Below are 60,948 nucleotides of genomic sequence, written 5' to 3'. Positions count from 1 at the left end.
CTAAAGTCACCTGCAATGATTATAGGATATGGAGATTTCTTAATGACATGTACCAGTTCAACCAGGAACTTGGCTTTGCCATCTTGCTGGGCATCCCCATAGACCACTACCACGTTCCAAGTGAAATATAGACTTACTACCTAGAAGGCTAGCAGCGCCCTAACAAAATAGTCTCCATTTTGTTTACCAAGAATGTCAAAAGAGTCATTATTTATTCCAACCACTCTAGAGGATGGTGTTTTCATCCTGCCGTTGTCAGCCATATCTCAGGGACAGTACAGGTAATTTTGGGTAGCACAAATGGTACTAGTTAGTATAACTTCAAATGATCAAAATAATACTAGGCGGATTCAGCGAACTCCGTCATGTATAACACCTGCTGAACTATTTCCAAGAATTGAGTTTGCTCAAAAAAATCCAGAAATTGTACAGCATTGGGGCTGGCGGCTTCATGATTTCCAACATGGGACTGATCGGGTGCTGCCTGGCTTTTCTCATGGAGGTTCCGCATGGCAATGATCTGGATGAGTATGTATGACTAGTTACAATCGCGCTGTTGTGTACCACGATGAACTGCTCAACAACTGCTTGGGCGCGGGTAGGAAGACGATTTAGGATGCATCGATTGTGTGTACGTCAACAAATATTCCGTCACCCGCAAAAAAAAACAAATATTCCGTCATGCTCGAGCTGTTCAGGCACCCAGAAGCTCATGGTAAGCTCTGCCAAATCCTGTCTGCCATCGAGTGAGTAGATCAATTGGCTTGGTTCATAACCCTATCTGAAATTACAAGTGTCAATTACTACTGAAACTGGTCAGGTGGTGATTTCAGGGCTGAAGTATGGGACCAAGGCTTGATGTGGATACGGTAACGGAGCCAAAACTTTTTTACCCATATGGCCATATGTGCAGTGTGGCACCAGCAAGATTGTAAACAGCAACTTTGCAATTGTGACGGTCCTCCGAGACCCGCAGAACTACGTGAGCAAGGATGGGATCTATGCCACAATAACTACAAACAATATCATAGCAACTGCGGTGATGAGTGGCTCGTACTCACATCCACCTTCCGATCAATCAAAACTTTGGCAGAAGTAGCCTCATAGGGATCATATCTAAAGTTTAATCTGACATCAAATTATGCATTCTGTCAGTTAACACTAAATTATGCATTCTGTCAGTTAACACTAAGTTATGCATTCTGTCAGTTAACAGACTGTTAGACAAAATAGCCGGTGCTCAAAAGAATTAAACAACACACAAACATGTACAAAATTCTGCAATCTCCACAGTAATTGTCGATTGCAAATTTCTGATACACAAACAGAACCATTCCTAGGATGGTACAGAATCATTCACCAGACATAGCATCCAAGCAGAGAATTCAATTCACCAGATCTCTGAAATGAGGATAAAATATATCACATTCACATCCATTGCAATTTCCCAATAGGTAATCAACATCACAGGACCATATCATCGACTAGTAGAACCTAAACAACTCGACGCACAGGTGGACGAAATAAATCCCCTCAGGATCAACCAAGAAGGGACCATGGCGGCAGGAAGCATTCGGAGGCTAGGCGCGCTCCCCTCGGATCCGGCGGGCGAGCTGGATGTCCTTGGGCATGATGGTGACGCGCTTGGCGTGGATGGCGCAGAGGTTGGTGTCCTCGAAGAGCCCGACGAGGTACGCCTCGGCGGCCTCCTGCAGCGCGGACACGGCGGAGCTCTGGAAGCGCAGGTCCGTCTTGAAGTCCTGCGCGATCTCCCGCACCAGCCGCTGGAAGGGGAGCTTGCGGATGAGCAGCTCCGTGCTCTTCTGGTACTTGCGGATCTCGCGCAGCGCGACGGTTCCAGGGCGGAAACGGTGCGGCTTCTTCACGCCGCCGGTGGCCGGGGCGGACTTGCGCGCCGCCTTGGTCGCCAGCTGCTTTCGCGGCGCCTTGCCGCCGGTGGACTTGCGCGCCGTCTGCTTCGTGCGGGCCATCGGAGCTGGAGGTCGGCGGCCTGGGCGGGAGTGCGGTGGTTTCTTGGTGGGAGATTGGGACGGCGGTGTGGGTTCTGATGATCTGCGGTGCAGGTAGATGGCTAAGTAGGGATGGGAATTTGGAGGTTGGCGCGCGGGTTGAAAAATGGGAGCGAAAATTTCGGGCTTTGGACGGATAATGGCGCCATGAAGGGATCGAGGAGCGCGTCGCGGCTGAGCCGTTGGATCGGGCGTGGGGAATGGGAGACGGTGGAGATGTGTTTGTGTGGGGCTGGCCACGGATCATGATCCGTGGTAGCACTTCTCGCCTGTTGAGTGGGTCAAATTGCCGGGAGAATCTATACTCGTCTAAATTATTCATATTTTAAAAGAAATCAAAGATATGCTCATATTTCACTTATGAAGATTCATAAAAAGACTTACTATATTAAAACTCTAGCTTGAAGATAGCTTTATATAATTATTTTGAAAAATGAAATGAAATTTAATATTAACCTTACTCTTATGTTCGGTTTACAGCCAACTCTATACAACAGTGTTTCAAATTTTGTCACTATGAGAAAAAGAAAAAAATCTCGTCTTTCTCCCCTAACCACCCTAGACGGCTAAGGAAAACTCCCTGCTCCTGCTTTCACTGGCGAGCCCATTGATTCGCCTCCCCTCTGCCGGCCGCTCCGGCGGCTGGTGGCAGGGAGGGAACCCCGATGCCTCCGCACTAATTAGTAGTTTACAATAGAGTTTTTTTAGTCCTCACTGGTGCGGCGTTCAAGCGGATGGCGATGCTTTCTTCTTTGAGTTTGTCTTTCGGGCTCTAATCCTTCTCGAGTTCGTCCATCTGGTTATAGTCGACGGAGCTTCGGCGTAGATTCCTGCCACCTTCTTAGAGCGGTAAGGTTAGGCTTTCTCGTCATGTGGCAAAATTTGGCATAAGGTGCTTTAGATATGTGCAAGGGTTCAACGGTGACAATTGCGGTTCAAGGGGCATTAGTTCATAAGGGCACATGCATTAAGACTTGTCGGCTATTATTGACAAGGTCAAGCTGTCTTCGGTATAGGAGCAACGATAGCGGCGCGTCGACGACTCGTTCTAGCTGCAATAGTGATCGTCCGGTGGTCTTAAAATTTTGATGTGATTTTTATTATGTGTTTAGATGCTTTGTACTTTCGATAAACTTTATAGTAAATCCGATCCTTTCAAAAAAAAAAGCTACGCATGTATTGGCATGTTTCTCATTTTTCTTTTGAAAGGCACGTCTCTCTCATTCTTGGTCCCATATAGCTTGTGATGTTTTTCTGTTCCGTATTTCGCCTCATTCTATCTTAGTCAAGGGCGTTGGTTGTGTCGAATTTGTGTAGTTCTTAACACGGTAATTGCCATGTGAGCCTAGACTCATCCGCTCTTGAAGAACAGTAAATTCAAAAAAGATAGCAAAAAAATACAAAAAATGTGAATAAAAATTGGCATGCAAGATGCTTGGGTGCGCAAGATTCGTGCAACATTTGGTGGTGCACTTTTTCGGATTTTACAAACGACTTTTTTTTTTGCCGATAGCTCCTCGGATGTCTAGCTTGTCACTTCGTCAGATCAGCAGGACCCTGCCTGACATCGCCGACTACCCGCCGCGCGCCGCCGGCCAGCAAGCAGCGCCGCTCTGCCCGGAATACAGGAGTGGTGCGGGAGGGAGGCGCAGCTTCCCGTCCAGGGCAACCGCGCCGCAGCGTCGTGCCGCTGGGCTCCGTCGTGGGGCTCCAGGAGAGGGGTTCGCGGCAGAGGGAGAGGCCGTGGCCTCGTGGGTCGCGAGCGGCCCGCTAGGCGCGCTATCTGATCCGAGCTGCAATGGAACGAACTCCTGTTCCTGAGGTACGCAACGTCTGAGTATATTTTCGTACTAATTGCAAAAGAAGAATATTCATATTTATAATTGCAAAAAACGAGTATGTTTAATACTACTGGCAATGTTTTCAGTAAATTTTTGGTGATGAATTTAGAAACTACAGTGTTAGCCTGACACTTCTGTTCTTATATGCAGCATTGCAAGCGAATTTATAGATAAATGTACATTGCTGCAACTCCTGCCACACTATTTATATACACACACAGGGGAGCAAATTAATTTGCAAACGAGTAAATTCATTGCTTTGTACATAGTTTCATATCTACTTATATCGACTACACCGGCTTATTGTGCCCATATGTATGTTCTTAATAACAGGACAAATGTAAATTCCACTGTGGCAGGAGTTGGCATCAATCTGAATCTTTGATTCATAACTGTTACTTCTCCTTTTCCCTGAAGATTCTACGATAATGTTGTGATGAAAGCATCCACCTTGTCGTTCACCCCTCTTGACAGAAACTTCATGCAGATAGGAGGTTTCACCTTGGCAAGAGCAAGCACCGACTGAGGCAGAACCCACAATCCATCGCCGCAAATCAAGCCGGAAGCAACTGCCGGTGCAAATGTTTCCGACTTGGCTCTGTCCAGCTTTTGCCAGACAAAAAGGATCACTGTCCCGATGAACATGTCAATGGCGAAATACGATCCTATGTAGAATGGGATTGCCATCGCCATTGGGATTGGTATGAAGTTTGATACCTTCTTGGGAACAAGATCTCTTATCAAGTTGACAACGATTGCTCCAACAAAGAATATGTAGCAGAGAGTAAGGCAGTTCTTTGGTAGCGATGAGAAGCCATCGACACCTAGTATTGCCATGCTGCGGAAGATGGCAGCATTTGGTGCAGGGTACTCACTTCCACTGATCCCAATATTATCAAAGGCCTTGTAAAAAAGCCAGAAAACACAGGGAGCAATGACGCAACCCATTGCAGTGCCTATGACTTGGCTGATGAACATTGACCTTGGTGAGGCCAGTGTCAGGTATCCTGTTTTGAAGTCCTGCATCAGATCAGCAGCAGTAGAAACAATGCTCATCATCACACCACAGGCAGCCAGACCTGCAAGAACACCTCCATGTGAAGCACCTGTCCATGCACCGAAAGCGAAGATTGCGAGCTTTCCATAAGTTGTAACGAGAGACCAATCAGTGAGGCCAGTTCCATAGGCATTGCAGAAGGCAAGTATCGGTGCTACGATATAGGCTACCAATATTTGGTACCACTTCAGCTGAGGGAATATCTGTGGGACAGTGCCAATAGATACGGCGGCAACAGCAGCATAGCCTCCATATGCAATGTACCAGGGGATTTGATCCTTTAGAAAGAGTTCATTGCGTCGCTCCTCATCGTATGATATAGTTGCAGTACCATTACTTGGTTCATCATCAGAGATTGGAAGTGTACTAGCGCTACTCTTCTTGTGTTGAGATCTTAATGACCAGGCTGTGAGAATGAGCATCTTGAGAAAGTTGTAGAGGCCATCACCGAGAATCAAGGCAATGGCTATGAACACCTGTAATATCAATTGGAATTTAGTAGAAGAAAGGATAGCTCAGGCTTCAAGAAAGAGCGTTTTCTTACCCGGTAACCTTGCATTCCGTGAAGACTAGTATCAGCAAGATTGGCAGCGAACCAAATACCCCTTTTCTTGGCTATGAGAGGCCACATTATTCCCCAAGACAGGATGCCTCCAAGGAGAACAGATACGTTGACAATATGTGGGCAAATCATTCCAACTCCGACATAGGTCGGAGAGAAGTCAAAGTAAAACCTTGCAAAAAAGAAGTTCGATTAAGGAGATGTTGAAAGAGTTGTGCTCTGCAGATTTGAACGAAACTTCAAAATCAGGAATCAGAGTAAAAATATGATGTAATGACAGTTCGCCTCGCCTAATTAAGTTCTCTCCTGTGCTGGAGAAGGCTGAGGCTAAAGGACTCCAACACGTCAAATTGTCAAAACAGCGTGCACACAATTAGCTAACACGAGCCGTGATTCTATACAAATTATGTAACCTAACTGTTATTTGCAAATTAATTTGCCGTTCTAGGTCGGCAAGTCATATTACTTACCGTAGGGTGCAGGTTCGAGAAGACATAAATAATATCACCTTATGAACAATTGGCTGATTTTGTAGAAAACAATTAACCATATCGTTGCGTATACAAATAATTAATTGACCTGCTTTATAAACAAAACAGTGTTCATTCTAGTGGTCAGAGGTGTCCCTCATTTTCTGTAAGGCCCAGGTTCAGTTTCGTCTGCTTTAGGAAAAAAAAACTCCATGTAAATAATTCACCCAATATGCAAGGTACGCCGACGCTGCAGCCACGTGGACGGTTTTTTCTCTTCCGAGTCAGTTTCGGCCTTAACTGAACAAATAAACGAGCTTACTTCCTAAATCGATCACTTCCCGAGTTATTGGCTTAAGGTGTGCAACGAGTTTAAGTTAATGAGCTAATGACGCATCACTCTTTGGAGAAATTTGACTGGAGACGTCCTTTGCAAGGTCTGCAATCTTTACCTGTTCTGGAAAGCTTGCAGCCCTAATGATGGGAATTGGTTGAATCCACAAGTATCGGTGGCTGTGTAGAACCACTGAAAGAAACCCCAGAAGAATGAAGCTGACAAGGAGGAGGAAACCAATTATCCATCCAAGATGCGGATTCTTGATATTTTGAGGGTTATTTGCCTCATCTGCCTGGGAAGCGATTCTGTCACTCATGGCCAGTAGGTAGTTACCAAAGCCACCTGAAAGACGTGGGTGAGTTAATCGTGAAATAGGGAGGGATCCTCTCTTTGCTAGTTAATATCATTTATAAAAAAAATTCAGAGAAATCCATTAAAAAAAGGGTTAGTTCCAAAAGAGAAATTCGCAAATAGTTAAGGTGCCTATTGTAGAAATATCTAACAAGCTTGACATATTCATGTAGAAATAACCAACAAGCTCGACATGTATTCATGTGGAAATATCTAACATGCTTTACAATTTGCATATTATGGGTTATAGAGTCTGTAATTTGATCGGGCCTTTGGTCTTTTTGCAAGAAAAAAAAACAAGTTTGTAATCTGTCAAGTTGTTTGAAGGGTGACTTAGTATGTACTCGTAATGAACATGTGTTCAAAAAGAAAAAGTATGTATGTGCATGCCAGTATGAAAAATCGATTTTGTTGCTTGTCAGTATCAAAAATCAATGTTTGAGAATCGCGAAAGTGATGGACGTGCTGCCGAAAGAATTACCGCTGAAGGAGATGCCGTAGGCTGCGACGACGCAGGTCTGGATGACGGTGTTCTCCTGGCGCGTGAAGGGCTGGCGGAGGAGGCCGACCTTCTCCATGGCGGCCGTCCAGATGCGGACGAAGAAGAAGCTGAGGAGGCCGGCGGAGACGTTGAGGGAGGGGATGATGCCGACGGTGAGGTTGAGCTTCATGACGATGACGCTGAACATGGTGGCCAGGAAGAAGCTCGCCACGAAGGCCCGCACCGTGAGCTGCTCCCGCCACGACGGCACGCGCTGGTCCGCGAACGCGCGCTCCACGGACGGCGCCTCGTCCTCCTCCTCCGCAGCGGCGACGGCGCCCCCGTCGCCGCGCAGCCTGTTTCGCCGCCGGAGCTCGCTCGCCTCCACCATCTCCACGTCGTCAGCCGCGGCCGCGTTCGAGCCGGCGGCGTGCTGCATGGCGGTGGCCATGTGGCTGCAACCGAGCAGGAGAACGGCGCGCCACAGACGCTGCCTTTGTAGCTCGAGGTGGCCGGACGGAGGTGCACGTCGGAGGCCGGAGCCTTCGGTTGGTTTATATGCAGGGCAGCAGGGGTGCTTCCACAGCTCCACTGAGATGACGAGAACGGCCGGCCAGGCCAGGACAACGATGGCCCGCGTGACCGTAGGCTCGACGCCTTCTGGTTTTGACTTGTACTACGTGCCTCTGTTCCTAAATGTACATTTTTGAATAGAGGGCGTAGTTTGTAAGCATGTGCATCTAGTGTACAGTTTTTCCACATTTGATAATAGTGCATCTGCTATTTGTTGATGTGTCTGCTTAGGGTTATTCTTTCTGTGTAAGCAACCTTCTCGTCGATATATAGCAAGGTACATTTGGTGAATTTACCAATCTTGAAGCTCCCAGACTCGAGTCCTCGATAGGCATTGCGTAACTTATACTCTTTATCTTGAAGTGATTAACTAGTTTTATTGCTAGTGTTGAATTTATCAAAGGAAAATTTTAGATATTGTGGCCATGCCCAAACGATATTATATACTCTATCTTAAAGTAGTTAAGGGCCCAAACCATCTGCAACCGTCCGGACCATGCAGTCAGGACGTATTTTGTCATTCAACAAGGCACTGTATCGATCCATTCGGTGGTTCGGATGTCATTTTTTTCATAAACCGAAAATAAACCAGGGGGGTTGCGGCCGTCCGAACCACTACCACGCAACGCATCTGACAACCCTGGCCCACCCAAAAAAGCCCTCCCGCCTCTCATGCACTTTATATCCAATGCACGCGCTGCTTCTCGTGCCGCGTTCATGCCGGCCCAGAGCATGTAGCGGTCGACATTGAAGCTATGCAATGTGGCCGAATGGGAGGGCGGGCTGACCGACGCGACATCTCGGGCCTCGTCGCTTCCCGTGCCACATTCATCTCAACCCATAGCACGTAGCGGCTGGCATTGAAGCCGCGATGTAACCAAACTAGGGGACGGCCTCTCGGGTCTTGCCGCTTCAATGCGGAGTCGCGTAACCAAACTAGGGGGCGGCCTCTCGGGTCTCGCTGCTTCAATGCGGAGTCGCGTAACCAAACTAGGGGGCGGCCTCTTGGTTCTTGCCGCTTCAATGCGGAGTCGCGTCTCCAGAAAGTAACTTCGGCCGCTGCGCCACATTGAAGTGGATTGACCGTCCATTCACATGGCCTGGCCGCGGCTATGTATACCGTGCTCCAGCAATGCATATTAACTCCGTATATTTGAGGAGTATTAAAAATGTGGTTCCTAGCCAAACTCTTAGTTTTTACTCCCTAAAACTTGTTCACACAAATTTAAATATCGATAGTCCTATTTGATTCAAACTACATTGCATAACACAGATATAACAATGGATAGCACAAACTAGGTTCAAACTACATTGCATAACATGAATTTAAACTAGTCGATTTGAGCGAAATAATAAAAACAATCAAACTTATTCGTTTTCCTCCTCTATTTTAGCCACGATCTTCTCCCAACTTCACGCCGCCCGAGCCGAAGCCGAAGTCGGAGTCGTTACACAAAAGCTCGATCACTTTCGCTCTGCCCCTCCCCCCACTGGACGACCTGTCCTCGAGGCCCATCTTGTATAGATCGAGCCGTTGGCGCTCCTCGGCGACGAGCTCCGGATATATCCGGTGGAGCTCAGTGATGCACTCTTCATCGGCACGTGCCACCTCGGGTCGCTCGGAGTCCTCCCGGTTCTCCCGCAACTCACGGCAGGAGACCAATCGGAGGTCGATGTCGGCGGCAGCCGGGACCTCATGGCTGCCGATGGGGAAGTTAATCTTCACCCGGCTGTCGTAGACGGCCACCGCCTTCTTGTCATACACCCTAGCCGCCAGCTCCGCCGACTGAAAGGAGCCTAGCTAGTACCGGACGCCGGTGTCTGTGTACTTTATTTCAGACACCTATGTCCCCCATGGACACTACCACATGTTGTGTACTTCTTCTTCTTAGACGGCGGCAGGTCGGTGAAGGAGCGGGGTGGGGTGGGGGGCACCGCCGTGACCTTGGGTCGGCTGCGCGCCATGGCGTGGATCCACGCTTCATATCGGTGGCGGCGTCCTCCGGCGGCTAGATCCGGCCATTTTGGGGTGGCATCGACTGATTGGAAGCGTGGAGGAGGTGTGGGGTGGCTGTGGTGCGGGCAGGAGGGAGGGAGGATTTGGGCGTCGCCACGGTGCGAGTGAGCTGCGAGAGAGAGAGAGAGAGTGAGCTGCGAGAGAGAGAGAGGGGGGGGGGGGGGGGGGGGTCGGAGAAGCGGCACCACTTGTGTAAAAAAAATTCCTCCTCTAAAGCAGATAAGGGCTCGGCTAGGTCTAATTTAACCCCTCAAAACCGAATTTTACTCCTCTGATAGTTTTTAAGAGATCGGGTGGCGAAGCCCTAGTGGTAATGTTTGAGACGACATTCAAGCTGCCTACATTATGCTGCCAAAAACCCTTGTTTATTTGGGACGAGATCGCATCTCTCATCATGTAAATCGTCCTTACACCCGCAAAAAAATAATGTAAATCGTCCTTAAGATTTCAGAAAAAGGTTTGGGAAGGTAAGTTTAGGCCGTGGACTAGGTGCAAGCCTCTCAACACCTAAAAATCACTCGGGAGGTAAGTTTATATATATAAGGAGTTAAATTACGAGGAAATTGCTAGAGATGGTGTTGACGCGGCTCCAGCCGGCCGGCCGGCCGAGCCGTCCCGTTTCCGGCAACCAGCCCGCCAAATTTTATATCCGCACCTTCTGTCTGCTCCCGAGATACCGTAAGGGCTAATCCGTTAAGAGATCCCCGATCGTATTCGTATCAGACGTGGTCTAAGCCTTCTCGCCACTAGAATCAAAGGAATCTTTCAAGAGATTACGTACCAGTAGCACTAGTTAATACGCATAAGTCATCAAGCGACCACTCGCTATCAGTGAGCTGCGTAGCTTACGTGCTTTCGCACGCTGGCCGCATACACATGCGCATGCGCTAGCTCGTTGCTCCGCAGTTCACATGAAAAGAGAGCCGAAAAATACTCGAGGAGGCGAGCATTTGATCTTCCAAGTCAAGCATGGCCTGCGCATTCTGCTCCTGTTTATGCTAGCTGCTCGGACCAGCGAAACCGGCTTGAACTCGCCCATGGATTATCTGCAGTGTTGAGTATAATGTTTATTAGGAAAGATGAGATAGACTAGAATTTGTTCTGACTTGTCTTGTACTCCAAGTAGATGATTGTACTCCTATATATACTAGCAGAGTGCCCGTGCGTTGCTACGGGCTATGATATATATAAATGAATTGAACAAATGATTAGGGTCGTCTCCAAGTCCGACGCTCATTTCTCTCTTGTACGCCCGACCATGTTCGGACATGAAACGGGGGCCTAGCGGGCTTCTCAAAATTCAACCATCTGGACAGTCCATCCTACCCCAAATCCAGACCATATGTGTGAGAGGAACATGGTGGTCCACCATGTTATATTCAACACACTGGCCCAACACAAAAGAAAACCCATCCCACGATGGGCCCTTCTCTTTTTTAGTGGACCCTCCTCTTCTTGCTCGGTATTCCGCTGTAGCGGGACATTGCTCGCTAGAACCCACTCCTTTAAAACCACACGATGCCCATATCATCTTCCCCATGACACCCTATCTCCTTCACGCCATATTTCCCGATGGACCGCCAAGGAGTATCCCGCCAACCACCATGCTCTCTGCCCTGAACCCCCCTGCCCCTATTCGTGTCGATCCACCACCGCCTGTTAGGTATATATGCATATATCGGTCGTAGAAATGCATGTTAAATGCATTTTTAAATGTTATAAATAATTCCAAAAAAAATTATCGTCTACACCTCTGCAAAAATATGTGCGCGACACCAGTTTTTTTGTCTTTTTTGCACACGAAAAAAATCCTTCGAAACTTTTGGCACACACATAGAATGTGAAGCTGTACATGTGCAACAATTTTCAGTTTTTTTTAAACTTGAAAAGGTGTCTTTCGAAGTGGGTGCAGATGTACTTGGGTTCATCCATGTATTTTCCCGTCCAGAGCTAGCAGCATACAACTCATTTTGACCGTCCCATGAAAAAATAGACAAGCTACCAGCCACACAGAAAATCAGGCCACCAACGAGGCTGTAAGGACCAGGCCACCTGAAGTCTCCCACAAACTACAGTTCTTTCGCCAGGCGCAGCGGAGCTCGCCACAATGTCTAGTTATAATTAAACGTCTACAGTTGCATCTAATCAAGCTATAAAAAGGAAGACACCATCTAGCATATATCGTGAGCGCATCCATATAACACAAGTATGCATACAGTCAAGGCATCCAAGAAATGTGTTGCATTTTGAGACCAACATAATTCATCTGTGTGTACTAATCAATAGTTAAAAAATAGCTAGAAACTATTTAGTCTAGCAGATAACTGGAAGTCTAGTCTACCAGGAAGCTAATCACAAAAACATGATAAAAATCAAAACCATAGTCTTTCTATTCCTGGCAATTGATCATCCTATACAGGAAGATATAGTTCATATACCATTAGCAAATAATCTAGGCATATAGGTACAGAAGAGCCACAAGACTGATCCGAGTTTCAGCTTAACATCAACCAATTGCTTAACAGTCCAGAATAAAGTCACAAAATTGCATCAAGAACAGGATCTGACACTTGCATTGTGGTGTTTTCCCACTGTATATCTGACACACACACTACATGCACTCTGCAGATATGTATCCAACCGGCTATACTCTACGCTCTATGGAATTTGCGGACTTCTTGGCCATGTTAGGTAAAGAAGCTCCGTAAGTGTCATTTCGTAGCAAGATTGCAGCCACTCGTGCCTCCTCCTATATGTAGTACTTGAAACCTTCACATGAAGACTGTCATTAAGAAAATGGCTGTATCAAAGTGAATCTTGTGAAGAGAGTCAATTCAGCTCTACAAATAATGTATACTCTCTACACATGCAAAAAATGTATATCTAAACGGTGAACAAAAAAAGAAATATACTCTCTACAAATAAATGATCAAAGTTTACAAATGCTTGGCTTGTGAACTACTTAGTTACTCCCTGCTACTAAAAAAAGTCAAGCATACAACTAATATGCCCAAGTTTGAGAGAGACACAATCCAAATGAATTGCCAAAGAGAAGAAAGAACTGCAGAAAAACATGAAAGATCCCCCTGTACAACAGATTGCAGAAAAGACCAATGCATTCTCAAATTATTTGCTCCTTCTGAGCTAAAAAACTCCCTGCGGAGCAAATGGTCGAGCTGGCCGTAGGAAGGAACACACTAAAACATGCCAAGAAAAGTGCATTGGTAAAAACAAAACAAAAAGAAAATATAGGAACAACCAGGACGGGGTTAATGGTTTGGGAACTGAGAGAGTTGATGGGAGGGACAACCGGAGAAGCAAACCTAGCAGAAATTCGCATCTGCTTTTCCAAGATGATGTGCTGCTCGGTGGATGATCATCATCATGCATCCACTGTAAAGGTCCTCGATTCTTATATGCATTCAGTTTCTGCAAGTTCAAAAGGTAGTTCTACATAATCACTAAACAGAGGCACTAACCTGGTACTGAATTTATAGAATAAGTGCAGATCCTTTGTTGAGTCCTCTGCAATCTCAATACTCTGGATCCAACTAATGTTCTTGTCTTGCCCTGCAAATATATACATGATTCAGTCTATTTTCAGAAATTAGGATTTCTATTTTCTATGCGATCCACATAGAACATGGGGAATCACCTAAGCTTAGCTGCTGTATCAGACCCAGAACATTCACTAATGCAGTTAAATAGCTGTACAAATATAAAGAACATGAACTTACAACTTCATGGTTCAGTATATGGACAAAAAGACCCACGTCTAGAGATCTAGAGAGAGAGGAACTAAAGGCAAACCATGAACCACGTCCAGCTCCTTGCTCTTGCTACGATTCGTGTTCGACCCACTCCTTGCATGCACCAGCGACCTCATCCATGAGACAAGGGGGGAAAGAGAGGGGGAGGAAGATAGAGACAAACCTGAACCGCCTCAACCTTCTTGCTCCTGCTGCTCCGACCAGCAAGTCTCCCTCCACGGTCGACCCCGCCCACATTCGCCACTGCACCAACTCCGCTGTTTTCCCCATCAAGGCAGAGCTCCCGTGCGCGTCTTGTTCGGAGGGGCTCTCCGAGGCCTCGAGGTCCTCATCAAGATCTCATCCTCCGAGTACTTCACCCCATACTTTTCGCCTAATGTTCTGTACACCTGAATTAGCATTAAGAACACAAGCCATATTAATCAAACCACCGTATGCATACCCAATTAACAGAGGAAAGGGAGATTTTTATCAGTAATTCGTTATGCATGGAGAAACAAATCCACACAACCCAGAAATGAACAGCAGAAACAAATCTGCCCAGGTTCTCACAACCCGAATCTACGAACATACACGAACGGAACGGGCTACGGGAGCACGGATCAGGTCGATCCAAACGCCATGCATTGTCTCAGCATGTGCACCGCATAGAAAACATGCAGGCCTCCGTCAACCATGGGAACGGCCAGCAGAATCGAGCGGAACAAACAGAGGAACATGAATTGGAGCTGCGGTATATGGGGGAAGGGCGTAGGCCGACCTGGGCCATGGGCTCGGTGGGGCGAGGAGGGTGCCGGCGGCGTCGACATTAGAATGAGGACCTATTTTTTTTAAACTGAGTTTTTTAAAAGACCATGTTTCCGTAACTCACAACCAACCTTGCAGCCTCGTGTGGATGTTCATCGACAGGATAAATCGAACTACTATGGTGAGAATGCAGTCAAAAGATATGTGTACCGGTAGAGAGTATGGACCTGGGACTGCCGATCGATGGCTTGACACGCCGGAAGACCACGGGCTGACACAAAAGTCATGGATGAGCTTCTCAACCAGGCGGCTCCTCCCCTCGCCGGTGCTGCAGACCCGTCTCGAACCACAATCACAGATCAGTGGTGATGGCACGCGTCGCACCTTAGATCGATGCAGCGGTGCCAGCGCTTGGTACGTGCGGCGTCGGGGCCGGGGCAGGTAGGGTGGAGTGGGTCGTCGATGGCTGTCAATGCACGGCGAAATCTGGCGGGCGGCGTGAGGTGGAGTGAGGGGAAGGAGGTGTCGTCCTGGTGATCCGCGACGGCCGCGTTCTGGTATTCCGTGATGTATCCGAGGCGCCGGCGGCGGTGGCGTCCTGGTGATCCGCGATGGCGGCGGCGGTCGCCGGCGTCGCGGCGTTGACTCCCTGGATCAGCGTCGGCGTCTGCGGCTGCGTCTCGTCCGGAGACGTGGAGTAGCGGCTTGGGATGAGATCTACGGCAAATTGTGTTTTTTTTCAAACATTAGGTGTAGAGATAAATGCTGGCACGGATGTCCCAAATATAGAAATAAACACCGCATATTTTTCTTCTTTTCCTTCTCACCGTTCCTTTGGCTGATGCATATGGCAATGCTTGATTTCATGGACAAAAGTCAATTATCTCTTTCTTAGGAAAATCATAACTCCTGATTGCATGCGAAAATCATACCCCAAATTTTAGAAGAAACTTTCCATCCTTTTTCTCTCTGTCTGATGCATATGGAAATGATTGATTGATTTCATGTACAAAAGTCAATTATCTCTTTCTTAGGAAAATCATAACTCCTGATTGCATGCGAAAATCATACCCCAAATTTTAAAAGAAACTTTCCATCCTTTTTATCTCTGTCTGATGCATATGGAAATGATTGATTGATTTCATGGACAAAAGTCAATTATCTCTTTCTTAGGAAAATCATAACTCCTGATTGCATGCCAAAATCATACCCCAAATTTTAAAAGAAACTTTCCATCCTTTTTCTCTCTGTCTGATGCATATGGAAATGATTGATTGATTTCATGGAGTCAATTATCTCTTTCTTAGGAAAATCATAACTCCTGATTGCATGCGAAAATCATACCCCAAAATTTAAAAGAAACTTTCCATCCTTTTTCTCTCTGTCTGATGCATATGGAAATGATTGATTGATTTCCCGTATGTACGAGGGAGATAGGGCGGCCGCATCGGGTGGATCGAGAGACGTTTTTTTTTGGTTTTGCACGGTTTATTTGTTTCCTTAAAATCTATTATTTGTTTCCTAAAGAAATTTGCAATAATGGAAGGTATCGGTTGATTTGGATAAGTTAGTAAATTTAGATCCGTGATTGCGTGCACGTTTGGAAAGTGCTGATTTGCAAGGAAAGAACTGAGGGGTAAATAAACCGGTGAATAAGAAACCAGTATCGAAAAAAATCTACGACGGTTAACCTACGAAAAAAAACCGGACGAAAGTGGTGGGACGAAAAAAAACCTGGAAGCGAGACTACCAACTGCTCCATTAGGAGTAGAGATACTCATGAGGCTTAAGCAATACAATCGACAATTCCACCAAACCTCTTTATCCCTTCTAACTTGGTATATATCGCAAGTCGATTCTAAACCCTAGCCGCCGCCGCCGCCGCTTCCGCACTTGCGCGCCGTCCCCGGGGCGGTCGGCCTCCATGACCGCCGCAGGGGGCCGCACCGCCTGTACCTAGGGTTCGTCCGCCGGCCGTGTTGGCCGGCTGCCCTAAAGAGTCTTTTTCCCGAGCTCTCGCTTCGGGTTTTTCGCTCTCTCGTCGGTCATTTTGATCGTTGTTTTCTTTTTGGTTTTCCGATCTTTACTTGATCGGTTTGCGTCGCCCGCCGCTGCCATCGACACCCCACGCCTCTACTCCGACACCTGTGTGACCGGCCGGCTGCTTCACTGACCCGGCAGCCTCGCGCGACAGGCGGCCCCTCTGGCCGTCGTTCGCGCGCCGGCCGTCACCGCCCTACTCCGACCGGGACACCTGCATCGCCTACACCCAGCGGCCTCGTGCCATGCGGCGGTCAATCATAGCCGCCGCTCGCGTGTCGGCTCGCGAATCGGTCCACGCCACCCGCCTCCGGGCTTCATCTCGGACTCCGCCGCCACCCCGTCTCCACCGAGCGGCGTCCTCGACCTCGCGTGCGATCGGATTGATCACCCACCCGCTGTCGCGATTCGCCTTATCTATGCCGTGCGACCGACCTGGCCCGTCGGTTGAGCACGCCTCTGCATACCTCGTGAAGACTGTCCCGAGTTCAGCGCGCCCCTCCACCGATCGAGCAACGGGCTGCCGCTGCGTTGCCCTGTCGGGCCGCAGCGCCACCGCCCCGTGGTTCTCCTCGCGGCTACAACGACTAGCGCGTCGCCCCTACGGGCCGTAGTGCCACGATGCACGGTCTCAGCCGCCGCCCCGAGGCCGTCCCCGCGGTTGCACCGACTCACGACCCGTCGTTGCGTCGCCCTTCGGGCCGCATTGTCGCGGCCCGCGGTCCCTGTCGTCGCCCCGAGGTCTTCCCGCCGTCGCCCCGACCTGCTTGCCGCCGCTGCGTTGCCCCTTCGAGCCGTAGCGCCGCGGCGCGTGGTCCACTCCGTCGTCACCGCACATCGACCTCCCGTGGTATGCGCCACGCTGTCTCCCTTGGCGTGGGAACGCCACCGTCTGCGCCGGTTTTCGTCGTGCTGTCAGGGTTCTTCGCCTACTTCGAGCATCGTCGCCGCGCTTCTAACCTAGCCGTCGCCGCCGTCAGGCCGCCGCCGCTACCCCCGTAGCCGCCGTAGCCGTCCGTCCACCTCCTTCGTCTTCGTCCAGCACCAGCCCATCGCCAGGGTCGCCGTCATCTACCCTGACCGCTTCATCTACTCCGACAACCGCGGGCGACATTGGCCTCACTCCGATTGGCGCCATAACCGTCGTCGAGTCCTTCTCTGCTGGCCTCGCCGACTTCTCGACATGGCGTACAGCTCGTGCAGGTCCCAGTCTGCGCATGCCCGGTGCTGGCAACACCGATGCGTGCCTTCGTACACAATGTGTCCCCGGGCCTGGCAAACCTGGTGCGGCGCTTCATCAACCTCGTCTTCGTCCGTCTACGCATGCCCGGTGCTGGCAATACCGGTCCATGCCTTCGTCTACGATGTGTCCCCGGGTTTGGCAAACCTGCCGCGACGCGTCGTCAACAACATCTCCTTACTGGCGCACAACTACTTCGACACCACTGCGCCCATGCTAACTCGGCGCCCCTTGCTCCCGCGGCGACTTCCTCAACACCGGCCACCCGACTCAACATCGACCACAGCATTCTTCGCACGACTACCTCTACCATGGCTCCACCACCCACGCTCTCGGCTACATCGATAAACGGCACAAAGGGCTACCGCCTGCTTGAGCAACCTCATCGATTTTCAGTCCAGCCACGACTCCGCGATGCATCGACCGTTACGACTGTGGGGGGTGTCCGTCAGCTTGCCGTAGGATTCTTCTCCAGTCTCATCGTTTGCCTCGCTACCGTTGTGACTGCGGGGGGATGTTGAGTCTAATGTTTATTAGGAAAGATGAGATAGACTAGGATTTGTTTTGACTTGTCTTATACTCCAAGTAGATAATTGTACTCCTATATATATGCCCACGAGGCTCAAGCACAGGGCCGTGCCTATAGTTGTAAAAGGTGTGCAGCCCGCACAGGGCCCCTAATTTTTTGGGGCCCCAAAATGTGTATATAGGCCTAGTATTTAAAAGGAAACTGTCATAACAGGCCCTGGGCGGTGCTGGACGCTGCTGCTCATCTGCTCGATGAATGTTCCTTAAATAAATGCTGCTTGATGCCTCGATTGAGAAGGAAACGGGATCGTCGGTCTCAAAGAATAAAAAAGAAATCGTGGACTAGATCAATCGCAAAACCGTAATAGCAGGTGCGGCGGCGTCGTTACAGGAAACGAGATCGTCTCCTTCGCGGCTTCGCCCCTCATGCCCTCAGCCTTCATCGTATTGCCTCATGCCTTCAGCCCTCATCGTATAGATCGGCAAGCCGCAAGCAATTCATGCCTCTGCAGTTGTTGCCTTCCTCTCCTAAGTTCTAGACTCGTCGCCTCGTCGGATCAATCTCGCCTCGGCAGATCGACCGACGACCGACTCCAGGTGCTTCACACCTTCAAAACAGGTAGCCCGCCTCAAACAAGTCCTTTATAATTATTTTCGGCTCCTACTCCTAATTTCTAATTCCATAAATCCTAATTAACTTTTGACAGGGATCGTTAGAGATCGGTTCTTGCCTGCTTGGTTAAACAACACAGTGTAGTATTATGCAAACGGGAGTCAAATAGGTATGCTTTTTTACATATCTAATTATTATGTAAGACACTATATCATATACTCCCTCCGTTATAATAGCTCATTAGTTCATTTTGGTAAAACAGGGCCCCATTTTTGAGTTCGCACAGGGCCCCGGAATTTACTAGCCCGGCCCTACTCAAGCAATACAATTGACAATTCCACCAAACCTCTCTATCCCTTCTAACACTAGTAAGCATGCACGTGCAACGTACGTCTCAAACGTAAAACGGGTGAATTCACATAATATAAAAAAATAAACGTTTTTAAAAATATAAATCAAATGGATACACAATGTTTGATGTCGCTCAAATTGTATTTTCAAAAGCGAGACACAATAGTGGTTATGTTGCTGCATAGAGTAATAGCAGGAAAATATTCTCATTTAAATAAAATCAATTATTTATTAATGCGGCAATATAGGCATGTAGTATAGTCTTCTCTTCGAGTGTAGTCAGGAAAAAAAAGTATAAACTGCCTTACGATGCAATTATTTTGTTCAAGATGCTTAATTCTCGAATCTTATTTTATTGTACTAATCTGCATAGCAAAATATATATTTGTACTAATTTGGATCAAATTATATATATTTTTTGGTTGTGTGGACTGCCAAAATTATATAGCTACCTACTATGGATAATAGGAAATAGAAGATGATATGTGACTACAACGACTTCTATATGAAATAAAGATGATTTACAAGAACTAATTGAAATGTAAAAGGGTTAAAGAAATCCAATAATTATCATGATAGAAAATATTTATCCGGTTTTGTATGTGTTTATGCGTTGGCAGCCATACTAACTTACAATGATGTAAGACGCTTTGTACGTATAGAAACTGAAATGAGTTATGAATAGGAAAAGTATTCTAGAGTATTTGTCAATCTTAACCTTATCAAGCTTTCAGGTCAGCTTCTAAATTACAAAAAAAATGATGAATCCTCAAATAAGAAAGAGCCAACAATTTGGAACATGCTACAAAACTGGTGAAGATAGAAGATTTTTTTTCAAAACTATGACGTATTTTATAGCAAATTCGGAAACTATAGCAAAGAGTGGAGAAAAATCAAAAGTAGCACCCCGTCGGCCACGCGTGGGCCGAAAAGGGTGTTTTCGGCCTCCCTTTGGACGAAATGGACTTTTCGGTCTTGCCTTGGCCGAAAAGGTGCGTACCTGGGCCGAAAAGACCTTTTTGGTCAGGAGTAGGCCGAAAAGTTCTTTTTGGTGAGGAGTTGGCCGAAAAGTCCTTTTTGTCAGGAGTAGGCCGAAAAGTCCCTTGGGCCCACTTTTTCACGTTAATGGTTGACCGAAGTTGCATGGCTCCACTCTTCGGCTTACGTTAGACTGAAGTGATTTTTTTATTTTGGTATATAAATATTGTGCAACCATTGTCCATCTTAGACACTGAAATATATATTTTTGCGTAACCCTTTCCCCTCAATATTTTTCCGTCAACTCTTTTTCGCCATCCGTTTCCCGCCAACCACTTCCCGCCATATGTTCCTGCCACCCGTTTCCCGCCATATGTTTCCGCCAACCCTTTCCCGCCATACCACAGTATACCATTAAATAAATTCTTCATATTAAAAAAATGAAATAAAAGCGCAAGTGATGGAGTCAAAAACCTAACCTGACGCTGGGTATATGTGTTACTAGCCAAATAGGATAGCATCTGGCTAATGTACAACAACTGATCCCTTTCTTTATAAAAAGTCAACATTTTCAAAAAAGGTGAACAATTTTACTTTAGCAATTTAAATAATTATTTAAAATAGAAATTTCCGAAATACGAACAAACTTTTAAAACGTGAAAATTTATTGAACACATGAACAAAATTTTATTCCAAACATTTATTGATTTTTTAAGTGATGAACAATTTATAAATATACACTGAGCATTTTTGTAGTATAAGCTGAAAATTTTCCGAAGACACATTGAATTTTTTTGTGATATATGGTTAATGTTTTTCTGAATTGTGAAGACATTTAAAAAAGTGAAAAGATTTTGAGAAACATGATTTTTTTTAAATATGAAGAATTTATTTAATGGTATACTGTGGTATGGCGGGAAAGGGTTGGCGGAAGCATATGGCGAGAAAGGGTTGGCGGTAAACAGGTGGCAGGAACATATGACGGGAAGGGGTTGGCGGGAAACGGGTGGCGGAAAGAGTTGGCGGGAAAATATTGAGGGGAAAAGGTTGCGCGAAAATATATTTTTTCAATGTCTAAGATGGGCAATGGTTGCATAGTATTTATATACCCAATTTTTTTAAAAAAATCGCTTCAGCCTAACGTAAGCCGAAGAGTGGAGCCATGCTACTTCGGTCAACCATTAACGTGAAAAGGTGGGCCCAAGGAACTTTCCGCCTACTCCTGACCAAAAAGGTGTTTTCGGCCCAGGTACGCACCTTTTTGGCCGAGGCAAGGCCGAAAAGTCCATTTCAGCCAAAGGGAGGCCGAAAACACCCTTTTCGGCCCACGCATGGCCGACAGGGTGCTAGTTTTGATTTTTCTCCACTCTTTGCTATACTTTTCGAATTTGCTATGAAATGCGTCATAGTTTTGAAAAAAATCAAGATAGAAAGCATTCATCCTCTTTTTCCTTGTCGTAAGGAGTAGCTTCAGTATACATTTGTAACAGTGTAATACCTGATCCGGAAAAAGTTGTTTATTATTATTATTGGAGGAAAGAGACGCGCATACAAAGAAAGAGAGGCGGTGCAAATAAGGCCTTAAACAATATGTCTTCAAGTTTGATGACTGCAAATATGTTGGATCATTCGAAACTGCACAAGTATATAAGAATAAATATATGTGCCAAAATAGCGAAAGGTATTTGGTTTCTCTGTCATGAAACAAAAAAAATCCGACTGAGTACACTTTATATGATTTCTCTGTACCAATATACGGCAGCTGTATTAGGACAGATCTTTTGAAGGATCTATTTATTGGAACTCAGCCGGATTAGTTTCTTCATTGGATCCTTCTGTATGGTAAAATTCTCTTTATTGGAACGCAGTAGAGATTGCATACCTTTACAGAACAGCGAGAGATATTCTTTAACAACAGTTACGGAGTCATGTGACCCATTTTAGATGTATAGAATCATGTAACTGAAATAGTAGTACATCTTCGATATCTTGCCTCCTACTGAATCTTACATAATTTACTAGATTGCTATGCAATTATATTAAAGTGACGCGTGTAAAGTTTTCTCTAAGAATGAATCATATATTCTGATTTCCAACCTATCCCTGGAGATAGTGCCTAGGCAGGTGCAACCCACCTTAATTCCAGGTAAAACAACGTCATACGTAAAACACACACTGATCAAATAGCACAAATAAGGCAATTCTAATCAAGGGGATGGCATTACCTCTTGATACGGTCCAGTTTAATGCATATGGTGGTACGAAGTAAAGCCCAAAGAAGCCGACATGAACATGAGAAGTAATCATGGGAAATAGACTATGCATCTTGACTTCTTCAGTATCCCTCTTGATCCTACTTTGTAAGACAAGATTATTGCATTCTTATGTACGTGCCATATATAATTACACATTTTCAGTACAACAATCGGCAACCTAAGATAATCCCAAATCTATAATTCTAGATTGCTTGAAGCCCCATGATTCTTATTCAATATGTAATGCACGTGCACCCACTGAACATACACTTTATCGGCGTGGGTGCTGTGAACGGAGCTGGAGTCAACGCGGATGCCGATGGTTGCCGGAGAGCGTGCCCTGGACGTGGATGGAGGCGTCGCAGTAGCGGCAGAAGAGCGCCTGGCCTCCAGGCAGAAGACGATGGCGGCGATAGCATGTGTGTTCCCGGAGGAAGACGAAGCTCCTCGTGCTTCCCCCATCGTGGCTAGCATGCATGATGGCGGCAGGCGGCTCGCGATTAGCTTCCTAATAGGATGGATGCGTCCGAGATAAGTTTTAATAGGATGAATTTGTCTAAGATTAGTTTCCTAATAGGATGAATGCATTCTGATTTAGTTTCCTAGAATAAGATGCACACGTGATTATTAGTTTCCTAATTGCACAGGCGTGGAGTTTCATATTTTCCTCCACGGTGGAGTATGATCACTTAATGTAAATTGCTAAATGTACATAGAAAATGGTTTAGGTTAAGGGTAACCGTTAGATTGATTTTAGTGGGCCTAACCGTGTGGTGGTATTAGATCTATGTACGCTTTGTGAGATGTGCTTAAAAAAGTTCTTGTTTGATTGTTTAATAATAGTATAAATATAGATGCAGAAACAGATATCTTGGCGGAGATCCATCTCGTCAGGGCAGGCTAATCCGTTAGGAAGATCCCGATCGTGTCAGCTGGTCAAAGTCGTGGGACTCGGAGGAATCTTGGCGTGCAGCCACAAGAGATACATTTATACGCATCGATTATTAGAGGATCACTCGCTATCAATATAGCCGTGCCTGAGTTTCCATATCTGCTGCTTTCACATGCTGCCCGCGTGCTGCGCAGTTCACACATGGACATGGAAAGAGCAAAAAAGAACACTACTACAATCTAAGTTAACACGTAGATTTTTTATTTCTAATGAAGTAGTTGGTAGTCTCGTTTCTATGTTTTTTTGTCCCACCTTTCATGATTTTTTTGGTACCTCCTTCCACCTTTGCTGGTTTTGTTCGTAGATTTTTTTTTTCATCCCCTTCCCTCACTTTATCGGTTTATTTTTGCGTCGCCATCTCACACAACGAAAGAAATCTGAACAGATAAGAACTTTCCATACTGGCGCAAGTTATTTAGTAATGTAGAATCAATCATGAACAATCTTTAAAGATCAAATATAAATTAATTAACTTTACCTTAAATCACTCAATCACATTAATTAAAAAAAATTGTTTTTCAGAAAAATCGCTCAATCACATTAACCTTACCTTAACTCATGGATGGTAATCAATCTTCAAACAAAGGAAACAATACGTCGGGGAAGCAGTAAATAAACTCCCTTTCTTATGACATGTATATGATTTTTCCCTTCCCTCTTCGTTGTCGAGCGTTCTTGATTCTCAAGGCCGATGCTTGGGCTGCGTCACCGGGTCGCGACGGTGCCGAAGGATGAGGACGGTGAGGCCGGGTGCCGCGGCACCGCATTGGCCGCGACCAGTGAAGGGGGCGAAGAAGGGTGGCTTCCCTGGCCTTGGGCGTGGTCGTGGCCCTGGGAGTTGGTGCGGTGGAAGCGGCACTTAAAGGACCCGGTGTGGGTGGCCGACGCGCAGACGCACTTGGAAGCAGGCCCATGGCCCGCGCCGGACGGCGCCGACGCCGACCCGGGCCACCTCCTCCGCGTATTCTTGGAGCTTTGGCTGGCCGATTTACATGAAATTAATTCCCTTAGTTGTGGTGGCAAATATAATACACATAATTCATATTGTTATACACTAGCGCGTGTGTGTGAAATAGATGGATTATGGTCCCGTACCCAATAAGATGGATATGTGTGTGTGTTAGAGAGAGGGAGAGGGGAGAGAGAGTGAGGAAGAGGGAGGGAGAGAGTGTGCGTGTGAGGATTTGATGGTAAAAAAGTTCGCCAATGTCACTTGATATGTATGAGAATATTAATATTGAACTCTTAAAGTCAATGTGGCCCCATTGCAACGCACGGGCGTTCTTCTAGTATGGGTAGTATCCAAGTGGAGCCGGTGACGGCGATGCTTGAGCATCGCTCCTTTTCTGAAGGCGTTGCTGTTGAAGAATCTCATCGTCCTTGATATCTTGAGATGATTGGTGCGGACACGGCCATCGTTATAGTTTGCCGATCACGGATCTGTTCACTTCAGGGTTTTTATTTCTATTTTTTTTCACTTAGGCATAGATTTGGTCTTATATGACTTTACCATTTGTCGGTGTTTTTTGTGTGTGGGGGTTAGTGTTGGCTATATTCATCCTTAGCTATACAGAGGCCGAGTGTGTATTCATTGTGTTTATATTCTCTTAATGTTTTATTTTGAGTTAATAAAATTCACCCTTTATTAAAAAACGGAGCTGGACGTGTGATCGATCGGGGGTCAACCATGGCAGGAGATAGCGCCCGCCGCGCTGCCTACTCGTCGTTTTCTGCCCCTGTTTATGCTGCTCTGCTCGGGCCAGCGAAAGCGGCCTTGAACCGACCGTTGGATTATCTTAGTATCTAGAGAAGATGCATTTATCTCCATCGCAAAAAAAAAGAGAGAAGATGCATTTATCTATGTACATGTATGTACTACACGAGGCCCCTGTTTCTGTGCCGTAGCAAGCGACTACGCTATTGTCATACAGCTGCCTGCAATCGGATGAGCGTTGGAACTTCAGTTTGACTTTGCCTGAAGCAGGAGAAGACCATGCCAAATTCTGCGCTGGTTTGCAGAGGAAGCGCATTAGCCGGCATCGGTGGTTATCAGTCTCAGCTGCGCATTCCCGGTTCACATGCTACCACCCAGATACGCTGGCCGCACACTACTCCCTGAAAGCTACCTGCGTTTTCATCATGACAAGAGCGCTGTAGTAAGCTCGGACAGAGATTTCCAGTTCATGATGACAACGTCGCTGTAGTAAGCTGCATCACGACGCTCGATTAGTTTAGGCGGACAAGCTCTCCCATCAATGAGAACGCACGAGCTACGCACGGCTAAACAATGGCCACTTGAACAGCGTAACGTTTAGCCGGCGCCAACTGAACGAATATTCACATCGCTAATACACAAACAAAAACAACATCAGACTAAACTTCACATATACTAGTACTACTACTAGTACTTATAACTGGAATGGTATAGAGCAGAAAAATCAATGCATTAATAGCATCCAACCCGCACGGCGCGTCACTGCCAATGTTCCGAAACCCTATATAGATACACAGCCCTTGCCAGCTGCAAACTTGAAATAGTACTAGTATTCAAGTTAGCGGCATAGCCACACTCACACACACACCACGGACTTTGGTCCCCCTGCCTGAGTGTAGCTTCATTGCCAATGCTAGAGATAGAATCCCTGTAGGGTGACAACAGCCATGTCAAGGGGCAGGGTGAGAAGGAGTGCGGCTACTGCAGGACAACAAGCAACACAGTCTAGTGAGCAAGAGGAGGCACTGCTCAAAGGGGAGACACAACTGGTACCAATCCTCCCAGAGGAGCAAGGACTGCTGCTGCAGGCTTCTACAACTTGCTTTTTGGAGCTGATGGATCCAGCAGCGAGCAACCACCACTTTTCATGCAGGCTGAAGAGGAGGTACTTGTGAGCCAAAATGCACCTCAAGGTGGTCTGTTTGATGAACGCTGGCCATATGACCTGCATGATTTCCTCTCTCTGTAGTTTAGATGACCAAGTGAGGAAGTTCATGAATGAACTTTTCTTTATCATGAATGAACTACTCCTTTTGCTGAAGTAAAAAAGAAAAAGATCTTGTTCTGTTTAGGTTTGGAAGACAAATGAACATGTATTTTGGAGCTATATCTCTCCCTGTTAATTATGAATGGATTCCTTGTTGCAAATTATATATTTTCTGTTTGGAGCTATCTCTCTGCCTGGTAATAATCAGTAGGTGCATTGGTTGATATTCAGTATCACAGTATGCATATGTCTGGTTCATGAAGATGGTCACTGTGTGCACAAAGTTCATGGTTAAATTCACTACAAATCTCCCTCGCAAAAAAAAAAATTCACTACAAATCTGTACTGAATTTCTGTTCTAAAATTTAGAACTGAGCTGCTTTCTTTGTGATAATTTCATGGTTAAACTTAGTACAAAACTATAATGTACTTTTGATGAAAATTTTGGTATTGCAGTTTCATCCAAAAATTCAGTACAGAGCTGTACTATTTTCATCCAATAATTCAGTATAGAAATGTAAAATGCAGTACTTCCAAAAAAATAGTGATAATTTCAGTATAGATCTGTACTGCAGTTTCATCCAAAAGTTCGGTACAGAGTTGTAAAATGCAGTACTTCCAAAAAGGTAGCGGCTTGACATTCAAACCTAAGAGCCTCTACAGCCGGACATCTCAAAGCCGCCTCATACGTGTTAGAATAAACTGTATAGAGATAGGAACCTCGTTTAACTTGTAGTTCTTCTCTATCTTTTCTTCTCTCCCGTATCTCTCTGTAACTGCTTCTCCTCTCGTGTCTCTCTGTAACGATCTCTCTTGATCGATCTCTTCCACAACTTGTACGCCAAGGCTATTGCCCAATATATATCAATGCGGCCCGAGACAAAGGGTTAAACGCTTCCAACCCATTTTACATGGTAGTCATAGCCTCTTCCTCATAGATCAAAGATCACATCTACCTACCTCCCAAAGATCGTATCAAGCTTCCTCCCTCGACCGAGATCATGTCCACCACCACCGCCGCATCGCTGTCCAGCACCACCGGCACGCTCACCGCCACCTCGTCTTCCGCCTTCGCATCATCCTCTTCCAGCACCACTGCCGGGTCTCTCGGATCGCCACCACAGGAGAAGCTCACGAGGGGAAACTTCCTCTTATGGAAGGCCATTGTGCTGCCTCAGATCAAAGGCGCCCGGATGGAACACCACCTCGACGGGAAGAGTCCAGCACCGCCGGCCACCCTCACCATCACCAAGGACGGCAAGGAAGAACAGATCTTCAACTATGCCCGATCCCTCTGGTACGCACAACAGCAACAGCTTCAAGGGTATTTGATGGGATCTCTCTCCCACAATATCCTCGCACAGGCCATGACACTACAAACGCTGGCCGAAGTTTGGAGTACCATCCATGCCATGTTCGCTGCCCAGAGCCAAGCCCAAGCCATCAACACCCGCATCGAGCTCACCAACCTAAAAAAAGGTAACATGACCATGGCTGACTATCTTGGCAGGATCAAGAGTCTCACCGATGAAGTTGCGTGCACTGCCGCGGCCCTCTCCAATCCGGAAATTGTCTCCAAGATCCTCGCCAGCTTGGACATGGAGTACAATCTGGTGGTCTCTGCGCTTGCTGCTCGGGTGGAGCCCATCACCGTCCAGGAGCTGTACAACCAATTGCTAAGCTTCGATGCCCGCCTCACCCTCCTCCATGGCGGCGACTTGCGGCAGTCGTCTACCAAATCCGCTTCTCATGGCCGCGGCCGTGGGCGATGGTGCCCGCTTTGGTGGGAGCTACGGCTACAACAATGGGGGCGGCTACAGCCCCAACAGCAGCGGCGGCGGCTTCAACTCCAACAATAGCCGTCGTCCCTCTTCCTCTCGCACTCGCCCGCGCTGCCAGCTCTGCAAGAAGTCTGGCCATGAGGTCATGGACTACTGGCACCGCTACGACGAGAACTATGTTCCCGATGCTCGCCATGTTGCTGCTGCCATGCGAGAACAAGGAGGAGATGGTGTCTGGTACGTTGATTCTGGCGCCACCGATCATGTCACCAACGAACTAGAGCAACTTGCCCTTCGCGAGAGGTATCACGGCACCAATCAGATCCACACCGCAAGCGGAGGAGGTATGGGTATTTGTCACATTGGTCAAGCCTCGATTAATTCCCCTAATCTTAAACGTGATCTAGTCATTAGAGATGTCCTTCATGTTCCACAAGCTGACAAAAACCTTGCATCAATGTCTTGTTTGGCCACCGATAATAATGTCTTCTTTGAAACTCACCCTCATTATATTTTTTATCAAGGACCGGGCAACGAGGGAACTTCTCCATCACGGTAGATGCATTGGGGGCCTCTACCCCATCACATCCGGAGCACTTAGTTGCCGGCATCGTCAAGTCTACTCCGTCATCAAACCCTCCTTGGAAAGGTGGCATCAATGATTAGGACATCCATCATCGGTCACAGTGAAACAAGTAGTTAATAAAGACAATCTTCCTTTGTCACATAGTTCCATTAGTGAGTCTGTCTGTGAAGCTTGTCAATGTGCCAAGAGTCATCAGCTTCCTTATCCTAAGTCTCATAGTGTCTCTCATGCTCCATTAGAGCTTATTTTCAGTGATGTATGGGGCCATGCCCGGGATTCTTTTGGAAGAAAAAAATATTATGTCAGTTTCATTGGTGATTACTGTAAGGGCATATTTATCCCTTAGTAGTTTTGGTGATTGATGACAATGCTTTTGCGGACTAATCGTGTGCATTGAGCATTTCAAGATATATCATGTCTAGGCACAAGACGATTTTGTGCCCCTCGAAGACTATTGAAGACGGTGTTTCTCTATGTTTCTTTTCGGTGGTTTGAGTCGTAGGAAAGCCGTACTATTAAGAGGGGGTCCGTGTTGGAAAGGTTTGGGTGGAATCAACACGTACACGTCTATTCCTTTTGCACCACCTTTCCTTTGGCTCTTTGGAGCATCCTCCGTTTCTACGAATCTCTGCAAAAGAAAAGACTTCTAGTGTTGCTGAACTAGGGCATGCGGTAGTACTGCCCCTCAGAGCGGTAGTACCGCAGGCCCCTGCGGTAGTACCGGCCATAGGCGCAGTAGTACCGCAGGTGCTCACGGTAGTACCGCTTCTCTGACGCGGTAGTACCGTGGCCTCAGGTCTGGCTCAGCAGCAAGAGCGGAAGTAGGGGCGGATGTAATTTTTTACATCCGTGCCCTACACGGTAGTGCCGCTCCTAGCTTGCGGTACTACCGTGTTGGATTTTTGCATAGATCTAAACTCAGCGGAAGTTGCCACGGATGTATTTTTATATGTCCGTGCCTTCCCAAATCTGGACTATTCCTGCCTTGCGGTAGTACCGCAAGGGGGAGCGGTAGTACCGCGCCAGCGGTTCTACCGCCCTCTGCTTCATCGCATCAGGGCTGTTTTGGATACTGCTATGTGCGAGGTAGTACTGCAGTGCCTTGCGGTAGTACCGTGGGCCCTGGCGGTAGTACCGCGTCTCCGTTGCGGTAGTACCGTGCGTCACAGGCTGAGTTGGTGGATAACGGTTGGATTTGTTCTTCCACTATAAAAGGGGAGTCTTCTTCTCCGAGTTGACTCACCTCTTCCACCCCCAAGCTCCATTGTTGCTCTAAGCTCCATTTTCGTCCGATCTCTCTCCCTAGCCAATCAAACTTGTTGATTTCCTAGGGATTGGTTGAGAAGGCCCCGATCTACACATCCACCAAGAGAAATTTGATTCCCCCACTAATCCCTCGCGGATCTTGTTACTCTTGGGTGTTTGAGCACCCTAGACGGTTGAGGTCATCGTGGAGCCATACTCCATTGTGGTGAAGCTTCATGGTGTTGTTGGGAGCCTCCAATTAAGTTGTGGAGATTGCCCCAACCTTGTTTGTAAAGGTTCGGTCGCCGCCTTCAAGGGCACCAATAGTGGGATCACGACATATCGCATTGTGTGAGGGCGTGAGGAGAATACGGTGGCCCTAGTGGCTTCTTGGGGAGCATTGTGCCTCCACACCGCTCCAACAGAGACGTACTTCCTCTCAAAGGGAAGGAACTTAGGTAACACATCCTCGTCTTCACCGGCTCCACTCTTGGTTATCTTGTCCCTTTACTCGTGCAAGCTTATCTTGTGTTACATCCCTTGCTTGCTTGTGTACTTATTGTTGTTGCATCATATAGGTTGCTCACCTAATTTCATATCTAGACAACCTACTTTGATGCAAAGTTTAAATTGATAAAGAAAAGCTAAAAAATGTTAGTTGCCTATTCACCCCCCTCTAGTCAATTATATCGATTCTTTTAATTGGTATCAGAGCCTCGTCTCTTTATTAAGGACTTTATCGTCCGAAGAGTATGGTTGGCACCATAGACGGTGAGGAGGAGCACCCCTGCATGATTCCATCCTCGTCTACGGCCGATGGGGGAACCTCGGTCTCACGTGAGGAGCTCAATGTGGCCTTGGACACATTTAAAATCTCCATGACGGCCAAGGTCAAAGGCGTGCTTAAGGATTTTCTTGATGGTCTTAAATTGTCCACCGCACCATTGGAAGTGGTTGATCCCACTAACAAGGTGACGGTTGCTAACTCTGACAACGGGGAAGCTTCTAGTGATAAAGTTCCTTTGTCTAGTGGTAAAAGTGGAAATGGCATCTTTGCCCATGTGGAACCTCCACTTACCTATGGAGGAATCATTCCCTCCACTCATTTAAATCATGCCGGTTCTCCTCCTAAGATTGTGAAAAATGAGGATTTTGACGCTTGGTTCTATCGCTTTAAACGTCATTTAAATCATGTTAATACTAATCTTTGGAGAATCATTGAGCAAGGTTTCTATCCACATGACCCAAGCAACTTCACCCCAAGAGAAGCCGCGGATCATCAATTCAACAAGAATGCTCTCTTCATCATCCAAGATGCAATTCCTCCCGAAGACATTGCGCATCTCCGACCTTTCACCATGGAAAAGGAAGCATTGCACCATGTTGTTTCCCTTTACAAGGGAAGCGCAAGCATTCAACGCTCCAACTATGAAGTGGTGCAAGATGAAGCTGATGAATTTGCTATGAATGAAGGTGAAGAACATCGTGAGCTCTACCAGAGACTAACAACACTCGAGATCTCACTCCGAGATCATGGGAGCAAGGATACAAATGAAAATTGGATCAAGCGGAAATCTCTCAAAGCCATGACGCCTCACCATATGGCCATGACCTCCGTCATCCGTCAAAGGCTGGACTTCCACACCTTGTACTCAGGTGAAGTGTTGGATGAGTTTGTGGCAATGAGTATCTTGGACAAGACCGCCGACAACACGGTGTTGCATTCTCAAATAGCAAAGAAGCCCAACCTTGCCTTGAAGCCAAGGCTAGTGTGGAAGAACAGGAGGAAGAGGAAGAAGAGGAGAGCAACCCCGAGGATACAAAATATGATTATCATAAGCACATGGCTCTCGCTTCAAGAAAATTTTGGAGCAAGAAGAACTCAAGGCCCAACTCCAACAAGAGCAACTCAAGTGGCGCCAAGGGCAAGCAACGTGTGAGGACTTGCTACAATTGTGGCAATGTGAGACACTTTGTTGCGGAGTGCCCCTATGAGAAGAGTGAAGATAATGGTGGCAAGCTCATCCGGAAGGACAAGGCCAAGTCTTTCCCCAACAAGAACCACTTCACTAAGAAGGCTCCTCCCAAGGGATTGGTGGCACAAGAAGAGTACAATGAGGATGATGATGAAGACGGTGAGACAGTTGCCATGGCCTCCGTGGCCATTGTGACATGGAGGAAAGTGGGGGGTTGGGTTCAACATGGAGGAAAGTGGGGGGTCCAACATGGAGGAAAATGAGTTTGAGTCTTTTATGAGTAAGCTTAAGGGTAAATCCAAGAAGCACTTCGTTGCTCTCTTGGAACAACTTGATGAAGCCAATGACATGATCGAGGCTCATGAAGACACCATCTCTAAGATGGAGGGGCATAGTCGTGACTATGCCGATGAGATATCGGATCTCTCTAATGCTCTTGAGGAAGAGCGTGGTCATCGCTTGGCTCTTGAGTAGTCACACAACAATGACCATGCTAAATTAAATAAAGATCTTGATCATGCTCTTGTTGTGTCTCGTGTGCTAAATTCCGAGAAGGCCAAACTTGGTGTTGATCTTGCTAGACTCAAGGAGGAGTTTGATATACTTGACAAGGATCACAAGGCCTTGAAGAGTACTCATGCTAGTCTTAAAGAGTCTCATGATCAACTCCAAGTGAGGCTAACCAAGGAGAAAGCCACTTTTCCTCATATGGTTTTAATTGATAATGCAAATGCTACTAACTCTTGTTGTGAGCATGTGCATCTTGTTGAGGAGAATGCAAAGTTGAAGGAGCAACTTGAGAAATGCCTTGTGTCGTGCATACAAGGTGAGAAGAACCTCAACGATCTTTTGAGCAATCAAAAGGAAGTTGTGGACAAGGAAGGGATTGGGTTCGCACCCAAGTCCAAGAACAAAAAGAAGAATGACAAGGCCAAACGACCTCCTCCTCTCATGCAAACTTTTGTCAAAGAGGGAGAGTGTGTTGGAAATAGGCACTAGAGGCAATAATAAAATGGTTATTATTATATTTCCTTGTTCATGATAATTGTCTATTGTTCATGCTATAATTGTGTTATCCAGAAATCCTAATACATGTGTGAATACATAGACCACAACACGTCCCTAGTGAGCCTCTAGTTGACTAGCTCGTTGATCAAAAGATAGTCATGGTTTCCTGACTATGGACATTAGATGTCATTGATAACGGGATCACATCATTAGGAGAATGATGTGATGGACAAGACCCAATCCTAAGCATAGCTCAAAGATCGTGTAGTTCGTTTGCTAGAGCTTTTCCAAATGTCAAGTATCATTTCCTTAGACCATGAGATTGTGCAAGTCCCGGATACCGTATGAGTGCTTTGGGTGTGCCAAACGTCACAATGTAACTGGGTGACTATAAAGGTGCACTACGGGTATCTCCGAAAGTGTCTGTTGGGTTGGCACGAATCGAGACTGGGATTTGTCACTCCGTACGACGGAGAGGTATCTCTGGGCCCACTCGGTAATGCATCATTATAATGAGCTCAATGTGACCAACTGGTTGATCATGGGATCATGCATTACGGCACGAGTAAAGTGACTTGCCGGTAACGAGATTGAACAAGGTATTGGGATACTGACGATCAAGTCTCGGGCGAGTAACGTACCGATTGACAAAGGGAATTGTATACGGGATTGATTGAATCCTCGACATCGTGGTACATCCGATGAGATCATCGAGGAGCATGTGGGAGCCAACATGGGAATCCAGATCCCGCTGTTGGTTATTGACCGGAGAGTCATCTCGGTCATGTCTGCGTGTCTCCCGAACCCGTAGGGTCTACACACTTAAGGTTCGGTGACGCTAGGGTTGTAGAGATATTAGTATGCGGTAACCCAAAAGTTGTTCGGAGTCCCAGATGAGATCCCAGACATCACTAGGAGTTCGGGAATGGTCTGGAGGTGAAGAATTATATATAGGAAGTCCAGTTTCGTCCATCGGGAAAGTTTCGGGGGTCATCGGTATTGTACCGGGACGACCGGAAGGGTCCCGGGGGTCCATCGGGTGGGGCCACCTATCCCGGAGGGCCCCATGGGCTGAAGTGGGGAAGGGAACCAGCCCCTGGTGGGCTGGTGCACCCCCCCTTGGGCCTCCCCCTGCGTCTAGGGTTGGAAACCCTAGGGGCGGGGGGCACCCCACTTGGCTTGGGGGGCAAGCCACCCCCCTTGGCCGCCCCTCCCCTTGAGATTCAATCTCTAGGGCCGGCGCCCCCCCTAGGGGCCCTATATATAGTGGGGGGGGAGGGAGGGCAGCCACACCCTAGCCCCTGGCGCCTCCCTCTCCCTCCCGTGACACCTCTCCCTCTCGCTGAGCTTGGCGAAGCCATGCCGAGATCGCCGTTGCTTCCACCACCACGCCGTCGTGCTGCTGGATCTCCATCAACCTCTCCTTCCCCCTTGCTAGATCAAGAAGGAGGAGGCGTCTTCCCAACCGTACGTGTGTGTCGGGGAACGTAGTAATTTCAAAAAAAATCCTACGCACACGCAAGATCATGGTGATGCATAGCAACGAGAGGGGAGAGTGTGATCTATGTACCCTTGTAGATCGACAACGGAAGCGTTAGCACAACGTGGTTGATGTAGTCGTACGTCTTCATGTCCCGACTGATCAAGCACCGAAACTACGGCACCTCCGAGTTTTAGCACACGTTCAGCTCGATGACGATCCCCAGACTCCGATCCAGCAAAGTGTCGGGGAAGAGTTCCGTCAGCATGACGGCGTGGTGACGATCTTGATGTTCTACCGTCGCAGGGCTTCGCCTAAGCACCGCTACAATATTATCGAGGATTATGGTGGAAGGGGGCACTGCACACGGCTAAGAATATGATCACGTGGATCAACTTGTGTCTCTAGGGGTGCCCTCTGCCTCCGTATATAAAGGATCAAAGGGGGGGGGGTGCAGCCGGCCAGGAGAGGGCGCGCCAGGAGGAGTCCTACTCCCTCCGGGAGTAGGATTCCCCCCTTTCCTAGTTGGAATATGATTCGGGAGGGGGGAAAGAGGAGAGAGAGAAGGAAGGGGGGGCGCCGCCCCCCTCTCCTTGTCCTATCCGGACTAGGGGGGAAGGGGCGCGCGGCCCAGCCCTGGCCACCTCTCCTCTCTTCCACTAAGGCCCACTAAGGCCCATATACCTCCCGGGGGGTTCCGGTAACCTCCCGGTACTCCGGTAAAATCCCGATTTCACCCGGAACACTTCCGATATCCAAATATAGGCTTCCAATATATCAATCTTTATGTCTCGACCATTTCGAGACTCCTCGTCATGTCCCCGATCCCATCCGGGACTCCGAACTCCTTCGGTACATCAAAACTCATAAACTCATAATATAACTGTCATCGAAACCTTAAGCGTGCGGACCCTACGGGTTCGAGAACAAAGTAGACATGACCGAGACACGTCTCCGGTCAATAACCAATAGCGGAACCTGGATGCTCATATTGGCTCCTACATATTCTACGAAGATCTTTATCGGTCAGACTGCATAACAACATACGTTGTTCCCTTTGTCATCGGTATGTTACTTGCCCGAGATTCGATCGTCGGTATCTTAATACCTAGTTCAATCTCGTTACCGACAAGTCTCTTTACTCGTTCCGTAATACATCATCTCACAACTAACACATTAGTTGCAATGCTTGCAAGGCTTATGTGATGTGTATTACCGAGAGGGCCCAGAGATACCTCCCCGACAATCGGGGTGACAAATCCTAATCTCGAAATACGCCAACCCAACATGTACCTTTGGAGACACCTGTAGAGCACCTTTATAATCACCCAGTTACGTTGTGACGTTTGGTAGCACACAAAGTGTTCCTCCGGTAAACGGGAGTTGCATAATCTCATAGTCATAGGAACATGTATAAGTCATGAAGAAAGCAATAGCAACATACTAAACGATCGGGTGCTAAGCTAATGGAATGTGTCATGTCAATCAGATCATTCACCTAATGATGTGATCCCGTTAATCAAATAACAACTCTTTGTCCATGGTTAGGAAACATAACCATCTTTGATTAACGAGCTAGTCTAGTAGAGGCATACTAGTGACACTCTGTTTGTCTATGTATTCACACATGTATCATGTTTCCGGTTAATACAATTCTAGCATGAGTAATAAACATTTATCATGATATAAGGAAATAAATAATAACTTTATTATTGCCTCTAGGGCATATTTCCTTCAGTGTGTTGAACGTGGAGGTGCCGTCCGTTCGGTGCTCGGTCATCGGTGATTTGGATCACGACGAGTACGACTCCGTCAACCCCGTTCTCTTGAAGGCTTCCGCGCACGATCTACAAGGGTATGTAGATGCACTCCCCTTTCACTCGTTGCTAGATAACTCCATAGATTGATCTTGATGATGCGTAGAAAATTTTAAATTCTGCTACATTCCCCAACAGTGGCATCATGAGCTAGGTCTATGCGTACTTGCTATGCACGAGTAGAATACAAAGCAGTTGTGGGCATCTATATTGTCAATTTACTTGCCGTTACTAGTCTTATCTTGATTCGGCGGCATCGTGGGATGAAGCGGCCCGGACCGACCTTACACGTACGCTTACGTGAGACTGGTTCCACCGACTGACATGCACTAGTTGCATAAGGTGGCTAGCGGGTGTCTGTCTCTCCCACTTTAGTCGGATCGGATTCGATGAAAAGGGTCCTTATGAAGGGTAAATAGAAATTGGCATATCACGTTGTGGTTTTGGCGTAGGTAAGAAACGTTCTTGCTAAGAAACTATAGCAGCCACGTAAAAACTTGCAACAACAATTAGAGAACGTCTAACTTGTTTTTGCAGCATGTGCTGTGTGATGTGATATGGCCAAAAGGATGTGATGAATGATATATGTGATGTATGAGATTGATCATGTTCTTGTAATAGGAATCACGACTTGCATGTCGATGAGTATGACAACTGGCAGGAGCCATAGGAGTTGTCTTAATTTATTTATGACCTGCGTGTCAACATAAACGTCATGTAATTACTTTACTTTATTGCTAAACCGTTAGCCATAGTAGTAGAAGTAATAGATGACGAGACAACTTCATGAAGACACGATGATGGAGATCATGATGATGGAGATCATGGTGTCATGTCGGTGACGATGATGATCATGGCGCCCCGAAGATGGAGATCAAAAGGAGCAAATGATATTGGCCATATCATGTCACTATTTGATTCCATGTGATGTTTATCATGTTTTACATCTTATTTTCTTAGAATGACGGTAGCGTAAATAAGATGATCCCTCGTAATAATTTCAAGAAAGTGTTCCCCCTAACTATGCACCGTTGCGAAGGTTCGTTGTTTCGAAGCACCACGTGATGATCGGGTGTGATAGATTCTAACGTCGAATACAATGGGTGTAAGCCAGATTTACACACACAATACACTTAGGTTGTCTTGACGAGCCTAACATGTACAGACATGGCCTCGGAACACGGAAGACCGAAAGGTCGAGCATGAGTCGTATAGAAGATATGATCAATATGAAGATGTTCACCGATGTTGACTAGTCCGTCTCACATGATGATCGGACACGGCCTAGTTGACTCAGATCATGTTTCACTTAGATGACTAGAGGGATGTCTATCTGAGTGGGAGTTCATTGAATAATTTGCTTAGATGAACTTAATTATCATGAACTTAGTCTAAAATCTTTACAATATGTGTTGTAGATCAAATGGCCCACGCTAATGTTGCCCTCAACTTCAACGCGTTCCTAGAGAAAACTAAGCTGAAAGATGATGGCAGCAACTATGCGGACTGGGTCCGGAACCTGAGGATCATCCTCATAGCTGCCAAGAAAGATTATGTCCTAGAAGCACCGCTAGGTGATGCACCCATCCCAGAGAACCAAGACGTTATGAATGCTTGGCAGCCACGTGCTGATGATTACTCCCTCGTTCAGTGCAGCATGCTTTACAGCTTAGAACCGGGGCTCCAAAAGCGTTTTGAGCAACACAGAGCATATGAGATGTTCGAAGAGCTGAAAATGGTTTTCCAAGCTCATGCCCGGGTCGAGAGATATGAAGTCTCCGGCAAGTTCTTCAGTTGTAAGATGGAGGAAAATAGTTCTGTCAGTGAGCACATACTCAAAATGTCTGGGTTGCATAACGGCTTGACTCAGCTGGGAGTTAATCTCCCGGATGACGCGGTCATTGACAGAATCCTTCAGTCGCTTCCACCAAGCTACAAGAGCTTTGTGATGAACTTCAATATGCAGGGGATGGAAAAGACCAATCCTGAAGTATATTCAATGCTGAAATCAACAGAGGTGGAGATCAAAAAGGAACATCAAGTGTTGATGGTGAATAAAACCACTAAGTTTAAGAAAGGCAAGGGTAAGAAGAACTTCAAGAAGGACGGCAAGGGGGTTGCCGCGCCCGGTAAGCAAGCTGCCGGGAAGAAGCCAAAGAATGGACCCAAGCCCGAGACTGAGTGTTTTTATTGCAAGGGAAGTGGTCACTGGAAGCGGAACTGCCCCAAATACTTAGCAGACAAGAAGGCCGGCAACACTAAAGGTATATGTGATATACATGTAATTGATGTGTACCTTACCAGTACTCATAGGAGATCCTGGGTATTTGATACCGGTGCGGTTGCTCACATTTGTAACTCAAAGCAGGAGCCGCGGAATAAGCGGAGACTGGCGAAGGACGAGGTGACGATGCGCATCGGGAATGGTTCCAAGGTAGATGTGGTCGCTGTCGGTACGCTACCTCTACATTTACCTACGGGATTAGTTTTAAACCTCAATAATTGTTATTTAGTGCCAGCTTTGAGCATGAACATTGTATCAGGATCTCGTTTAATTCGAGATGGCTACTCATTTAAATCCGAGAATAATGGTTGTTCTATTTATATGAGAGATATGTTTTATGGTCATGCCCCGCTGGTGAATGGTTTATTCTTAATGAATCTCGAGCGTAATGTTACACATATTCATAGTGTGAATACCAAAAGATGTAAGGTTGATAATGATAGTCCCACATACTTGTGGCACTGCTGCCTTGGTCACATAGGTGTCAAACGCATGGAGAAGCTCCATGCAGATGGACTTTTGGAGTCTCTTGATTATGAATCATTTGACACGTGCGAACCATGCCTCATGGGTAAAATGACCAAGACTCCGTTCTCAGGAACAATGGAGCGAGCAACCAACTTATTGGAAATCATACATACTGATGTGTGCGGTCCAATGAGTGTTGAGGCTCGCGGTGGCTATCGTTATGTTCTCACCCTCACTGATGACTTGAGTAGATATGGGTATGTCTACTTAATGAAACACAAGTCTGAGACCTTTGAAAAGTTCAAGGAATTTCAGAGTGAGGTTGAGAATCAACGTGACAGGAAAATCAAGTTCTTGCGATCAGATCATGGGGGAGAATACTTGAGTCACGAATTTGGCACGCACTTAAGGAAATGTGGAATAGTTTCACAACTCACGCCGCCTGGAACACCTCAGCGTAATGGTGTGTCCGAACGTCGTAATCGCACTCTATTGGATATGGTGCGATCTATGATGTCTCTTACCGATCTACCGCTGTCATTTTGGGGCTATGCTTTAGAGACTGCGACATTCACTTTAAATAGGGCTCCATCAAAATCCGTTGAGACGACACCGTATGAATTATGGTTTGGGAAGAAACCTAAGTTGTTGTTTCTAAAAGTTTGGGATGCGATGCTTATGTCAAGAAACTTCAACCTGAAAAGCTCGAACCCAAGTCGGAAAAATGCGTCTTCATAGGATACCCTAAAGAAACTATTGGGTATACCTTCTACCTCAGATCCGAAGGCAAGATCTTTGTTGCCAAGAATGGATCCTTTCTAGAGAAAGAGTTTCTCTCGAAAGAAGTAAGTGGGAGGAAAGTAGAACTTGATGAAGTATTGCCTCTTGAACCGGAGAGTGGCGCAGCTCAAGAAAATGTTCCTAAGGTGCCTGCACCGACTAGAGATGAAGTTAATGATGATGATCATGAAACTTCAGATCAAGTTGCTATTGAACTTTGTAGGTCCACAAGGACACGTTCCGCACCAGAGTGGTACGGCAACCCTGTCCTGGAAATCATGTTGTTAGACAATGGTGAACCTTCGAACTATGAAGAAGCGATGGCGGGCCCAGATTCTGACAAATGGCTGGAAGCCATGAAATCCGAGATAGGATCCATGTATGAAAACGAAGTATGGACTTTGACTGACTTGCCCGATGATCGACGAGCCATAGAAAATAAATGGATCTTTAAGAAGAAGACAGACGCGGATGGTAATGTAACCATCTATAAAGCTCGGCTTGTCGGTTATCGACAAGTTCAAGGGGTTGACTACGATGAGACTTTCTCACCCGTAGCGAAGCTGAAGTCCGTCCGAATAATTTTAGTAATTGCCGCATTCTATGATTATGAGATATGGCAAATGGACGTCAAAATGGCATTCCTTCATGGTTTCCTTAAGGAAGAATTGTATATGATGCATCCGGAAGGTTTTGTCGATCCTAAGAATGCTGACAAGGTGTGCAAGCTCCAACGCTCGATCTATGGGCTGGTGCAAGCATCTCGGAGTTGGAACATTCGTTTTGATGAGATGATCAAAGCGTTTGGGTTTACGCAGACTTATGGAGAAGCCTGCATTTACAAGAAAGTGAGTGGGAGCTCTATAGCATTTCTCATATTGTATGTGGATGACATACTGTTGATGGGAATGTTGGGGAACGTAGTAATTTCAAAAAATTTCCTACGCACACGCAAGATCATGGTGATGCATAGCAACGAGAGGGGAGAGTGTGATCTATGTACCCTTGTAGACCGACGGCGGAAGCGTTAGCACAACGCGGTTGATGTAGTCGTACGTCTTCACGGCCCGACTGATCAAGCACCGAAACTACGGCACCTCCGAGTTCTAGCACACGTTCAGCTCGATGACGATCCCCGGACTCCGATCCAGCAAAGTGTCAGGGAAGAGTTCCGTCAGCACGACGGCGTGGTGACGATCTTGATGTACTACCGTCGCAGGGCTTCGCCTAAGCACCGCTACAATATTATCGAGGATTATGGTGGAAGGGGGCATCGCACACGGCTAAGAATATGATCACGTGGATCAACTTGTGTGTCTAGAGGTGGCCCCCTGCCCCCGTATATAAAGGAGCAAGGGGGAGGAGGCCGGCCCTAGGATGGGCGCGCCAGGGAGTAGGATTCCTACTCCTAGTTGGAGTAGGTTTCCTCCTTTCCTAGTCCAACTAGGAGAAGGGGGGAAAGGGGGGAAGAGGGGAAGGAAGGGAGAGAGGGGCCGCGCCCCAAACCCCTTGTCCAATTCGGACTGGGCTTGGGAGGGGCGCGCGCCACCTCCTCGTCCTTTCCACTAAGGCCCATTAAGGCCCATTGCTTCTTCCTCGTATTCCCGTAACTCCCCGGTACCTCCGAAAATACCCGAATCACTCGGAACCTTTCCGATGTCCGAATATAGTCGTCCAATATATCGATCTTTACGTCTCGACCATTTCGAGACTCCTCGTCATGTCCCCGATCTCATCCGGGACTCCGAACTCCTTCGGTACATCAAAACTCATAAACTCATAATATAACTGTCATCGAAACCTTAAGCGTGCGGACCCTACGGGTTCGAGAACAATGTAGACATGACCGAGACACGTCTCCGGTCAATAACCAATAGCGGAACCTGGATGCTCATATTGGCTCCCTACAATTCCATTCTACGAAGATCTTTATCGGTCAGACCGCATAACAACATACGTTGTTCCCTTTGTCATCGGTATGTTACTTGCCCGAGATTCGATCGTCGGTATCTCAATACCTAGTTCAATCTCGTTACCGGCAAGTCTCTTTACTCGTTTCGTAATACATCATCTCGCAACTAACTCATTAGTTGCAATGCTTGCAAGGCTTATGTGATGTGCATTACCGAGAGGGCCCAGAGATACCTCTTCGACAAACGGAGTGACAAATCCTAATCTCGAAATACGCCAACCCAACATGTACCTTTGGAGACACCTGTAGAGCTCCTTTATAATCACCCAGTTACGTTGTGATGTTTGGTAGCACACAAAGTGTTCCTCTGGCAAACGGGAGTTGCATAATCTCATAGTCATAGGAACATGTATAAGTCATGAAGAAAGCAATAGCAACATACTAAATGATCGGGTGCTAAGCTAATGGAATGGGTCATGTCAATCACATCATTCTTCTAATGATGTGATCCCGTTAATCAAATAACAACTCTTTTGTTCATGGTTAGGAAACATAACCATCTTCGATTAACGAGCTAGTCAAGTAGAGGCATACTAGTGACACTCTGTTTGTCTATGTATTCACACATGTATTATGTTTCCGGTTAATACAATTCTAGCATGAATAATAAATATTTATCATGATATAAGGAAATAAATAATAACTTTACTATTGCCTCTAGGGCATATTTCCTTCAGTCTCCCACTTGCACTAGAGTCAATAATCTAGTTCACATTGCCATGTGATTTAACACCAATAGTTCACATCATTATGTGACCAACACTCAAAGGGTTTACTAGAGTCAATAATCTAGTTCACATCGCTATGTGATTAACACCCCAAGAGTACTAAAGTGTGATCATGTTTTGCTTGTGAGATAATTTTAGTCAACAGGTCTGTCACATACAGATCCGTAAGTATTTTGCGAATTCTATGTCTACAATGCTCTGCACGGAGCTACTCTAGCTAATTGCTCCCACTTTCAATATGTATCTAGATCGAGACTTAGAGTCATCCAGATCTGTGTCAAAACTTGCATCGACGTAACTTTTTACGACGAACCTTTTTGTCACCTCCATAATTGAGAAATATTTCCTTATTCCACTAAGGATAATTTTGACCACTGTCCAGTGATCTACTCTTAGATCACTATTGTACTCCCTTGCTTAACACAGTGTAGGGTATACAATAGATCTGGTACACAGCATGGCATACTTTATAGAACCTATGGCTGAGGCATAGGGAATGACTTTCATTCTCTTTCTATCTTCTGCCGTGATCGGGCTGTGAGTCTTACTCAATTTCACACCTTGTAACATAGCCAAGAACTCTTTCTTTGACCGTTCCAATTTTTGAACTACTTCAAAATATTGTCAAGGTATGTACTCATTGAAAAAACTTATCAAGCGTCTTGATCTATCTCTATAGATCTTGATGCTTAATATGTAAGCAGCTTCACCGAGGTCTTTCTTTGAAAAACTTCTTTCAAAACACTTCCTTTATGCTTTGCAGAATAATTCTACATTATTTCCGATCAACAATATGTCATTCACATATACTTATCAGAAATGTTGTAGTGCTCCCACTCACTTTCTTGTAAATACAGGCTTCACCGCAAGTCTGTATAAAACTATATGCTTTGATCATCTCATCAAAGCGCATATTCCAACTCCGAGATGCTTGCACCAGTCCATAGATGGATCGCTGGAGCTTGCACATTTTGTTAGCACCTTTAGGATTGACAAAACCTTCTGGTTGTATCATATACAACTCTTCTTTAATAAATCCATTAAGGAATGCAGTTTTGTTTATCCATTTGCCGGATTTCATAAAATGCGGCAATTGCTAACATGATTCGGACAGACTTAAGCATAGATACGAGTGAGAAACTCTCATCGTAGTCAACACCTTGAACTTGTCGAAAACCTTTTTTGCGACAATTCTAGCTTTGTAGATAGTAACACTACTATCAGCGTCCGTCTTCCTCTTGAAGATCCATTTAATCTCAATGGCTCGCTGATCATTGGGAAAGTCAATCAAAGTCCATACTTTGTTCTCATACATGGATCTCATCTCAGATTTCATGGCCTCAAGCCATTTCGCGGAATCTGGGCTCATCATCGCTTCCTCATAGTTCGTAGGCTCGTCATGGTCAAGTAACATGACCTCCAGAACTGGATTACCGTACCACTCTGGTGCGGATCTCACTCTGGTTTACCTATGAGGTTCGGTAGTAACTTGATCTGAAGTTACATGATCATCATCATTAGCTTCCTCACTAATCGGTCTAGTAGTCATAGGAACAGATTTCTGTGATGAACTACTTTCCAATAAGGGAGCAGGTACAATTACCTCATCAAGTTCTACTTTCCTCCCACTCACTTCTTTCGAGAGAAATTCCTTCTCTAGAAAGGATCCATTCAAAGCAACGAATATCTTGCCTTCGGATCTGTGATAGAAGGTGTACCCAACATTTTCTTTTGGGTATCCTATGAAGACGCACTTCTCCGATTTGGGTTTGAGCTTATCAGGTTGAAACTTTTTCACATAAGCATTGCAACCTCAAACTTTAAGAAACGGCAACTTAGGTTTCTTGCCAAACCATAGTTCATACGGTGTCGTTTCAACGGATTTACATGGTGCCCTATTTAACGTGAATGCAACTGTCTCTAATGCATAACCCCAAAATGATAGTGGTAGATCGGTAAGAGACATCATAGGTCACACCATATCTAATAAAGTACGGTTATGACGTTCGGACACACCATTACATTGTGGTGTTCCAGGTGGCGTGAGTAGTGAAACTATTTCACATTGTTTTTAACTGAAGGCCAAACTCGTAACTCAAATATTCTTCTCTACGATCAGATCGTAGAAACTTTATTTTCTTGTTACGATGATTTTTCACTTCACTCTGAAATTCTTTGAACTTTTCAAATGTTTCAGACTCATGTTTCATCAAGTAGATATACTCATATCTGCTCAAATCATCTGTAAAGATCAGAAAATAATGATACCTGTCGTGAGCCTCAATATTCATCGGACCACATACATCAGTATGTATGATTTCCAACAAATCTGTTGCTCGCTCCATTGTTCCAAAGAACAGAGTCTTAGTCATCTTGCCCATGAGGCATGGTTCTCAAGCATCAACTGATTCATAATCAAGTGATTCCAAAAGCCCATCAGCATGGAGTTTCTTCATGCGCTTTACACAATTCTGACCTAAACGGCAGTGCCACAAATAAGTTGCTCTATCATTATTAACTTTGCATCTTTTGGTTTCAATATTATGATTATGTGTATCACTACGATCGAGATCCAATGAACTATTTTCATTGGGTGTGTAACCATATAAGATTTCATTCATGTAAACAGAACAACAATTTATTCTCTTACTTAAATGAATAACCGTATTACAATAAACATGATCAAATCATATTCATGCTCAACGCAAACACCAAATAACACTTATTTAGGTTCAACACTAATCCCGAAATTATAGGGAGTGTGTGATGATGATCATATCAATCTTGGAACCACTTCCAACACACATCGTCACTTCACCCTTAACTAGTCTCTGTTTATTCTGCAACTCCTGTTTCGAGTTACTAATCTTAGCAACTGAACTAGTATCAAATACTGAGGGGTTGCTATAAACACTAGTAAAGTACACATCAATAACATGTATATCAAATATACTTATGTTCACTTTGCCATCCTTCTTATCCGCCAATCACTTGGGGTAGTTCCGCTTCCAGTGACCAGTCCCTTTGCAGTAGAAGCACTTAGTCTCAGGCTTAGGACCAGACTTGGGCTTCTTCACTTGAGCAGCAACTTGCTTGCTGTTCTTCTTGAAGTTCCCCTTTTTCCCTTTGCCCTTTTCTTGAAACTAGTGGTCTTGTCAACCATCAACACTTGATGCTCTTTCTTGATTTCTACCTTCATCGATTTCATCATGAAGAGCTTGGGAATCATTTCCGTTATCCCTTGCATATTATAGTTCATCACGAAGTTCTACTAACTTGGTGATGGTGACTAGAGAATTCTGTCAATCACTATTTTATCTGGAAGATTAACTCCCACTTGATTCAAGCGATTGTAGTACCCAGACAATCTGAGCACATGCTCAGTGCTTGAGCGATTCTCCTCCATCTTTTAGCTATAGAACTTGTTGGAGACTTCATATCTCTCAACTCGGGTATTTGCTTGAAATATTAACTTCAACTCCTGGAACATCTCATATGGTCCATGATGTTCAAAACGTCTTTGAAGTCCCGATTCTAAGCCATTAAGCATGGTGCACTAAACTATCAAGTAGTCATCATATTGAGCTAGCCAAACATTCATAACATCTGCATCTGCTCCTGCAATAGGTCTGTCACCTAGCGGTGCATCAAGGACATAATTCTTCTGTGCAGCAATGAGGATAAACCTCAGATCACGGATCCAATCCTCATCATTGCTACTAAAATCTTTCAACACAATTTTCTCTAGGAACATATCAAAATAAACACAGGGAAGCAACAACGTGAGCTATTGATCTACAACATAATTTGCAAAATACTACCAGGACTAAGTTCATGATAAATTTAAGTTCAATTAATCATATTACTTCAGAACCCCCACTTAGATAGACATCCCTCTAATCCTCTAAGTGATTACGTGATCCAAATCAACTAAACCATGTCCGATCATCATGTGAGATGGAGTAGTTTCATTCGTGAACATCACTATGTTGATCATATCTACTATATGATTCACGCTCGACCTTTCGGTCTCCGTGTTCCGAGGCCATATCTGTATATGCTTGGCTCGTCAAGTATAACCCGAGTATTCCGCGTGTGCAACTGTTTTGCACCCGTTGTATTTGAACGTAGAGCCTATCACACCCGATCATCACGTGGTGTCTCAGCACGAAGAACTTTAGCAACGGTGCATACTCAGGGAGAACACTTCTTGATAATTAGTGAGAGATCATCTTATAATGCTACCGTCAATCAAAGCAAGATAAGATGCATAAAAGATAAACATCACATGCAATCAATATAAGTGATATGATATGGCCACCATCATCTTGTGCTTGTGATCTCCATCTTCGAAGCACCGTCATGATCACCATCGTCACCAGCACGACACCTTGATCTCCATCGTAGCATCATTGTCGTCTCGCCAATCTTATGCTTCCACGACTATCGCTACCGCTTAGTGATAAAGTAAAGCATTACAGCGCGATTGCATTGCATACAATAAAGCGACAACCATATGGCTCCTGCCAGTTGCCGATAACTCGGTTACAAAACATGATCATCTCATACAATAAAATTTAGCATCATGTCTTGACCATATCACATCACAACATGCCCTGCAAAAACAAGTTAGACGTCCTCTACTTTGTTGTTGCAAGTTTTACGTGGCTGCTACGGGCTTAAGAAAGAACCAATCTTACCTACGCATCAAAACCACAACGATAGTTTGTCAAGTTGGTGCTGTTTTAACCTTCGCAAGGACCGGGCGTAGCCACACTCGGTTCAACTAAAGTTGGAGAAACTGTCACCCGCTAGCCACCTTTGTGCAAAGCACGTCGGGAGAACCGGTCTCGCGTAAGCGTACGCGTAATGTCGATCCAGGCCGCTTCATCCAACAATACCGCCGAACCAAAGTATGACATGCTGGTAAGCAGTATGACTTATATCGCCCACAACTCACTTGTGTTCTACTCGTGCATATAACATCAACACATAAAACCTAGGCTCGGATGCCACTGTTGGGGAACGTAGTAATTTCAAAAAAATTCCTACGCACACGCAAGATCATGGTGATGCATAGCAACGAGAGGGGAGAGTGTGATCTACGTACCCTTGTAGACCGACAGCAGAAGCGTTAGCACAACGCGGTTGATGTAGTCGTACGTCCTCACGGCCCGACCGATCAAGCACCGAAACTATGACACCTCCGAGTTCTAGCACACGTTCAGCTCGATGACGATCCCCGGACTCCGATCCAGCAAAGTGTCGGGGAAGAGTTCCGTCAGCACGACGGCGTGGTGACGATCTTGATGTACTACCGTCGCAGGGCTTCGCCTAAGCACCGCTACAATATTATCGAGGATTATGGTGGAAGGGGGCACCGCACACGGCTAAGAATATGATCACGTGGATCAACTTGTGTGTCTAGAGGTGCCCCCCTGCCCCCGTATATAAAGGAGCAAGTGGGAGGAGGCCGGCCCTAGGATGGGCGCGCCAGGGAGTAGGATTCCTACTCCTAGTTGGAGTAGGTTTCCTCCTTTCCTAGTCCAACTAGGAGAACGGGGGAAATGGGGGAAGAGGGGAAGGAAGGGAGAGAGGGGCCGCGCCCCAAACCCCTTGTCCAATTCGGACTGGGCTTGGGAGGGGCGCGCGCCACCTCCTCGTCCTTTCCACTAAGGCCCATTAAGGCCCATTGCTTCTTCCTCGTATTCCCGTAACTCCCCGGTACCTCCGAAAATACCCGAATCACTCGGAACCTTTCCGATGTCCGAATATAGTTGTCCAATATATCGATCTTTACGTCTCGACCATTTTGAGACTCCTCGTCATGTCCCCGATCTCATCCGGGACTCCGAACTCCTTAGGTACATCAAAACTCTTAAACTCATAATATAACTGTCATGGAAACCTTAAGCGTGCAGACCCTACGGGTTCGAGAACGATGTAGACATGACCGAGACACGTCTCCGGTCAATAACCAATAGCGGAACCTGGATGCTCATATTAGCTCCCACATATTCTACGAAGATCTTTATCAGTCAGACCGCATAACAACATACGTTGTTCCCTTTGTCATCGGTATGTTACTTGCCCGAGATTCGATCGTCGGTATCTCAATACCTAGTTCAATCTCGTTACCGGCAAGTCTCTTTACTCGTTTCGTAATACATCATCTCGCAACTAACTCATTAGTTGCAATGCTTGCAAGGCTTATGTGATGTGCATTACCGAGAGGGCCCAGAGATACCTCTTCGACAAATGGAGTGACAAATCCTAATCTCGAAATACGCCAACCCAACATGTACCTTTGGAGACACTTGTAGAGCTCCTTTATAATCACCCAGTTACGTTGTGATGTTTGGTAGCACACAAAGTGTTCCTCCGGCAAACGGGAGTTGCATAATCTCATAGTCATAGGAACATGTATAAGTCATGAAAAAAAGCAATAGCAATATACTAAACGATCGGGTGCTAAGCTAATGGAATGGGTCATGTCAATCACATCATTCTTCTAATGATGTGACCCCGTTAATCAAATAACAACTCTTTTGTTCATGGTTAGGAAATATAACCATCTTCGATTAACGAGCTAGTCAAGTAGAGGCATACTAGTGACACTCTGTTTGTCTATGTATTCACACATGTATTATGTTTCCGGTTAATACAATTCTAGCATGAATAATAAATATTTATCATGATATAAGGAAATAAATATTAACTTTATTATTGCCTCTAGGGCACATTTCCTTCAGGGAAATGATATAGAATTCTTGGAAAGCATAAAGGCCTACTTGAACAAATGTTTTTCAATGAAGGATCTTGGTGAAGCTGCTTACATATTAGGCATCAAGATCTATAGAGATAGATCGAGATGCCTCATTGGTCTTTCAGAGAGTACATACCTTGACAAGATATTGAAGAAGTTCAATATGGATTAGTCAAAGAAGGGGTTCTTGCCTGTGTTGCAAGGTACGAGATTGAGCACGGCTCAATGCCCGACCACGACAGAAGATAGAGAAAAGATGAGTGTCATCCCCTATGCCTCGGCCATAGGGTCTATCATGTATGCTATGCTGTGTACCAGACCTGATGTAAACCTTGTCGTAAGTTTGGTGGGAAGGTACCAAAGTAATCCCGACATGGAACACTGTACAACAGTCAAGAACATCCTAAAGTACCTGAAAAGGACTAAGGATATGTTTCTCGTTTATGGAGGTGGAGAAGAGCTCGTCGTAAAGGGTTACGTCGATACTAGCTTCGACACAGATCTAGATGACTCCAAGTCACAAACCGGATACGTGTATATTTTGAATGGTGGGGCAGTCAGCTGGTGCAGTTGCAAGCAAAGCGTTGTGGCGGGATCTACATGTGAAGCGGAGTACATGGCAGCCTCGGAGGCAGCACAAGAAGCAATCTGGGTGAAGGAGTTCATTACTGACCTAGGAGTCATTCCCAATGCGTCAGGCCCGATGACTCTCTTCTGTGACAACACTGGAGCTATTGCCCTTGCCAAGGAGCCCAGGTTTCGTAGGAAGACCAGGCATATCAAGCGTCGCTTCAACTCCATTCGTGAAAGTGTTCCAAATGGAGACATAGATATTTGTAAAGTACATACGGACCTGAATGTAGCAGATCCGTTGACTAAACCTCTCCCTAGAGCAAAACATGATCAACACCAGAACTCTATGGGTGTTCGATTCATCACAATGTAACTAGATTATTGACTCTAGTGCAAGTGGGAGACTGTTGGAAATATGCCCTAGAGGCAATAATAAAATGGTTATTATTATATTTCCTTGTTCATGATAATTGTCTATTGTTCATGCTATAATTGTGTTATCCGGAAATCGTAATACATGTGTGAATACATAGACCACAACACGTCCCTAGTGAGCCTCTAGTTGACTAGATCGTTGATCAAAAGATAGTCATGGTTTCCTGACTATGGACATTAGATGTCATTGATAACGGGATCACATCATTAGGAGAATGATGTGATGGACAAGACCCAATCCTAAGCATAGCTCAAAGATCGTGTAGTTCGTTTGCTAGAGCTTTTCCGAATGTCAAGTATCATTTCCTTAGACCATGAGATTATGCAACTCCTGGATACCGTAGGAGTGCTTTGAGTGTGCCAAACGTCACAACGTAACTGGGTGACTATAAAGGTGCACTACGGGTATCTCCGAAAGTGTCTGTTGGGTTGGCACGAATCGAGACTGGGATTTGTCACTCCGTATGACGAAGAGGTATCTCTGGGCCCACTCGGTAATGCATCATCATAATGAGCTCAATGTGACCAAGTGGTTGATCACGGGATCATGCATTATGGTACGAGTAAAGTGACTTGCCGATAACGAGATTGAACGAGGTATTGGGATACCGACGATCGAGTCTCAGGCGAGTAACGTACCAATTGACAAAGGGAATTCTATACGGGATTGATTGAATCCTCGACATTGTGGTTCATCCAATGAGATCATCGAGGAGCATGTGGGATATAACATGGGTATCCAGATCCCGCTGTTGGTTATTGACCGCAGAGTCATCTCGGTCATGTCTGCGTGTCTCCCGAACCCGTAGGGTCTACACACTTAAGGTTCGGTGACGCTAGGGTTGTAGAGATATTAGTATGCGGTAACCCGAAAGTTGTTCGGAGTCCCGGATGAGATCCCGGACATCATGAGGAGTTCCGGAATGGTCCGGAGGTGAAGAATTATATATAGGAAGTCCAGTTTCGGCCATCGGGAAAGTTTTGGGGGTCACCGGTATTGTACTGGGACCACAGGAAGGGTCCCGGGGGTCCACCGGGTGGGGCCATCTATCCCGGAGGGCCCCATGGGCTGAAGTGGAAGGGAACCAGCCCCTGGTGGGCTGGTGCGTCCCCCCTTGGGCCTCCTCCTGCGCCTAGGGTTGGAAACCCTAGGGGTGGGGGGCGCCCCACTTGGCTTGGGGGGCAAGCCACCCCCCTTGGCCGCCGCCCCCCCTTGAGATTCAATCTCTAGGGCTGGCGCCCCTAGGGGTCCTATATATAGTGGGGGGGGGGGAGGGAGGGCAACCGCACCCTAGCCCCTGGCGCCTCCCTCTCCCTCCCGTGACACCTCTCCCTCTCGCTGAGCTTGGCGAAGCCCTGCCGAGATCGCCGTTGCTTCCACCACCACGCCGTCGTGCTGCTGGATCTCCATCAACCTCTCCTTCCCCCTTGCTAGATCAAGAAGGAGGAGAAGTCTTCCCAACCATACGTGTGTTGAACCCGGAGGTGCCGTCCGTTCGGTGCTCAGTCATCGATGATTTGGATCACAACGAGTACGACTCTATCAACCCCGTTTCTTGAACGCTTCCGCGCACGATCTACAAGGGTATGTAGATGCACTCCGCTTTCCCTCGTTGCTAGATAACTCCATAGATTGATCTTGGTGATGCGTAGAAAATTTTAAATTCTGCTACGTTCCCCAACAGAGGGTGCCTCTAAGGAGAAGAACACTGTGAAGGGTGGTGGTGTCAAGAAGGGCAATGCCACCCCTTCCAACAAAGCCGGCGACATTAACCCTTCCTATGTGATATGCCGTGCTAGTGATGGACATGTTTATGCTAAATTTTTTGGTTCTCCTTATGAGTAAATTGAATGGTTTATTTGGGTTCCTAAGACCCTTGTCACTAACATCAAAGGATCCATTACAAAATGGGTACCTAAAACCAAGCATTGATCTCTTGTAGGTGTTTGCTTTCGGTGGGGGATCATGGTTGCTCGATAGTGGAGTCACTAATCATATGACCGGAAGCAAGGACTTGCTGGTGGACGTGCAAAAGATTCCATCTATGCCCTGCTGGTGGACGTGCAAAAGATTCCATCTATGCCCACCAATGTCGAGTGGGGTGATGCCTCGTCCTCTAAGGTATTGGGGCTTGGCAAGGTTGTCATTTCTCATGATCGAGAAGGTCATGCTTGTTGAGTCCCTTGCATACAATTACTTTCCATTCGTCAACTTTAAATCATGGGCTTGCCACTTTCTTTGATATTGATACCGTGGCCCTCTTGTGGAGCAAGACTCTTAAAGTAGCCTTTGTTGGGCATGTCGAGAACGGTCTCTATGTGATTAACTTTTCGGAGCGACCCACTAAGACCGCGACATGCATAATGGCTAAAGTTGACGTGGGATGGCTTTGGCATCGCCGTTTAGCCCATGTCAATATGAGATATTTGCAAAGTCTTCTCAAGGGGGACCATGTCCGTGGACTAACAAATGTTAGTTTTGCCAAAGATCATGCTTGCATTGAAGGAAAGCTACATGAGAAGGCTCACCCTCCCACGACTATCATTTACTCAAAGAGGCCTTTGGAGCTCCTTCACTTGGATCTCTTTGGGCCTCCATCCTTTGATAGCCTTGGGGGTAGAAAGTATTTCTTGGTGATTGCGGATGGTTATTCAAGATACACTTGGGTGTACTTCTTCAAGAGGAAGAGTGAGACCCAACAAACCGTCATTGACTTTGCAAATGAAGCTCAACGTCAACACAATGCAAAGATCTTGACAATAAGAAGTGACAACGGCACCAAGTTCAAGAACTACACCTGGGATTAGTTTATAGTGATGAGGGGATCAATCATCAATATTCCGCACCTTAGACCCCTCAACAAAATGGTGTAGTGGAGAGGAAGAATCGGACGTTGATGGATGCGGCAAGGACCATGATGGCGGAGTTCAAGTCTCCATACAACTTTTGGGCCTAAGCCATCAACACTACGTGTCATGCATCCAATCAGCTCTATCTCCACAAAGGCTTGAACAAGACCCCATATGAGATACTCACCGGTAACAAGCCCAACCTCAAGTACTTCCGGATGTTCGGGTGTAAGTGTTTCATCCTCAAGAAAGGTGTTCGCTTGTCTAAATTCGAGGCTAGAGCTTATGAGGGCATATTTGTTGGTTATGCTACAAAGTATCATGCTTACCGTGTCCTCAATAAGTCCACAAGACTTATTGAGGAGACGTGTAACATGGAGTTTGATGAGAATAATGGCTCCCAAGTGGAGCAAAGTGGCACTTGTGATGTAGTTGATGAAATTCCTCCCCAAGCCATAAGAAGAATGTGTGTTGGTTTTATCCTACCCATTGAGGAACCCCTTGTGGCTGAAGGAGAAGGACAATGTTCCACTCAAGTGGAACCATCACCAACCCAAGGCCCACACGCTTTTGAAGAACAAAGTGAAGGCCCTCAACCTCATGAACAAGACCAAGGGAAAGATCAACCTCAAGATGGTGTTGAACCACCAAGTGATGCCCAAGGTCAAGTTCTCTCCTCCGAGCAAGTTCAAGGTCAAGAGAAAGCTCAAGATCAAGAACAAGCTCAAGATGACACTTAAGATGATCAAGTAATCGCTCCTCAACTCACTCCTGAGGAGGAATTGGAGCGTCATGCCACCAAGATTGCATCCAAGCTCTCTACCAAGGTCATCTCATGACAAATGTGCTTGGAAGCATTCGAAAGGGGGTAAGCACTCGCAGAAAATTGGCAAACTATTGTGAACATCATGCGTTTGTCTCTTGTGTTGAACCCCAAAAGGTCTATGAGGCGCTCGAAGATCCGGATTGGCTTAACACAATGCATGAAGAACTCAACAACTTCGAGCACAACAAGGTGTGGAGATTGGTGCCAAGGCCAACGGGAACCATAATGTCATTGGAACTAAGTGGATATTCAAGAACAAGCAAGATGCTCATGGGATTATTGTCCGCAACAAGGCTCACTTGGTAGCACAAGGCTACTCCCAAGTCGAGGGTATCGACTATGGTGAAATCTTCGCTCCTGTTGCTCGCCTTGAATCTATTCATTTGTTGATTGCTTATGCTTCTCATCATAACTTCAAGTTGCAACAAATGGATGTGAAGAGTACTTTTCCTAATGGTCCTATTAATGAGTTGGTGTATGTCAAACAACCCCCCGGGTTCGAGGATCCCTATTTTCCGGATCATGTGTACCAACTCGATAAGGCACTCTACTGCCTTAAACAAGCCCCACATGCGTGGTATGACCACCTTACTGAGTTGTTGCAAGATTGTGGGTTTGAAATTGGGGAAATTGACCCCACTATTTTTACTAAGAAGGTCAAAGGGGAGTTGTTTGTGTGCCAACTATATGTTGATGACATTATCTTTGGTTCTCCTAACAAAGCTTCCAATGGGGAATTTGCTGCTCTCATGACCTCAAAGTTCAAGATGTCCATGATGGGAGAGTTGAAGTTCTTTCTCGGGTTCGAAATCAAGCAATGAAGAGAAGGAACCTTCATCAACCAAGCCAAATACACTCAAGACATGCTCAAGAGATTCAAGCTAAGTGAAGTCAAGTCGGCTTCCACTCCAATGCCCGTCAAATGCCAACTTACAGTGGATCAAAAGGTATATCGCTCCATGATTGGCTCCTTGCTTTACTTTTGTGCATCTATGTAACGCCCACGATGCGGCTATATCTCCCACGTGTCGAAGCACGACTTAGAGGCATAACCGCATTGTAAGCAATGTCGCAAGTGAGGTCATGTTCACAACAACCCATGTAATGAATAAGGAAAAGAGGTACATAAATGGCTTACACTCGCCACATCACACAATAGCATAAATAACATTACATTCATCCAGATACAATCAAGGTCCAACTACGGAACCAAAATAAAGAACAACCCCAAATGCGACAAAGTCCCCGATCGCCCCAACTGGGCACCACTATTGATCGTCTGGAAAGGAAATGTAGTATCGTCCTGAGTCCTCATCGAACTCCCACTTGAGCTCAGTCGAATCTCCTGGAGCGGTATCATCGGTCCCTGCATCTGGTTTTGGAAGTAATCTATGAGTCACGGGGACTCAGCAATCTCACACCCTCACGATCAAGACTATTTAAGCTTATAGGAAGGGTAAAAGGTATGAGGTGGAGCTGTAGCAAGCAACTAGCATATTTGGTGGCTAACATACGCAAAAGAGAGCGAGAAGAGAAGGCAAAGGCACAGTCGAGAAACTATGATCAAGAAGTGATCCTAGAACAACCTATGTTCAAGCATAACTCGAGACCGTGTTCTCTTCCGGGACTCCGCCGAAAAGAGACCATCACGGCCACACACTCTGTTGATTCATTTTAATTAAGTTAAGTTTAAGGTTATATACAACCGGACATTAACAAATTCCCATCTGCCCATAACCGCGGGCACGACTTTCCAAAGTTCAAAACCCTGCAGGGGAGTCCCAACTTAGCCCATCACAAGCTCTCACAGTCAACGAAGGATATTCCTTCTCCCAAGACAATCCGATCAGACTCGGAATCCCGGTTACAAGACATCTCGACAATGGTAAAACAAGTCCAGCAAAACCACCCGAATGTGCCGACAAATCCCGATAGGAGTTGCACATATCTCGTTCTCAGGGCACACCGGATAAGCAATCCATACAACTAAAACCAGCCCTCGAGTTTCCCCGAGGTGGCGCTACAAGGGGCTCTAGTTTGTACCAACACTCAGAGGAGCACTGGCCCGAGGGGGTTTAAATAAAGATGACCCTTGGGCTCCGGAAACCCAAGGAAAAAGAGGCTAGGTGGCAAATGGTAAAACCAATGTTGGGCATTGCTGGAGGAGTTTTATTCAAGGCAAACTGTCAAGGGGTTCCCATTATAACCCAACCGTGTAAGGAACGCAAAATCAAGGAACATAACACCGGTATGACGAAAACTAGGGCGGCAAGAGTGGAACAAAACACCAGGTATAAGGCCGAGCCTTCCACCCTTTACCAAGTATATAGGTGCATTAAAATAGATCAAGATGTAATAATGATATCCCAACAATAAACATGTTCCAACAAGGAATAAACTCCAATCTTCACCTGCAACTAGCAACGCTATAAGAGGGGCTGAGCAAAGCGGTAACATAGCCAAACAACGGTTCGCTAGGACAAGGTGGGTTAGTGGTTTGACATGGCAATATGGGTGTCATGATAAGCAAGTGGTAGGTATCAAAGCATAGGCATAGCAAAAGAGCGAGCATCTAGCAAGCAAAGATAGAAGTGATTTCGAGGGTATGGTCATCTTGCCTGCAAAGTTCTTCGATTTGACGTTAGCTTGATCCTCGTAAGCGTACTCAACAGGTTCCTCGATCACGTACTTGTCTCCCGGCTCTACCCAAGCAAGAATACAAGCAAAGGGAGACACAATCAACCACGTGCAATGCACAAACAACATGATGCGAAACATGTCATGATATGCGGGATGCAGTATGCGATGCATATGCATGATTCAGAAAGGAATGATTGAACCTAGCCTCAACTTGGAAAACCAAGAGTGCCACTGGAAATAGGAGTTGATTTCGGTCGAAAATGATATAAAGATCACCGGAATCGGATGCACGGTTTGGAAATGGCAAGCAAAACAAATATGGCACCGATCTGCGATTAACAGCACAAGGCCATCTAAATGCATCAAGAACAACATGCTACATCACTCTAACACAGCAACAAAATACATGGCAGGGATCCACTCAAGATTCTTGACAAAAGATGAACACTGAGATATGGCTAATTCACTCAATAGGAGGTTCAAACAAGCATGGCAAAAGTGCAAAAGATATCAGGTTATAGACTTGGTGAAAATAACAACTAGTCAGGAATTTAACATCAGGAAGCAATGTTTAGAGCATGATAACAACATGCTACAGAAACATATCTCGGCAAAGAAAGGCATGGCATGAAGATAATCAAAGCATACAACAAAAGTCCCTTACTGACCTTAAGCCAAAAGGGATCAGAAAATACAATGGCATCCATGTGAACTTATCAATTATCGTTAACAGATTCAGACTTAGAAAAAAACTGGAACATGGCAAAATAGATATCAAGTAGGCATGTTTACGAGCTCGATGCACTCAGCACAAAGCATTGCATGACAAACTAAGCATACACCCAGCAAGTAGACATGGCATAGAAGCTAAACATGGCAAGAACAACAACATAGCATGCATGGATCAACTACAACAACCTCGGCAAAAATGCTTAACACGTAAACATTTTGCCAGGAACATTTTATAGCAAAAGTAGAGCTCGATTGAGTCAAGCTAGGGTGCTCCATAATTGCAAGCAAAGACATGGATGGATAGAGCACAACCATATCTACAAAACATTCTTACTGATCATGCTCAAAAGAGGCACGGATCACTCTGTAGCAACAAGAATACATGGCATAAAAATATTATCAAAGCAATGACTTAGAATATTTCTAAGTCCCTGAAATCAGCAACATTACGAGGGCTACTTTGCATGCTTGTGCTATTCACCACAGAGATCACAAAAATACATGGCATACACCCCTGTAAAGATGGTATGGCATACTTCAAAACTCATGTAGGGATCAAGTTCATAGGAGGCACACAACAATCATGGAAAAAATGACAAATGTCCAAATGCTGATAATAAACTGAAACTAATATAAACTAGCACTCTTGCAACAATATTTAGGGCATCAAGATGAACTCAAATGAACATGATGCAATGAGATGAAATGAACTACTCGTCGAGACGAACAATTTGATATGCTACACGCCCGAAACGAAGCCACGGATGCAGAGATATGATGCTATGAAGAATGCAAAAATACTGGAAAATTAGGGAAAACGTCAACCCTAAACCGATCCGGATCTGGATCTGCACGTGGTTCGAGGATCGCCGGAGGTACTGTTCGCCGGAGAGGAGACTCGAGGTCGCCGGAGTCCGGCCGGAGGAGGATGAAGACGGAGAGGCAACGCCGGCCTCGGGTGGCGCGGGCGGAGGTGAGTGGCGACGGGCGTCGCCAGTGACGAGGTGCAGCAGGGCGGCGGTGGAACGGTGTGGTGGCGCGGAGCAGATGGCGGCGGGGTTCGACGCCGGCGCGTCAGCGCGGGGTTCGACGCCGGCGCGTCGGCGGTGGAGCGGCAGGCCGGCGTGGGCGGCGGAAGACGCGGGCAGGGGAGGGCCCGTCCTGGGCCGAGCAGGCCGGCGGCGGGGGAAACCCGGCGGGGACACGTGTCGCGACGGGAGTGGCGGCGGTGCGGTTGTCCGGCGCTGCCCGGACGTTGTCCGACGCGCGGAGAGGAAGGGGGCTAGGTTAGAGGTGAAATGGATCCGGAAATTTCGGAGGGGTCTATATTTATAGGTAGAGGGAGCTAGGAGGCTCCAAATTGAGCACGGTTTTTGGCCACGCGATCGTGATCGAACGGCCTAGATGATGGAGAGGGTTTTGGTGGGTTTTGGGCCACTTTGGAGGGGTGTTGGGCTGCAACACACATGAGGCCTTCTCGGTTCCTCGGTTAACCGTTGGAGTATCAAACGAAGTCCAAATGGCACGAAACTTGACAGGCGGTCTACCGGTAGTAAACCAAGGCCGCTTGGCAAGTCTCGGTCCAATCGGAAAACGTTTAACATCCGCACACGAAAAGAGGTAGAAAGGGACACCGGGGGACATAGGAGCGTCGGAATGCAAAACGGACAACAGGGAAAATGCTCGGATGCATGAGACGAACATGTATGCAAATGCGATGCACATGATAACATGATATAAGATGCATGACAAAGACAAAAGAACACGTAGACAAAAACCCAACAACGAGGAAATATCATAACTTAGTGCCGGAAATGGCAAGAGTTGGAATACAAATATGGCAGGTTACATACGGGGTGTTACAACACTCCACCACTACGAAAGGATATCGTCCCGAGATCTAGGACTGGAAAAACTCTGGGTACTCAGAACCGAGGTGGTCCTCGCGTTCCCAGGTGGCTTCACGGTCGGAATGATGTGACCACTTGACTTTCAGGAATTTGATAGACTTGTTGCGAGTCTTGCGCTCAATTTCTTCAAGAATAGCAACGGGGTGCTCATGATAAGACAAGTCTTCTTGGAGACCAATCTCTTCAAAGTTGATGGTGCGGTCAGGAGTCTTGAAACACTTGTGGAGTTGAGACATGTGAAACACGTCGTGCACGTTTGCAAAGTTGGGGGGAAGCTCAAGTTGATAGGCGAGATCGCCTCTTTTGCCAATGATCTTGAAAGGACCCACATATCTAGGGGCAAGCTTCCCTTTGATACCGAAGCGACGAGTACCTTCCATTGGAGAGACACGGAGGTAGACATGGTCTCCGATCTCGAAAGCCAAGTCACGATGTTTGCTATCATAGTAACTCTTTTGGTGCGATTGCGCGGCTTTGAGATTTTCACGAATGACTTTGCACATTTCTTCAGCCTCTGTGATCAAGTCATTGCCAAGAAGTTGGCGTTCACCAGTCTCTGACCAGTTAAGAGGAGTACGACACTTCCTGCCATAGAGAATCTCGAATGGGGCCTTGCCCAAACTCGCTTGGAAGCTGTTGTTGTAGGAGAACTCGGCATATGGAAGACAATCTTCCCACTTCATACCGAAAGAGATGACACATGCCCTGAGCATATCTTCAAGAATCTGATTGACTCGCTCGACTTGGCCACTGGTTTGGAGACGAAAAGCTGTGCTGAAGCGAATGTTGGTGCCCATGGCCTTCTGAAAGGAATCCCACAACTTAGAAGTGAAGATGCTGCCATGATCTGAAGATATCAACTATGGAATGCCGTGCAGAGAGACAATCCTGGAGGTATATAGCTCTGCCAACTGAGCTGCTGTGATAGATTCTTTGATAGGAAGAAAATGAGCCACTTTGGTGAGCTTGTCGATGACAACAAACATAGCATCATTGCCACGCTTGGACTTTGGAAATCCAGTCACGAAGTCCATCTCAATATGATCAAACTTCCATTCTGGAATGGCAAGAGGTTGGAGGAGACCAGCTGGTCATTGGTGTTCTGCTTTCACTCTTCTGCAGACATCACATTCATTCACGAACTGAGCAATCTCGCGCTTCATTCGAGTCCACCAATATGACTGCTTGAGGTCCTGGTACATCTTTGTACTTCCAGGGTGAATAGAGAGGAGTGAATTGTGATCCTCATTCATAATGACTTTACGAAGGTCACCTTTAGGAACAATAATGTGATCCTCGAAGAATAGAGTATCCTTGTCATCAAGGCGATAGCACTTGTACTTGGGTTGACTCTTGGCAATCCCAATCTTCACCTTCTTCCCCATAGCATCAAGAAGTTGAGCCTCGCGAATCCGATCTTCCGAAGTAGGAGAGACTTGGAGGTTGGCAAGGACTCCTTGAGGAACAACTTGAAGACTTAGTTTGCGGAAAGCTTCACAAAGCTCGGGTTGGTAGGGCTTGAGAATCAAGCTGTTGCAGTAAGCCTTCCTGCTCAATGCGTCAACAATTACATTGGCCTTGCCTGGAGTATATTCAATACTCAGATTATACTCTTGAATCATTTCGACCCAACGAGTTTGCCTGAGGTTGAGGTTTGGCTGAGTGAAGATGTACTTGAGACTCTTATGATCAGTGAAGATGTCCACTTTTCTTCCCAATAAGAGATGTCTCCATGTTAAAAGAGCATGGACAACTGCCGCCAACTCGAGGTCATGAGTGGGGTAGTTCTTTTCGTTGGGCTTCAACTGGCGAGAGGTATAGGCCACAACTTTCTTCTCTTGCATCAACACTGCACCAAGACCTTGAAGGGAAGCATCACAGAAGACCTCGAACGGTTTGGATTCATCAGGAGGAGTC

The 60,948-nt window shown here is 46.2% G+C and overlaps 1 protein-coding gene and 1 pseudogene across 1 annotated transcript; both read right to left on the bottom strand.

Moving 5' to 3' along the window:
• Positions 1–1,266: 1,266 nt before the first annotated feature.
• LOC123189853 (histone H3.2) lies at positions 1,267–2,087 on the bottom strand. Its single transcript, XM_044602358.1, has one exon. It carries the CDS (start codon positions 1,989–1,991, stop codon positions 1,581–1,583), a length of 411 nt encoding a protein of 136 aa, XP_044458293.1. The 5' UTR covers positions 1,992–2,087; the 3' UTR covers positions 1,267–1,580.
• Positions 2,088–4,101: 2,014 nt separating this feature from the next.
• On the bottom strand, positions 4,102–7,777 carry LOC123189852 (probable metal-nicotianamine transporter YSL13; annotated as a pseudogene).
• Between the last annotated feature and the right edge of the window lie 53,171 nt (positions 7,778–60,948).

This window comes from Triticum aestivum, chromosome 2A, assembly GCF_018294505.1.
Source record: "Triticum aestivum cultivar Chinese Spring chromosome 2A, IWGSC CS RefSeq v2.1, whole genome shotgun sequence".
NCBI classification, from domain to species: domain Eukaryota; kingdom Viridiplantae; phylum Streptophyta; class Magnoliopsida; order Poales; family Poaceae; genus Triticum; species Triticum aestivum.
The sequence above is the reverse complement of the archived record's forward strand: the minus strand, read 5'-3'. Positions and strand labels throughout refer to the sequence as shown.

Bases quoted from the DNA above. Each gene is read 5' to 3' on its own strand.
- LOC123189853 (XM_044602358.1), bottom strand. From the start codon at position 1,991: ATGGCCCGCACGAAGCAGACGGCGCGCAAGTCCACCGGCGGCAAGGCG.